At 38.8% G+C, this 72,089-nt stretch overlaps 3 protein-coding genes across 7 annotated transcripts; 1 reads left to right on the top strand and 2 right to left on the bottom strand.

The window, feature by feature from the left end:
• Positions 1 to 25,428: 25,428 nt before the first annotated feature.
• LOC138896075 (uncharacterized) lies at positions 25,429 to 28,253 on the bottom strand. Its single transcript, XM_070180853.1, has 6 exons — positions 27,664 to 28,253; positions 27,010 to 27,165; positions 26,592 to 26,787; positions 26,276 to 26,510; positions 25,732 to 25,970; positions 25,429 to 25,617 (listed from the first exon to the last, which is right to left on the bottom strand). The coding sequence occupies exons 1-6, from the start codon at positions 28,251 to 28,253 to the stop codon at positions 25,429 to 25,431; spliced, it is 1,605 nt and encodes a 534-aa protein (XP_070036954.1).
• A 1,254-nt stretch (positions 28,254 to 29,507) lies between these two features.
• LOC104118789 (transcription factor bHLH140) lies at positions 29,508 to 35,030 on the top strand. 5 transcript variants are annotated; one of them, XM_009630149.4, is made up of 7 exons: positions 29,508 to 29,730; positions 29,836 to 29,954; positions 30,830 to 31,740; positions 32,397 to 33,018; positions 33,102 to 33,272; positions 34,497 to 34,529; positions 34,605 to 35,030. In XM_009630149.4, the coding sequence occupies exons 1-7, from the start codon at positions 29,691 to 29,693 to the stop codon at positions 34,824 to 34,826; spliced, it is 2,118 nt and encodes a 705-aa protein (XP_009628444.1). In that variant the 5' UTR covers positions 29,508 to 29,690; the 3' UTR covers positions 34,827 to 35,030. The 5 variants fall into 5 exon arrangements, with proteins under 5 accessions (XP_009628444.1, XP_009628442.1, XP_009628443.1 ...); XM_009630147.4 differs by having other exon boundaries at positions 29,509 to 29,730; positions 34,497 to 35,030; XM_009630148.4 differs by having other exon boundaries at positions 29,509 to 29,730; positions 29,841 to 29,954; positions 34,497 to 35,030.
• Positions 35,031 to 35,496: 466 nt separating this feature from the next.
• Positions 35,497 to 38,947, bottom strand: LOC104118788 (pyruvate decarboxylase 1). The gene is made up of 6 exons (XM_009630146.4): positions 38,348 to 38,947; positions 37,710 to 37,873; positions 36,407 to 37,057; positions 36,187 to 36,304; positions 35,916 to 36,104; positions 35,497 to 35,838 (listed from the first exon to the last, which is right to left on the bottom strand). The coding sequence occupies exons 1-6, from the start codon at positions 38,864 to 38,866 to the stop codon at positions 35,668 to 35,670; spliced, it is 1,812 nt and encodes a 603-aa protein (XP_009628441.1). The 5' UTR covers positions 38,867 to 38,947; the 3' UTR covers positions 35,497 to 35,667.
• Between the last annotated feature and the right edge of the window lie 33,142 nt (positions 38,948 to 72,089).

The following is a 72,089-nucleotide window of genomic DNA, read 5'->3' on the forward strand; positions in this document are numbered from 1 at the left end:
GGGTCGTCTGGAGGTTGATTTAGGCGAGAAGAGCTTCTTAGAGTACTGATTTAGCTTGCTTGAGATAAGTATCTTACCTAAACTTGGTTAAGGCACTAGTTGCCTGAGTTATTTGTAATAGCTATATGGTATGGGTGGCGCACATGTGAGGGGTTGGGCCCATGTACGAGCTCCGAGGTATTATTCATGCTCGGGGTAGTGCTTAGGCTGTGTTATGCCTTGAATTGATTGATAATGTTCAATCTGAGATGTTTCTTATATTAGTACCCATGTGTGAGATATTTGAACCATGTTTGAGGTTACATGGAGGTTAATCTCCTGATTAAACCCGATAATTGCTTTTTTGTGATGTAATTTCCTTATTTGAGTTATGGTAGTACATTACGCATATGCATACACTTTAGTGCGTCACTTATACCAGTCTGTGAATATGAAATTTTATATCCATTATTCATGTAAACTTGTATATCTACTTCTGTGTGATATGGATTGGATTGATAGCACGTGACTACATTGTGTGGGTTGTGATTTTGGCACGTGATTACGACGTGTGGGTTGTGATTATTGGCACGTGACTATGCGGTGCAGCGTGTGGATAAGGATTCATCCCCTTAGGGTCACCCTCTCATATTTCTCTCTTGATGGTGTGCACGCGGTATGAGAAAAGTTGATCAGATTTAGTTGGGTTATTGTATTTATGAGGAATACTGGCCAGTGTTTGATTCGGTTATCGCATTTCTTTTTTACTTGTAATTTTCCTTGGTCGCGTATCTGTTTTATTTGCATATCTTCTTTATATACATAATTGTTGACTGATAAGAGTATGTTAAGTTATTGTGTGCACCAAGGTGGTTTTATCTGTGGTTCATGACTTGATCATATTATTGTTCTGCATTTGTTAGATTTATGAACTTTACATGTGTGTAGCGAGTATCATTTATAATTCTTGCTTTTTTTTACCTCGCCTAGGTTAGTTATGATACTTGCTGAGTACATGAGGTCGGTTGTACTCATACTACACCTGGCACTTAATTATGCAGATCCAGGTGTTGGACCGAGCCATTAGTAGTTGAGACTTGTTCCTAAGTTTATCCTTCGAGAGACAAGGTAGAGCTGCATCTCGACCACAGTCACTGCGTCTCTTCACTTTTTAGCATTGTTATTTCATTCAAATAGTATTGCTATTTGTATTCCAGACTTGAACTTTTTTTTAGAACTCATGACATTGTATTTACCAGCTCCGGGGGGTTATTGTATTTCGACGTAATTATTTTTGTTATTGGTATTAGACTTGTACTATTTCTAATATTTGTGTCATTATGATCCGTTATTGTTATGTTCGGCTTGCCTAGCAAGTGTGTTAGGCGCCATCACGACTGGTTGGTGGTTTGGGGTTGTGACACTAAGGGATTGTGAATACTCTATTACTTCATCCATTTCAATTTAGATGAAGTAGTTTGACTCGGCACAGAGTTTAAGTTTAAAAAAAAGACTTTTGAAATTGTTGTCTTAAAAGCTTAAGGGGTAAAAGCTTTGTGGGGCCATGATATTTGTGTGATTATAAAAGCTTCTCATTAAGGGTAAAATTGGTAAAATAAAGAGTTTAAAGTTGAATTATTTTTAATTGTAGAAATGTGTCATTCTTTTTGGAACGGACTAATAAGGAAAGTGTGTCATCTAAATTGAAACAGAGGGAGTATTATCTGTGTGTGCATACCGCATTGAGTTGGGATGTGTTGAAGGGTCTTCTATTTGTTCATTGGTGGAATGAAACAAATTTTTGCAGCTTGTAGATGGGTGTGGACTCGGCTGGAGTCATTGATTATATAGAATTATACCACGGCAGGTCATAGGAAGATGTTGATATAAGGTCACATAGGTGGGATATCTCATGTGAGAAGGTTGGAGGTCGCCTAATTTCTTATAAGGTTTCGATGAAGAGTATTACCTTATACCCGATGGGATGCATGTTCTACGATATAGGTTCAGATCACTTGAGGAAGATAGAACGACTATCACGAGGTTAAGTGTGTATTTTGGTTGATGATCTGCGATGCATTATGGTTGGTGCAACATGAGCTTATGCGAAATTCAACTGAGTAACAGTGTGGGAACATGGCAGTTAAAGAGGAGCAGTTATCATGGGTTCTTGGGATATGTGATTGTGGTTTAGAGCCCAGTGGGAGAGTCTACCATCGGCGATTGGGTCACCTAGTCATGTGTTGTATAAATTCTGGACTAAGAAACATTTGTGGGCTAGATATAATTTTAGGAGAATGACTTCGAGGATGATTCGAGCAAGGAATTACTAGGTTCGTGTTGTATTTCACCTTGGTGATATATGGAGGTTGTGGGAGGACTCATGTTCAATATTTATCTGTAGCGGTAGTGTGTAAGGGAAGGATTTAAGCGGTTGTTTTCTTTTTGGAGTATTCATGTGCTAATGGAAAACTGATCATTTGGCATGATTTACTATATATATTCGGTACTAAGACTGAGTGGGTGACTCTCGAGAAGGTTCTGATGGATTAAAGATTCAATATGTGATATCTAAGGATTTTTGAATTTGTGTGTGACTGAAGATTCGAGGTTTGTGTTGGTTTTTGAAAGAGACTCGGAGCGTTTCTGTATCATTGTCGGTTTTGCGAGGTGGTGTTTGAGAAATGGAGGGAACAATGTCAGATTCATAGAAGGATTATTCAGAACAGGTACGTGAGTTAGAGGTACTATTGTGCATATAAGAGGGAATAAAGTGGCTCACGAGTCTGAGGACAACGAGATTTCATGTTGGGATCACTTGGGATGAGTTTTGATTGAGGTCCATAGTGTACTGGGGAAGAGTAGCGTGGCCATGAAGGTGGGTCATGTGTAATCTGAAGGAGTTGGGTCCGTTTAGCAGTGGCTTAGGTCAACATGGTAATGGAGACGATCAACTCTTTTGGTATTATAGGGCTTAACATGTGTTTTTATGGTAATATTGTTGGGTTTGGTAGTTTTGTGTGATTTGGGTGATTTGGAGAGATGTAATTCGGCTAGCTTGGTTATGTGCCTATGGATTTTGAAGAGTTTTGCGATAAATTTGAGCATGGCTTATAGTTGGCGTCTTCTACAGGCATGGAAATTTTGTTGCATGTTGTGATTCTCTCCGTAACTTAGCTCAATGGAAAGTTTCTGGTTGATAAAGTGTGTATCATATTCGTGATTCAGGGTTGATAAAGAGATTCTCATATTTTTGCATATGAGCATGATTAATGCAATGAGTTGTGTGGAATTGGGATTGCATGAACAAGGTTGCAGTTAAGCTTCAAAAGGAATGTTATGAATTCTAGACAACATGTAAAATATCTGATGTTTAAGAAAATGCTAGCACTATTTTTGTATAGCCTAAGAATGGTGTGTTTAGTGGAAGATGCATTGTGTATTCATTGTGGATCCTTGACTAGTACTATCGAAATTGCATGGCTGGTAGCCATTGATGTTTAGGTTTCGCTACTTGGTACGAAAGGTTATGGCAGTATCTTCCATGGGTTGATTGTGTATGTGTAACGTGTCAGTCATCAAGAAAAAGAGTTAGAGATCAGATGGGGATTCTAGTACTATGGTTGTTTGGAGATTATATTTCTAAGAAATAGACTATACCTTTAGTTGCGGACTGTGGAAGTGCATTCAAGATTTGACAGTTGATTGTATGTGTCATCGATGAGGTCACTGTGGATTTTTGGAAGGCTATTGACCTATTTTGGAATGACCCGAATTGGTTTGGAGGCCATTGTTAAGCGTAATGAGAATGTTTATTCTACACTGGATTGGATTCGCTCTTTCAGTGCAATATTTTCTACGGGTGTGTCATCGGGCGGAATGGATGTTATTCATGCCTTGATCCGTTTCATGCATTACTTATGCTATGATGAGTTGTGAGACGACTTGATTATTCACATGCATGTTGTGGTTGTGTTTATGCCTTGTGGAGATATTTGAGCGAGATGGCTATTGAGGTGTTGATTTGCTTATTGCACCTTAATCGTGCTTGGCCTTTTCGTAGCGCATTCTGTTATCCATCTCCCCATTGTTATGTTTATGCACTTTAACTTGCGATTATTACTCATTTGCTTGGTGAGTATGAGCATTATGGCTCGATGGGTATCCCCAGGTGGATTGGTATATGTGGATCGGGTTACACGTCGCGACGGAGTTATGTTGGATATGATTCTTTGTGCTCATTTTGTGTGTTTTATTTCTCCCTTGTGGGATTGATTAATAGCATTATGCTCTTAATGTTGTATCTGTTAAACTTGTTGGGTAGTTCTCCGTTGGTTCTTTTTCCATTATTGATCATATTTGAGTGGTTGCTTGTTGGCGCACGAATCACATCGTATGAGGTTATTGATAGTATTTGAAATGGCATGTTGATCGTGTAGCTTGTACATGGGTGAGATGAGGTTATTGGACCTGGAATCAGCGCTATCAGATTTGTATAATGTATGCTTGGAATAAGAATGTCACTAATCAGCTCAGAATTTGACAATGGTTCTTCTCAAACGAGAGAACTCCTTGACTTATTGATTTGATGGGTGGTTATTAGTTTCTACAAATTTCTTTTTTCATTACGGCATTTGCGAAGGTTTAGAAAAAGGTTTTATGTACCATGAGGTATATTACTTGTATCAGGTTTGCTAATGAGCAGCTATTATGAGCGAAAGATATTGCTATGGGCTATGAGGTATGCGGTACATCGTGTGGTTATATCTTGGGAGCATACATATATTTTGATATAACTTGTTTAGATTTATATAATTTTTATATATATAATAATTAGATCTTAGAGGGAGCTCCGAAAGATAGAATTTGGTTTTAAGGATTGCAAGCTAAGGTTGAAGGAAGAATTTTCAGTCAAGATTGTGTTAATGGGATCATATGGATTTAGGTGACATGAGATCATCCATTGTCATATGTGTGATGAGTCCTACAGTGATTTTGGAAACTTGGGAATGACTCTTGGCACGTTCGAGAATGAACGTACGTTTAAGCGGGGGAGAATATAACGACCCGATTGGTCATTTTGAGCTTTAACATTTTGTTTCGCGGTTTGAGATATTAGGTAGCTTAATATGGTACATTATGACTCGCGTGTATGGTTAGTTTTGATTTTCGAGTGGTTAAGAGTTGATTTGAAAGAGTAATTCTCAATTTAGAAGTTTTAAGTTGGAAGAGTTGACCAAGTTTTGACTTTGAGTACATGACCTCGGATTGGTGATTTGATGATTCCAACAGGTTTATATGGTGATTCTGGACTTGGGCGTATGTTCGAATTTGAATTTGGATATTCCTAGAAGGTTTTGGCTCTATTTGTCGAAATTTGGCAATTTGAAGAATTAGAGCGTTCACAAATTAGACCGGATATTGACTTTAATGGTATCATGTTTGGATTGTTGTTATGGTACTTGGAATAGGATTGTTTTGTGAGTTGGAATTTGTGTGTAAAGTTTGGTTGTAGTCCGGAATGTCTAAGTGAGGTTTGGACGCATTCGGCAAAGTTGGGATGTTTGAAAGTTAGGAGAATATCTTGACCTATGATTCTTGGTTTTAATTTTAATTGTGATATTTTGAGCCTTGGATAAATTTGGATAATGTATTTGGTCTTGTTTATATGATTGGACGAGGTCGCGTGGGGCTCAGGTGTGATTTGTGGTAGTTTGGGACTGTGGTTGAGTTTGCATAGCTAATCTTCTGGTGTTTCTGGTGTGCTTCACGTTCGCGGTCATTGGGTCGCGTTCGCATAGAGTAATTCTTGGCCATTGGATTTTTGTTCTTCACATTTGCAAGAAGGTATCCGCGTTTGCATAATGTTGGGGCTAGAAGCATCGCATTCGCGAGAAGGCATCACGCTCGCGTAGAGTAATTCTTGGCCATTGGATTTCGATTCTTCGCATTCGCAAGAAGGTATCCGCATTTGCATAGTGTTGGGGCCAGAAGCATCACGAGAAGTCATCGCGTCCGTGGAGTTTTGGGATTACTAAGTTAGGAAAAATCTTAGTAATTCCATCTGAGGGGGGTGATCTGGTTGAATTGACAAAAGATATGGACATATATAGTCTTTTATTGTTCTTGTTTGATAGAGACACAATACATATTTATGTAGGTAAAGACTTAATTATGGAGAAAGGGGATTATAATGGTATTTCTAGTAGTCAGATAACAAAGGTAGATAACACTTTAAGTCAAGTGGGTGAGCCTTTCAATATACCTTTCAGCATAGAACCAAGCATTAGTGGATCTGATTTTATTTTCTCCCCTGTGATGATGATTTAGTTGTTGGGGTTGGTAAACAAGATATAGGTTTATGTTCTTTTAATATTGAGGAGAATGAAAGAGTTACAGATAATGTTGTTGTTGTGAATGAAGATGGATATTCTCCAGTAGAATAGTCAGATTCTGAAGAAAAAAAGGCACACTAATTGTTCATGAAGTTGCGGCCATTATAAAAGAAATTATAGCAACTAAAGAAGACTTCGAAGAATAGGTTGCATGCAATGATGGTGCTAAATCTAACCAGTCTATAAACTATGAAAGTGATGTGCATGAGGAGCTAAGGATTGTGAACGGAGATGTCAAGAAGTTCAAAAAATAAAATAGGAAAAAAGTAAGAAGAAACAATGTGGTGGTTATCTAGGTGAAGTTGGGTTGGATATAGGGTTTTAAGATAATTAAAGAGAGAAAAAGGTTGAAAGGTAAATTGGTAGGGGATGAGCCATATTATGATAGTTTTGATTGTAGTTCTCTTGAATATGATGATGGACTTAAACCCTTATCTAATAATGAATGTGAAGGAGGTCAGTTGAGGGGAAGAAGAGTAGACTGGTGGTATATGATCCATTATGCAAGCTTATCATATGTCAGGTTGAGTTTGGAAGTTGAAATTGTGACTAAGTTTAAGATTACACTAACAAAGTATGCTTTGAAGAAGGGGATAAAATTAGATAAATATGTGAATAACCTTGATAGAGTAAACATTAAATATAAAGCTAGCTGTCCATGGATGTTATTTACTAGCAAGAAAGAAAAAAACTCCATAGTCAAGACCTATAATCCAAGACACAAATTCCATAGGACCAAAACAAACTTCCTTTGTAGCTCAAAATATTTAGTAGAATATCTTAAAGACGGGTTATCTCACGGCGTAGAATCAAAGGGTAAGAAATTCAAAATTGGGTAAGGAAAGAGCTAGGTATTTATGTAAGCAAGGCTATGTGTTTTAAAGACAAGGAAGCTAGTATTGCAGGAAGTCATAGGAGATCATGTGGCTGAGTTTAACAGAATTCTTGACTATAGAGATGTGCTGCTCCAAATTAACCATGGCAGCGCATATGTGGTTAAGTTAACAGATTTAGAGGATGTGAAGAAACAATTTCATTCTTTATATATTTTCTTTGATTCTATGAGTAAAGGTTTCCGACATGGTTGCAAGAAATATATAGGACTTGACGATTATGTTCTAAAGGGAATTGTAAAGGTCAACTCCTAGTAGTTGTTGCTAAGGTAAGGGTGGCAAATGGGCCGGTCCCGGCCCGGGACCGCGGGCCAAACGGGCCAGGACCGTTTGGCCCGGTTGTAGCAGGCCTGGACCGGTCTCGTGGGCCGGTCTATGATTTGGGCCCGTTAGGCCCGGGACCGTTTAGCCCGCCAGGGCCCGGGACCGGTCCGGTCCCTTAGCGGGCCAAACGGTCCCAACGGCTATTTTTTTTATTAAAAAAAAAAAATAGCCGTTGGCTATTTATAAAATAGCCATTTAATCTCCTCCCCCCTCCCAACTTTGTTTTAATCCCAAACTTTTTATAATTATACTTTTTTCCAATTTTCAACTATAAATACCCCATCATTCTTTCATTTTTCTTACAAAATCATCAATCTATCACAATCTCTCTCTAATTTTCTTCTATAATTGCTACTATTGCTTACTTTATTGTTACAATTTGTGAAACAATTGTGAAGTTGGTGAATTGAAGTCTTCAACGATAATCAATTTCCAACAAGTTGTTCATCAATTCGGTAAACTCGTTCCAACTCTTAAGTTTTAATATTATAATTTTGTTTGTTTTATTTATTTTCTATTACTTTATTAATTAAGATGGCTTCCTTAAAACAAATTTGGTAAAAATAAGGAAAAATCCAAGAGTGACGAATGTAGTGCTCAATCTGTTCCTCCTCCACTGCCCCGAGCTCCCCGAACCAAACTCCATATACGTCCTACACCTGCTATTGTTGATAGCGATAATAGTTTATTACAATTTACTGAAAGTCAATTTTGCCATAATATTAGATCTGGTGAACAATTAGACCATGAATTAATGAATGCTCTTTATTCTAATCCAACTATTGATGAAAATGATGACGAGGAAATAGATTTTGATGAAACTCAACCGGATGATGATACACCAACTAGTCCTGCTCCTGATGTTAACCCAACTAATGGTAACCGTGCTAATCCAAATGATGCCCCATTTGATACTCCTGTTACTACCCCTACTTTTTCTAGACAACCTAGTAAAAGGACGGAAACATCTCCCGTTTGGCTATTTTTTACTCAACTAATTCCAGAAAATAAGGCTAAATATAAAACTTGTGGTACGGAGTTAGTTTTTAAATATTTTGGATCGCGGAAGGGGGGGGGGGGGGGAACTTTGGCTAGACACATAATGAAACACTCTCAAGATAGAGTGAGATATCTTCGTCTGAAAGCTTTGGCCGAGGGGAAAAGTCTACCTACTCCTAGTTAGGTTGACCCTAGTACCGGTTCAAATCAATTTCAACCGGGAATTAACACTGTTACCGGTGGTATTTTATATTATGATCCAAAAAAAGATCGGGAAGAATTGGCAAAAATGGCAACTGTTATGTGTTTACCCTATAGTTTTCCTTCTGACCCTAACTTTGTGCATTATATTAGAAAGTTTTTTAATCCTACTTATAAAGGTTTTCCTCGCACAACCATAAAGAGAGATATTTATAAATATAAACATGAATATGAACAATATTTGTGCTATTTATTTACTTATATAAATTGTCGTGTTTCTATTACAACTGATATTGGTATAAGTGGTAACGACTGTGATTACCTTACTGTTACCAGTCATTGGATTGATGAGGATTGGATAATGCAAAGCGTATTATTTCTTATAGAATAATTAATTCACGTCATACAAGGCAGTTTATTGCTAGCACAGTTACAGATATTTGTAGATATTTTTGCATTAGTGATAAAATAATGTCAATTTCAATGGATAATGCTACTAGTAACACAAATGCTATAGCCTTGCTTACCACTACGCTAAATCCTACATTTAGTGATATTTTTCATGTTAGATGTATTTGTCATATTTACCATTTAATTGTGGGTGATGGTATGAGAATTTTAAATATTGAAATTGAAAAGGTTAAAATGGCTCTTAACTGGCTTTTTATTCAACCCGTAGAAGTAGACTTAGAGAATATTTTAAAAGATGCGATGAATTTGGCCTAAGAGAAAGAAAGATTCCTAAACCTTGTCCAACTAAATGAAATTATATGTATGAAAGTTTGGTTGTTGCATATGAATATAGAAACCCTATAAACTCAACATTTAATGCACATGTAAGTGATGATGATGAGCACCTTACAAATGGGGATTGAGCTAATGTTAAAATACTTGTAGAATTTTTAGAAAAAATTTATATTGCTACAAATAAATTTTCTGGGCAATATTATCCTACTATTTCTAACTGTTTAGTTTATATTGCAGAACTTGCAAATTTGTTTGCTCATTTTCAGAGGGTGGAAAAATTTATAAACTTGCTATTGATTCTATGAGAAAAAAGTTTAAAAAATATTTTTTCCTATTCTCCCTATTTATGGTGTTTCTGCTTTGTTAAATCCTTGTATGAAATTAGGAGGTCCTCATTTTTGGTATGAAACTGTTTATAATGGTTTAGCACTTAAAGATGAGGAATTGTCTCAACTTCCGGAAATAATAGCCTCAATTAGAATAAATGCTCAAACTATTTTTAATACTTATCAAGTTGCATTAAATCATGCTAGACCAAATGTTCCAACTCATTCTTCTTCTGATTCTCAATCATCTAAAAGAACTGCAGGAGTAAGAGCACTTAGTGCTTGGGCGGGGTTTAGGGGTTCTCAAGGTTCTAGTAGTAGTGATTTTTCACAACTAAATGAGCTTGAAGTTTATTTGTCGCAGGGAATTGAGGAAGTGAATTCCGACGGTTCCTTTAATCTTTTGGAATGGTGGAAGGACAAAGAAAAACACTTTCCGGTTCTTTCAAGGATGGCCCGAGATATTTTAACTATTCAAGATTCAACAGTGGCATCAGAGAGCGCTTTCAGTCAAGCAAGACTTCAACTCGGTGATTATAGAGCGTCTATGAGGGAGAGTTTGGAAAAATCAGTACTTTTCAAAGATTGGATCCGGTCGGAAAGAAGAAATTTTGGACTTGCTGAATCACAACCAGATGAAGACGAAGCTTACGAAGAAATGCTAGCTGAACTTGCGGAGGATGTTGCTTCGCCCGGAAGTGGCGATGACCAAGCAACTTTTCCGCCACCACCAACGAAAATTCCTCCGGACCTTGATAGATTTATGAAGTTTGTAAGAGATACCATGTAACTTGTATGAACAAAAGTTAGTATGTATTATGTAACTTATATTTTGGCACATCTTGATTAGTTTCTTTTTCTTCTCAATGGTGGTATTAGCACCTTGTTGTGCTCATTCCATAGGGGAATGAAGACTAAGAAAGATATTGCCATATTTTTTAATGCTATAATAAAATTACAAGGCATATCTCTTTACAATATTTTTGTCTTTAGACTTAGATATTATTTTTAACATCCTTTTGTCTTTAGACTAATATATATATACTATACTATACTATATATATATATCTTATATATAGTATATAAGCTGTATATATAGCTTATCGAATATAACTTTTATATATATACATATATATATATATATACAATTATTTAGAATATATTTTAGAATAGAATATGTTCAATATATATATATATGATTAGAATATCTTTAGAATACATTTTGAGTGAAATGAAGAAAACAAGAGGAGAGACACGATGAAATTTAGGATATAACATAAAAGGAGAGAGAGTAACAGATTGCATGATTTGTGCCTCATTAATTGTGTGCATAATTTATACAATATGCTAAGATTGTAAAAACAAATCTACCATTTTTGAAATAAACAACAAATGATATTATTTTCTTAAATAATTTTAAAAAAATACTCAGTCGTGTAACTTTCTTCATTGTTTTCTGTTGGATGTTAAGGATTAATTAATTTGTTCTAAATTATTTGATCTTTTTCTCTTATCAAATGTCAATTTTACCAATTTTCCTAGCCAATTAACTCGATATTCTTTATTCAGATTAAATGTTAGAAACAGAAAAAGTACTCTAATTTCTCTTATCAAAATGAGGAATTAATTAATTAAAAATATTATCGAGGATTCATAAAGATGATCTCAATTTGTTTGAAATTTAGGCATAATAAAAGTGACTATTTTTGTTATAGAGTTCACTTAATTTGAACTTAGAGAAGCAAAAGACATCAAATATTTTGAAACTAAGAGAGTCGTAAACACAAAGGTATTTAACAAAAAAACTAATAGTATGTTTGACCAAGCTTTTTCTTTTTTTTAAAAAAAAAATCCAAAGCATCCATCATGGCGATAGGAATTTTTAGGCATGAACTCTTACATGTATATAATTGAAAAGCAGTAAAACATGGAGGAGGATGTATCCTTTAGCCCCCAGTACATAATGAAGAATGATATGCATCATCCTTGAGGTCTACTGCTCAAATCTAATCTGCCTAGTTTGGGAGATTCTCTCCATTATATTTTGACTATAAAATATTTTACAAAAAGATAATAATCCTACTGATACTAGGAATATACAAAAAACTGTTTTATCCATTGGAAATATCATTAACAACAAACTGATTCCTTTTTGGCTTGAATCTAAAGTTTGGTATGCCTTCTCTATCCAACAATGCAGCAGCTCTAACATGGTGTGGACAGTTTGCCAAGCTGTTGCAAACCACATGATCCTTCAAACTCTCTCCCAAATTTGCCAACAGGTCAACCACCATATTAACTTCTCTGTATATGTGAACAAAAGTAAAGCATTCATCATATGATATCTTTTGAATCTGCTCCAAAATTAGTCCTATCTCCCAAGGTGGTTTCAGTTTGTTATTAATCAAAGTAACAACAAACAATGAATCAGATTCTAAAATTATATTACCTTTAGTTCTATCCCTGCACAAAAGCATTCCTTTTAGTATTGCCTTTGCTTCAGCCATATTGTTACTGCAATGGCCATAAAAACCAACAAAAGCACAAATAAAATCCCCATTCGCATCTCTAATTACATCTCTGTCACTAGAGCTTCCTAATTTACCTTTGCTACATCCGTCTGTATTTAACTTAAAGCAACCTGTCCTTGGCTTGGTCCATCTCACCACTTGGTTAGATATTACATGTTGTACCCTCTCGGTTGCTAGACAAATTTTCATCCATAACTGAGGCAACCGCAGCTTCGGAAATTTATAATTTAAAAGCGAAGTCATAAATCTACACACCTGATGAATGATGATTCTAGCAGACATATTTATCCCTTCAAACTTGGCCTTGCACCTACTCTTCCATATTTCCCAAGAGATAACAGAAGGTAAGCATTGAATTAAAGTAGCATGAACTCAATTATTAGCTATAGTTAACCACCACCCTATAGCCATTTGCCTTATGTCCCCCTAGCTCATTTAACTCCCCAACAGTTAGCAAAGTACGCCCACACTTGTCTTGAAATTTGACTCTCACAAAACAAGTGGTGACTAGGTTCTTCTTCATGCTTGGAACAACAACAACATTTAGAGGGGACAATAATTCCAAATCTGTGGATCATTTCATCAGTGGATAATCTTCCTTGAAGTAGTCTTTTCATGAAAAAAGAAACTTTGAAGGGCAATTTCTTTTGCCATATCATACTATTTTTAAAATTCCTGGTTCTGTGCTTTCTCAATTGTTCCCAGGCTGATCTACATGAAAAAGATCCAATATGGTTCAAGGTCCACACTAGATAGTCTTTCTTGTCCTCCCTAATTTGGATAGATAGAATAGAACTTACTAGATTTGTCGGTAGGACAGAGTGCAACTTTGCCTGGTTCCATCTCTCATTTTCAATAAACTCCTGGAGCTTAATATTTTTTGATGCATTACTGCGATTAATACACTTGGCCAAAGATCCCTTTTCTGTCCAGTTATCCCACCGGAGTGAAATATTCCCTTCGTCAATCCTCCAGAACACATATTTCGCAGCCTCATCCTTGATGCTCATTAATCTTCTCCAAGTATGAGACTGGTCATAAGAACTTTTCCTAGCAATAGGATGCTTGATTTTGCAGTTGTTAGCCTCCAGAATATCTTTCAACAGAGATTTTTGGGTCTTGAAGTTCCACCATATTTTAGCCACAAAAGCATTACATATATCCTGTAAAGACCTGAACCCCACCCCACCTTCCATTGTAGGAAAATAGAGATTTTCCCATGATATCCAGTGGTGCTTCTTTTTGTCATTATCCTTTCCCCAAAAACTAGGCATAATCTTTTCAGCTTGAAGTAAAGCAGTTTTAGAGGGATGCAACACAGAAAATAGGTGAAGAGGTAAAGCAGTGAGAATCGACTTTATCAATACAACTTTACCACCAAAAGAGAGAAGTTTACCCTGCCAACCTTTCAACCTGTTAGAAAATTTGGCCACTATGCCATTGAAATAAACCACCTTCTTCCTCCCAGCATAAATAGGACAACCAAGGTACTGCATTGGAAATTGATAGTGAGGACAATACAAAATATTTATAATATCACATATTCTACTACCATTGAAATTAGAAGGAACATAAAAGGCAGACTTCTGTCTATTCACTATTTGCCCAGAAGTCTTCTCATACACCTCCAACTTTGACATCATTAACTTTAGAGATAGATGATCTCCAGATGAGAACAAGATTGTATCATCCGCATAGCATAGGTGTGTGAGGGTAGGTCTGTCACGACCCCAGTTTACCCTCCGTATGATGTTGTGATGGCATCTAGTCTCTAAGACTAGGTAAGCCTAACAATTTGCGAAATAACTGAATATAAAACTGAACTCAAATCTCAACATATGAAATATAAACAACAACTGCGCTTTTTTTTAATAATTACAACTCCCAAAACTCGGTAGAAATAAGTCACAAGCTTCTAAAAAAAATACTAAGTATCTCTATACATCAGAGTCTAAAGAGAATAAGAAAAATAACATAACAAGGATAGAGGGGGACTCCGAGGTATGCGGGCGCTGGTAGATATATCTTAGAGTCTCCATGTACAGTCCAAATCACTAGTATCTGGTCTGGTAGAAAGAACCTGGATCTGCACAAAAAGATGTGCAGAAGTATAGTATGAGTACACCACAACGGTACCCGGTAAGTGCCAAGCCTAACTTCGGTAGAGTAGTGACGAGGTCAGGTCAGGGCCCTACTGGTTTAAAAGAAAAGCAAGGCAAAAGATAATAATAATATTTTGAAATGACTGAGAATTTAGACAACGAGAAATTTCAGAAAATAACCGCACATCAAATAGAGATAAATAACAGGGGTGCTCCCGAGGTATCGCCTCGTAAACCCAAATGCAAATGCTTAACAGGGGGATCTCCCGATGTACCATCTCGTAGCCCCAAAGGTAAATATGCAAACAGGGGGATCTCCCGAGGTACTGCCTCGTAGTCCCAAAAGTAAATATACACGACAGGGGGATCTCCCGAGGTACTGTCTCGTAGTCCCAAAAGTAAATATGCAAACAGGGGGATCTCCCGAGGTATCGCCTCGTAGTCCCAAAAGTAAATATGAAACTCATAAATTATGGAACCACGAATTTACGGCAAGGAATCTTACAGTTAAAGACCGAATACAATAATCGAGGAAATATGTAATTCAACTAAGCATGTTGCGCGAATTTTAAGTAAAGGTTAAGACACGTAGACATGCGATACTAGGCTAAACATAACAGCTACACGTGCTAAGGCAACTCAGTTAAGGAATTTAAAATAAGTCTACTCAGCAAGAACCAGAATTTCCATAATTAGCCCGTGTACGCACTAGTCACCTCGCGTACACGACGCTCACATATCACAAATTATTACAATAGTACCAAATCCTAAGGGAATTTCTCCCACACAAGGTTAGACAAGTCACTTACCTCAAAGCTCGCTCAATCAATCGATAAGGATGTCTTTCCCTCGATTTTACGACTCTGAATGGCCCAAATCTAGCCAATAGAAATTACATACCATGAATACAACTACAAAAAACTAATTTAATTAATAAATTTACGACTTTAGAAAAGAATCGAAAAATCGCTCCAAAAATTCGACTAGGGCCACGTCTCGAAATTGGGTAAAAGTCATAAAATACAAACACTCATTCGACCACGAGTCCAACCATACCAATTTTACCAAAATCCGACATCAACTCGACTCTCAAATAATCAAATCAAACTCTCAAAATCCCTAGCCTCAAACTCCCAAATTTCACCTTAAATACACACAAACTAGGTGGGAAAATCAATGGAAAAATAAGGTTATTGATCAAAAATGAGTACAAGAGACTTACCTCAAGGAATCCCTCAAAAATGCTCTCAAAAATTGCGAAGACCCGAGCTTAAAATATTTAAAATAAAGCAAAATCGCGAACCCTTGTATTTAAGTGTTCTGTCCAGCATTTCCGCTTCTACGAAAATTTAGCCGCATCTGCGGCGTCGCAGAAGAGACAACTTATCCGCTTCTGCGGGACTCCCAGCCGCTTCTGCGGTCCCAGCTTCCTTTCCATATTATGCTTCTACGGTTCAAAGCCTGCTTCTGCGGGTGTGCATCTACGCAAACTCGCCTGCTTCTACGGACAGGCCTCCCAAGCACTCGTCTGTTTCTGCGATCCCTCTTCCGCAGAAGCGACTCCGTTTCTGCAACAGTCACACCACACCTGCGACCACATGCCATCTCCTCCAGTTCCACTTCTGCGCTCAAATATTCGCTTCTGCGAGCTCGCACCTGCGGTCAATCTTGTGTAGGTGCGATTACACCAAAACTGGTGCCTTCACCCATTCTCTCAAGTCCAAATTTGATCCGTTAACCATCCGGAATTCACCCGAGGCCCCCGGGACCTCCAAAAAACTTACCAACAAGTCCTAAAACATCATATGGACTTAGTCGAGCCTTTATATCACATCAAAGAATGCTAAAAATACGAATTGCACATCGATTCAAGACTAATGAACTTTAAAACTTCAAACTTCTAGATCTGATGCTGAAACCTATCAAATCAGGTCCGATTGACCTCAAATTTTGCACAAAAGTCATAAATGACATTACAGACCTACTCCAACTTCCGGAATCGAAATGTGACTCCGATATCAAAAAGTCCACTCCTGATCAAACTTCCCAAAAATCATAAAAAATTTTAAACTTTCGCCAATAGACACTAAAATGATCTACGAACCTCCAATTCAACATCCGAACACGCTCCTAAGACCAAAATCACCCTAGAGAGCTATAGAAACCATCAAAAGCCCATTCCGGAGTCGTCTTACACAATTCAAACTACGGTCGATTCCTATGACTTAAACTTCTATTTTAGGGACTATATGTCCCATTTCACTCCGAAATCAAAAACAAATCCTCCTGACAAGTTACGTAACCACAAAATAAAATAGAGGGAGAAATAAATAGGGGTTCAGGGCTAGTATTATCAAAGAAACCGGCCGGGTCATTACATCCTCCCCCTCTTAAAACAAACGTTCATCCTCAAACGAGTATAGAGACATACCTGAATTGGTGAAAAGATGAGGATAACGGTTGTTCATATCATGCCCGGTCTCCCAAGTCGCCTCCTCGACTGGATAACCCTTCCACTGAACCTTTACTGAAGCAATGCTCTTCGACCTCAACTTCCGAACCTGTCTGTCCAAAATGGCCACCGGCTCCTCAACATAAGATAGGTCCTTGTCCAACTGGACTGAGCTGAAGTCTAACACATGAGATGGATCGTCGTGATACTTCCGGAGCATGGAAACATGGAATACTGGATGAACTGCAGAGATACTAGGTGGTAGTGCAAGTATGTAAGCCACCTCTCCAACTCTCTCAAGAATCTCAAAAGGCCCGATATACCTAGGGCTTAACTTGCCCTTATTTCCGAATCTCATAACACCCTTCATGGGTGAAACCCAGAGCAAGACCCGCTCCCCAACCATGAATGCAATGTCGTGAACCATCCGATCCGCATAACTCTTCTGCTTAGACTGGGCTATACGAAGTCGATCTTGAATCAATTTAACCTTTTCCAAGGCATCCTAAACCAAGTTTGTGCACAAGAGCCTAGCCTCGCCCGACTCGAACCAACCCACTGGAGACTGGCAACGTCTACCATACAAAGTCTCATACGGGGCCATCTGAATGCTCGCCTAATAACTGTTGTTGTAGGCAAACTCCACAAGTGGCAAGAACTGATCCAAGAACCCCCAAAATACATCACATACGCACGAAGCATATCCTCCAATATCTGAATAGTGGGACTGCTCATCCGTCTGAGGGTCAAATATTGTACTCAACGCCACCCGAGTACCCAACTCACGCTGTACGGCTCTCCAGAACTGCGATGTAAACTGCGTACCCCGGTCAGAGATGATAGATATCGGTACGCCATGAAGTTTGACAATCTCGCGAATGTAAATCGGAGCCAGCTGCTCCGAAGAGTAAGTAGTAACTACAGGAATGAAATGAGCTGACTTGGTCAATCTATCCACAATCACCCATACTCTATCGAACTTTCTCTGAGTCCGTGGGAGACCAACAATGAAACCCATAGTGATCCGCTCCCATTTCCACTATGGAATCTCCAACTTCTGAGGCAATCCACCCGGTCGCTGATGCTCATACTTCACCTGTTGACAATTTAGGCACCGAGCTACATATTCCACTATGTCTTTATTTATTTGCCTCCACCAATAGTGCTGCCTCAAGTCCTGATACATCTTCGCGACACCTAGATGAATGGAGTACCGCGAACTGTGAGCCACCTGGAGAATCAACTCACACAAGCCATCTACATTAGGCACACATAGCCTGCCCTGCATCTGTAATACACCGTCATCTCCAATAGTGACTTCCTTGGCATCACCGTGCTGAACCGTGTCCTTAAGGACAAGGAGATGAGGGTCATCATACTGACGCTCTTTGATACAATCATAAAGAGAAGACTAAGAAATCACACAAGCCAAAACTATTCTCGGCTCGGAAACATCCATTCTGACAAACTAGTTGGCCAATGCCTGAACATCCAAGGCTAAAGGCCTCTATGCTACTGGTAGATATGCTAAACTTCCCAAACTCTCCGCCTTGCGACTCAAGGCATCGGCCACCACATTGGCCTTCCCGGGATGATAGAAAATGGTGATGTCATAATCCTTAAGCAATTCCAACCATCTCCGCTGCCGCAAGTTAAGATCCTTCTGTTTAAACAGATGTTGTAGACTCCGGTGATCAGTAAAAACCTCACAAGGGACACCATACAAATAGTGCCACCAGATATTCAAGGCATGAACAATAGCTCCTAACTCGAGGTCGTGGACAGGATAGTTCTTCTCATGCACCTTCAGTTTTCTAGACGCGTAGGCAATCACCCTACCGTCCTGCATCAACACCGCACCGAGACTAATACGCGATGCATCACAATATACCGTATAGGACCCCGATCCATTAGGAAACACTAACACCGGGTTGTAGTCAAAGCAATCTTGAGCTTTTGAAAGCTCTCCTCACAATCCTCGGTCCACCTGAACGGAGCACCCTTCTGGGTCAATCTGGTCATAAGTGCTGCAATAGATGAGAAACCCTATACAAATCGACGGTAGTACCCCGTCAAACCAAGAAAATTCCGAATCTCCGTAGCTGAGGACGGTCTAGGCCAACTCTGCACTGCTTCAATCTTCTTCGGATCTACCTTGATCCCTTCACTCGATACTACATGACCCAAAAATGCCACTGAATCTAGCCAGAATTCACACTTCAGAAATTTTGCATACAAATTCTTATCTCTCAAGGTCTGAAGCATAGTCCTCAGGTGGTGCTAATGATCCTCCCGAGTCCGGGAGTACACCAGAATATCGTCAATAAACACAATGATGAAAGAGTCAAGATAGGGCTGAAATACACTGTTCATCAAGTGCATGAATGCTGATGGGGCATTGGTCAGCCCAAAAGACATCACAAGGAACTCGTAATGACCATACCGAGTCCGAAAAGCAGTCTTTGGGACATCTGGCTCCCGAATCTTCAACTGATGATAGCCTGAACGCAAGTCGATCTTAGAGAACACTCTGGCACCCCGAAGCTGATCAAATAGGTCATCAATACGTGGCAATGGATACCTGTTCTTCACTGTAACCTCGTTTAACTAGCAATAATCAATACACATTCGCATAGAACCATCCTTCTTCTTTACAAACAAGACAGGAGCACCCCAAGGCGACACACTGGGCCGAATGAACCCTTTATCAAGTAACTCCTGTAACTACTCCTTTAACTCTTTCAACTCTGCTGGGGCCATACGATAAAGTGAAATAGAAATGGGCTGAGTGCCCGGTAATAAATTAATGCCAAAGTCAATATCTCTGTCGGGCGACATGCCTGGAAGATTTGTCGGGAATATATCTGAATAGTCCCTCACTATCGGAACTGACTCGACAGTATGAGTATCAACACTAATATCCCTTACATAGGCCATATACACATCATAACCCTTCTCAACCATTCGCTGAGCTTTAAGAAATGAGACAACCCTGCTAGGAAAATGATCTAAGGTACCTCTCCACTCCAGCTGCGGTAGACCTAGCATAGCCAATGTCATAGTCTTGGCGTGATAATCAAGGATAGCGTGATAGGGTGACAACCAGTCCATACCCAAAATAACATCGAAATCCACCATACTGAGCAATAATAAATCGGCTCTGGTCTCCAAACCACTAAGAACAATCAAACACGACCGATACATATGGTCAACAACAATAGAATCACCCACGGGTGTAGACACATAGACAGGTGAACTCAGAGAATCACGGGATACACCCAAATATGAAGCAAAATAAGATGACACATAGGAATAAGTGGAGCCTAGATCAAATAAAACTGATGCATCTTTATGACAGACCAGAACAATACCTGTGATGACAGAATCAGATGCAACTGCCTTCGTCCTAGTAGGAAGGGCGTAATATCTGGCCTGGCCTCCCCCTTTAGGACGACCTCTACCTGTCCGACCTCCACCTCTAGCTGGTTGTGCAGGTGGGGTGGTAGTTGGTGTTGTAATCATAGCCTGAGGACCCGGTGGAGCACGCGGTGCTTGAGAAATCTGTGGAGGTGCACCACTCCTGAATTCGAGGCAATACCTCACCACATGACGAGTGTCGCCACACTCAAAACAAGCTCTCGGAGGACGTGGTTGCTGCGACTATCCTGATTGACTGACTGACCACTGAAAGCACCCCGTACAGGGAGGTACACTAGACATTGGCAGTGTATAATAGGGATCTTGGGGCATAGGAGTGGTCGGAGCACCGCTGGCAGCTGGAAGTGCTGAATGAACAAGGCGACCCATATAACCCCTGCCCTGACGAGCTATAGCTGGGGCACGAGTACCACTATAAGTGCCAGACTCTCGAGACCTCTTAGCCTCTCTCTCCTCTTTGTCCCGAGTCAGCATACCCTCCAACCTCCTAGCAATCCTTACTACCTGCTGGTACGCAATATCCATCTCTAACTCTCGGGCCATGTTCAATCTGATACTGGGATTGAGCCCCTCAATAAACCGACAAACCCGCTCTCGAACAGTAGCAACCAAGGCCGGTGCATGCCTAGCCAAATCGCTGAATCGGACCACATACTCTGACACAGTCATAGAACCCTGGCGCAACTGCTCAAACTCTGTACGCCATGCATCTCTGAGACTCTGGGGAATATACTCCCTCAAGAACATATCTGAGAACTGAGCCCAAGTGAGTGAAGCTTCCTCAGCCGGACTATCCAACTCGTATGCGCGACACCACTGATAGGCCGCTCCTCTAAACTGGAGCGTAGTGAAAGAAACCCCACTAGTATCCACAACACCCATAGTACGGAGGATACAGTGGCACTCCTCAAGAAAACCCTGGGCATCCTATGACGCTAAGCCACTGAAAGTAGGAGGGTGGTACTTTTTGTACCTCTCGATCTTGAGTTGCTCCGCCTCAGAAACTACTGCCCTAACCCCGGGCTGAACTGGAGCTACCGGCTGCATCGATATGATCGTCGGAACATGGTCGATCTGAACCCGCTGCTCTGGGGTACTGGCAACGGGCTTCTGTGCTTCTCCACCGGCCTGAGATGTGGCAGGAGTAAGAGGTATCAATCCTGCCTGAGCCAAGGTACTGACATATGCTCAAAAACTGGGCTAGAGTCTCCTGGAGGGCTGGTGCAGTAACATGCGTCTCAGGTGCCTGCCCCCCAACTGGAGCTATTGGTGGCTCCTCTGTAGCTGCTCGTGCGGGTGCTCTAGCTGCACCATGTGGACGTCATCATCCTCTTCCCTGGCCCCGACCTCTCATGGCTCTAGTAGGAGGGCGCGGGTGTCTGGTCATCTGATCCAGTTATACGTGTCCTCACCATATGTGAGAGAATAGAAATACAGAAATTTAGAATCCGAAACCAAAATCTCGCACGATAAGGAATCAAAGAAGTGAAGCTTTCCTTAAAAGTTCCATAGCCTCCCGAAAATAAGTACAGACATCTCCGTACTGATCCGCAAGACTCTACTAAACCTTCTTGTGACTCATAATACCTATGAACCTAGAGCTCTGATACCAACTTATCACGATCCCAGTTTTCCCTCCGTAGCATGTTGTGATGGCTTAACAATTTGTGGAATAACTGAATATAAAACTGAACTCAAATCTCAACATATGAAATATAAACAAGAACTGTGATTTTTTTAATAATTACAACTCCCAAAACTCGGTAGAAATAAGTCACAAGCTTCTAAGGAAAAATACTAAGTATCTCTATACATTAGAGTCTAAAGAGAATAAGAAAAATAACATAACAATGATAGAGGGGGACTCCGAGGTCTGTGGACGCTGGCAGATCTACCTTGAAGTCTGCACGTACAGTCTAGCTCATTGGTATCTGGTCTGGTAGGAAGAACCTGGATCTGCACAAAATGATATACAAAAGTATAGTATGAGTACACCATAACGGTACCCGGTAAGTGCCAAGCCTAACCTCGGTAGAGTAGTGACGAGGACAGGTCAGGGCCCTATGGGTTTAAAAGAAAAGCAAGCCAGAAGATAATAATAATTTTTTGAAATGACTGAGAATTTAAACAACGAGAAATTTCAGAAAATAACCGCACAACAAATAGAGGTAAATAACAGAGGCGCTCCTGAGGTATCGCCTCGTAAACCCAAATACAAATGCTCAATATGGGGATCTCCCGAGGTACCGCCTCATAGTCCCAAAAGTAAATATACAAACAGAGGGATCTCCCGAGGTACCACCTCGTAGTCCCAAAAGTAAATATGTACGACAGGGGGAATCTCCTGATGTACCGCCTCGTAGTCCCAAAAATAAATATGCACGACATAGGGATCTCTCGAGGTACCTCCTCGTAGTCCCAAAAGTAAATATGCAAACAGGGGGATCTCCCGAGATATCGCCTCGTAGTCCCAAAAGTAAATATAAAACTCATAAATTATGGAATCACGAATTTATGGCAAGAAATCTTACAGTTAAAGACCGAATACAATAATCGAGGAAACAGGTAATTCAACTAAGCATGTTGCAAGAATTTCAAGTAAAGGTTAAGATACGTATACATGTAATAATAGGCTAAACATAACAACTACACGTGCTAAGGTAACTCAGTTAAGGAATTTAAAAAAAGTCTACTCAGCAAGAATCGAAATTTCCACAATTAGCTCGTGCATGCACTCGTCACCTTGAGTACACGGTGCTCGCATATCAAAAATTATTACAACAGTACCTAATCCTAAGGGGATTTCCCCCACACAAGGTTAGACAGGCCACTTACCTCAAAGCTCGCTCAATCAACCGATAAGGATGCGTTTCCCTCGCTTTTCCGACTCCGAATGGCCCAAATCTAGCCAAAAGAAATTACATACCATGAATGCAATTACAAGAAACTAATTTAATTAATAAATCTACGACTTTAGCAAAGAATCAAAAAATCGCCCCAAAAAGTCGACCCGGGCCCATGTCTCAGAATTAGGTAAAAGTCACAAAATACCAACACTCATTCGACCACGAGTACAACCATACCAATTTTACCAAAATTCGACATCAACCCGACTCTCAAATCCTCAAATCAAACTCTCCAAATCCCTAGCCTCAAACTCTCAAGTTCCACCTTAAATACACATAAACTAGGTGGGAAAATCAATGGGGAAACAAGGCTATTGATAAAAAATGAGTACAAGAGACTTACCTCAAGAAATCCCTTGAAAGTGCTCTAAATGATCGCCAAGACCCGAGCTCAAAATTTTTAAAATGGAGCAAAATCGCGAACCCATGTATTTAAGTGTTCTGTATAGCATTTCCGCTTCTGCGGAAACTTAGCTGCATCTGCAGCGTAGTAGAAGTGACAACTTATCTGCTTCTGCGGGAGTCCCAGCCACTTCTGCGATCCCATCTTCCTTGCCAAATTCTGCTTCTGCGGTTCAAAGCCCGCTTCTGTGGGTGCGCATATGCGCAAACTCATCCGCTTCTGCGGACAGACCTCCCAAGCACTCGTCCGCTTCTGCGATCCCTCTTTCGCAGAAGCGACTCCGCTTCTACGACCTTCACACCGCACTTGCAACCACATGACATCTCCTCCAGTTCCGCTTCTGCGCCCAAATGCTCGCTTCTGCGAGCTCATACATGCGATCAATTTTTCGCAGGTGCGATTACACCAGAACTTTTTCCTTTAACCATTCTCACAAGTCCAAATTTGATTTGTTAACCATCCGGAATCTACCCAAGGCCCCCTGAACCTCAACCAAACTTACCAACAAGTCCTAAAATATTATACGGACTTAGTCGAGCCTTTAGATCACATCAAAAAATGCTAAAAATATGAATTGCATATCGATTCAAGCCTAATGAACTTTAAAACTTTAAACTTCTACATCCGTCGTCGAAACCTATCAAATCAAGTCCGATTGACCTTAAATTTTGCACAGAAGTCATAATTGACATTACGGACCTACTTCAACTTTCGGAATCGTAATTCGATTCTGGTATAAAAAATTCCACTCCCGGTCAAACTTTCAAAAAATCATCAAATTTTTGAACTTTTGCCAATAGACGCTAAAATGACCTACGGACTTCTAATTCAATATTCGAACACGCTCTTAAGACCAAAATAACCCTATGGAGTTATAGGAATTGTCAAAACTCAATTCCGAAGTTGTCTTCATATAATTCAAACTGCGGTCGATTCCTACGACTTAAACTTCTATTTTAGGGATTATGCGTCCCATTTCACTCCGAAACGAAAAATAAATCCTCCCGACAAGTTACGTAATCACAAAATAAAATAGAGGGATCAATAAATAGGGGTTCGGGGCTAGTACTCTCAAAACAACCGGCTGTGTCATTACAAGGTCCTTTCTAATCACATGAAAAAGGAATAAAACCTTCAGTTAGTAAAGAATCCATCAGTCTAGATAAGAGTTCAGCTCCAATAATAATTAAAGAAGGTGATAGAGGATCTCCTTGCCTGACCCCCCTACTTGATTTAAAAAGCCCTTCCTTGATCCGTTTATATTTATAGAGTACCATACATTTGAGATCAGTCTTCTAACTCTATCAATCAGTACTTTATTAAACCCCATCTGCCTCAATACTTGGCATAAGTATTCCCATGAAAGTCTATCATAAGAGTTATCCATGTCTAGATTCATTACTACATTGTCAGCTAATGATGGTTGTTTAATATTATGCGCCATTTCCTGAGTTAAAATGATATTCTCAGTGATGGACCTTCCGTTAATGAATCCAGTTTGAGATGGTGATATCAGCTTCTGTATAAAACGACATAGTCTTTAATTCATCAACTTTGAAATAATCTTGCAAGAGAAATTTTCAAGACTTATGGGTCTTAACTCGGTAAATTGCTAAAGGTGTTCCACCTTAGGAGTTAGAGTAAGGCAGGTATGAGTGATTGCCTTCGGAATTTCAGTACCTGCAAAAAAATCAAGTACCATTAGTAGTAAATCCTCCTTTATCATTTCCCATCATGATTGGTAGAATTTCCCAGATATTCCGTCAGGTCCAGGAGAACTATGGATGCTCATGGAAAAGACAATATCTTTTGTTTCTTCCAGTGTTGGTGGGGCAGTCAGCTTTTCATTGTCATCTTCTCCAATCATCCTTGGAACCAACTGTAGCAATGACAGGTCCACATGATGTTCCTCCCTAGTAAACTATTTTTAGAAGAATATGATAGCTTCATCAGCAATGTCATCATCTCATTCAATCCAGTTACCATCCTCTTTCTTCATTTTCTTTAAAGTTAAACTTCTTCTCTTCCCATTAACCACGGAGTGGAAGAATCTCGAATTGATTTCACCTTCAACAAACCATTTAATTTCATATTTCTGTCTCCAATATTCCTCCTCCTTTTTAATAGCTCTAATTAGCTCTGCATTTACTTGGTTCAGCTCAGCCCTGTTAGTAGCTGAGTTATCTAAAATGGACAATTCTTCAAGTTCTGCAACTCTTCCTTCCAATACCTTAAGATTATAAAAAATATTACCAACAGTGTTCTTTGACCAAGCTGATAATTTTTTGCAAGTGTTTTTCAACTTCAAATGGAACTTCCACAAAGGAGATCCATGAACCTCTTCTCTCTATGCCTGCTCCACCATATCCATAAATTCAGTTTCCTCAGTCTAAAAATTCAGAAACTTAAAATATTTAATAGGTTCAGACTGTTTTGATCGGACATGAGTCAATAGAGGTGAGTGATTAGATCATGTTCTCACTAGGTGAGTGACTGTTGTAACATCAAAAAATTTAACCAATCATTATTAACTACAACCCTATCTAATCTTTGCCAAATTCTTCTTTTAGGACACCAACCTTTACACCAGGTAAAATTTATTCCAGAATAACCTGCATCCACCAATTCACAATCCATGATACATTGAATAAAAGAGAGACTCTTGGACATTCTATGAGGTGTGCTTCCCTTCTTCTCAGCAGCCCCAGTGATACAATTAAAATCTCCTACAATAAACCAGGACAATTTAAAATTATCACATAGGTTTCTCAGCTTATTCCATAATTCTTCTCTAAGGTCCTCCTCACATTTAGCCTAAACAGATGAAATTAATAAAGAAATTCCATTATGTTTAATGATGCATGTTATCTGTTGCTCATCTTCGTCTATAACTACACAATCCAGATCTTCTTTCCAAAATAACCAAATTTGGTTGTTGCTATTTGCATAAGCATTGTGGTATCCCAATGATCTTATGTATTTCTCCAATTTATTAGCATTATCGAAAGGTACAACTAAAGCAATAAAAGAAAACTTGTTTAATCTAATCATTTGTCTAAGTATCTCAAGAGCACCATTGGTTTTGATGCTCCTAATATTCTAAAATATGGACTTAAATATAATCACTTATCAGAGAGGATTTTGTTCTTTGTAGCCTTTTCAGGCCTTTGTGAAAAAAATCTTCCCCTTCTTCCTCTTGATGGTGCTCTACCCCCTTGTATTAGATCTTTCCCTTGACGATAGATGACCTGAGTTGATAATATTAGACATAACTGTTGGGATTGGTTCTTATCCAACAATGACTTCCACTAACTTGTCAGCAATGGTATCACTATTCTCCTTCTCACTATCCACACTTGCATACTCCTCACTTTCTTCTGAACTACCTTCATCTTCGTAGTCATTATCTTCAGTTTTCATTCTCCTCATCAATGGAGTTTGATGCACCATCAGATGACTGTTCTTGCTCCTGGTTAATATCTTTTTCAAGATTAGTACCATATATTAGCTTCTTAAATTCCTTTTGTACCTCTCTTGGGGTCAATGATGTGGTTTGTTGCTTTGTTTCCCTTTTGTTCTTCTTCCAGTTGATGCATAATCTTCAGGCTTGATTGTAAAACTTTCACATGCTGCCTCTTATTACTTTGATCTCATTTCCTAGTTGTATCCATGTCGTTCATAATTACCCCATTGCCATTTGTTTGTGACTCTTTTTATTGTTCCACATGTTGTTGTTGATTGCCTTCACTCACTTTGTTATTGTTTTTATAATTTTTACCCATGTTTCTTTTGTTCTTCTGCTTCTTTTTTGTATCATCCTGTTTTGTATCATGTTTACTCTGATTCACTAATTCACCATGCATTGTTTTTGTGTCTCCTGTGTCAATTGCCTTCCCTTTCCCTGATATTTCTTTAATTACTTTTTTTTGTGTCATCATAGTAGGTTCTTTGATAACAATGCCATCACTTTTTTTTTTTACTCCTTTCCTTTATTTGACCATTCATCTGATCCATTCCTTCTTGTTGGCTCAGTTTTGGCCCGGTCTTAATTCTTGTAGCTCCTTTTCGAGTCACAGTCTTGAATTCCTCCTCTTTATTTTGGACCCCTTCACTGGTTGAGGGAATATCATGTTGTTGATTAATTTTGTCCATTTTGAGTCTTTCCTCCCTGTTTTGTTTTATCCTCTCATCCCTGATTTTATTTCGATATTGACTTTCCACATGACCTTGTATTTTGCAATATAGACAATAAGAAGGCACACCCTCATACTCTATATCAAGCCATACTCCATCCCCACCGCTGTCTATCCTGTTGAAACCTAGCCATATCTGATCCAATTTTGGCTTAAGCAAATTAATCTCCACTTTTATTTTAGCAATATTGCCTCTGAATTTTGAATATGTGGCTTGATCAGGAGCAATGGAAACCTCTAGATATTGAACCATTCTAGATACAATTCCCCATTTGAACAAGTGACAAGGCAACTGATGAATAAGAATCCATACCGGCACAATTGGTGTCTCTACTTCAGGTTTAAAGTCAGGTGTCCACAACATAATCTTCATAGGGGTCCCATCAATATCCACAAACTTCTTGCTTTGAATGTGAGTATAATCAACTTCATTAGAAAAATTAATATAGACATGCTGAAAATCAAAATAAACACTCTTTACCTATCCTTTCAGATGATATTGTCTAATAAAAGCCTTCCTAATATCCTCTATTGAAGGCTTTCCCTTATAAAATTTTCCAATTAGGGTGAGTCTACATTCTTTTGCTAAATTCACGAAGTAATCTTCAGCACTGAAAAATATGGTCGACTTACCTAGATGGGTACCATATTTTATCTCTACTGACTTGACACCTTCAGTCATAGATGGTAGCTCTGCTTGGACAACTGCAGCAAAAGATGGTTTAAATACTTCTTAGTCCACCTATTAGCCCCAATCTGAGTAGTTTTGTCATCAATAACTGTCCCTTTTGTAGCTGGTACTGGAGGTGGATTAATGATTTCTTATGTGTTTCCTTTTTCTTGTATGTTTGCTCCAGATTGCTCCTTATTCCTCCTCTCTGGTTTATCAAAGTTGGCTAAAACTTTTGGTTGTGGTGGTATGGTGTGTGAGATAGCAGTGTTGGTTTGGTTTTTGTTTGAGGTGCCAAGAGCACTAGGAGTAGGAGCCCTTCCAGCACTATAGTTATTGGTAGTATGGTTTGGGTTATCAGAATTTGCAATGTTTGTTTGGTGGCTATGTTTCAATGTGCCCTTTTTGGTGGTGATCGTAGGTGGCGAGGAGGTTTGAGTCGTTGTATGTAGACTACATGTCGAAATGTCGGTAGCTACAAAGGCGGTTGTAGGGTCAGATATTGGGGCCGATGGTGGGTCATTGTGATGTTATCCCACCAGATCTACTTTTGTCATAGTTCTCATTGTGATATTTGACCAAGCTTCTAAAATCAACTTATCTAAAAAGAGCTTTTTTGTAAAAGTATTTTTCGAAGAAGTTTTTTTGGTAAAAAGTAATTTGTGTTTGATTAATCAACTTGAAAAGTGTTTTTGAGTTACAATTAATGTTTGGCCAAATATTTAGAAACTGTTTTTAAGTAAAAAAAAATTCAAGAGTGCTTTTATCTCAAAAATTGTTTCTTCCTCTATGCAAAAAGTATTTTTTTAAAAAATTTTTTTGGTCAAACACCTTAATTTTGAAAAAAAAATATTTTATTTTTTTAAATAAAAATATTTTTGGACTTGGAGAAGCTTGGCCATAAGGTGCGAATGAGAAAGAGGAAAGAAAACACAAGCTTTCAATTTTCAATTAGAAAAAATATTAAAACCAAAAGGAATATTTAAACAGTTCCTCTCCCTGCGTAGAAGTTCCTTAAGAAGTGTCTCGAGGAACCTGAAAAGCTCCGAAACTCTCCTCAAAAGCATGTAAAACGATCCAATTCCTCATTTAGTGCGAGAAACAACTTACTTTTTGCATCTCCTAATTACTATGGAAGCAATGGAGATTGATCCTGAAACTAATTCAAAAGGTAATTCTTGTTTTAACAGTCATCTTTTTCTCAATTTGTTCATTCTTTATATATATATATGTATATATAAAAAAATCAATTGTTTGATTAATTGATTGAAATTAGGGAAGGATGAAGCGAAACCCATAATGGTAATATTGATGGGTGCTCCAGGAAGTGGTAAGTCTACATTTTGTGACCTTGTAATGCGAGTCTCTACCCGCCCTTGGGTTCGTATTTGCCAGGTTAGTTCTTATCTGTTAGTACTAACAGTAGTTTTCTTTCTTTGTATGTATGTTGCAAAAATGTGTCTATATGATGGAATGGCTGAATGGGGTCCTTTGACTATGATGTTTTACTGTCCCAAAAAGGTAGCAGTAACAATTTTACTGTTGGGCTGTCGAACAATTTTTCCTTTGGCTATGATGTTTTCAAATATTTTGAATGTATCTAGATATAAAAAATTGTGAGCTGAACTCCGAAATGTGTAAATTTTGTTTCAATAATCTAAGAAATTATGCCTGAATTTCACCAGGGAAATTAAATGAGTTGATCCTCCGCCATTCTTTTTGGGCCGAAGAGGATATATTTGCTGGTTGTGGTACAATGTGCATGCATGTTTTGAATTTTGGGAATCTACAGTTTGTTCTGTAAGAAGACTGGAGTAGAAAGTTTCAAGGTGAATTAAAAGGTTGCTTTTTATATGGGTACTGGGGTAGTGCATATGGTTCATATATTCAATAGATTTGTAGGTGCTAACTTTATGGGAAATTGGCATTTGATTCAATTTCACCTGCCTTAAGAGTAAGCGAGGGTACTGCCAGTTCCCCTTTACACTCCTCTTCCAAAGCCCCTCATCGCTTGTACTAGAAAAAGAAAATGAAGTGTTGTTTTATAGTTTTTCACTCTGGCCGGAGTAGCTTAGTGTTGCATTTCATGTATGTATACGACAAGTTTAGGTTTCTTGCTGATTATTAGGATTTGAAGCATGTTTATGTTTATTCTCTACCGAACTTACCAGCACCCTGCAGTTTATTAGATGGAATACTATGTCAAAACATGTTATTAGAAAGATAAGGTCTCACTTTGGAAGATTGACAAGTTCTATTTGCTATTGTAGGATACCATTGGGAATGGTAAGGCTGGGACAAAGAACCAATGCTTGACAGGTGCAGCTAGTGCGCTAAAGGAAGGAAAAAGTGTATTTATAGATAGATGCAACTTGGATAGAGAACAGCGGGCCGATTTTTTGAAGCTTGTTGGTCCAGAAGTTGAGAAGCATGCTGTTGTGCTTGATCTTCCAGCTAAGGTTTGTATTTCTCGGTCGGTTAAGAGGACGGGGCATGAAGGAAATTTGCAAGGTGGGAAGGCTGCTGCAGTTGTGAATAGGATGCTACAAAAGAAAGAGTTGCCTAAGCTGAATGAAGGCTATACTCGAATTACGGTTTGCCAAGATGAAAAAGATGTTCAAGCTGCAATCAATACTTACACTGCACTTGGTCCGTCAGATAAACTTCCACCAGGCTTTTTCGGCCAGAAGAACTCAGATGCCAAAGTCCAACTTGGTATAATGAAGTTCCTAAAAAAGAAAGATCCTCCTGGATGTTCTGATACTGTGACGAATGTCTCTCCAGAGAATATTCAATCTCATGCCACCAAGGAAAAGGACTCCAACCAAGTACTAGAGAGCCGTGAAGAACCTAAAATGGCATCTGCTGGCAGTAACATTTCTTTAGAAAATACCCCCACACTTGCATTTCCATCTATTTCTACAGCAGATTTCCATTTCAATCTTGATAAAGCATCGGATATAATAGTTGAAAAGGTTGAAGAATATGTAAATAAGCTTGGAAATGCTAGGCTTGTCTTGGTGGATTTGTCTCAGAATTCAAAAATACTGTCCCTTGTCAAGGCTAAAGCTGCAGAGAAGAACATCGACACCAAAAAGTTTTTTACATTTGCGGGGAATATAACTAAACTATACTCGGAAGGAGGTTTGCACTGCACCGTGATTGCTAATGCCACTAACTGGTAAATCTCTGCGCCATTATACTGTGCTAGCGAAAACGAGAAAATTGATTTAACTCTGCGAGAGCCTTACCAGAAAATTTCTTTCTGTTTGCATGTTCTGTGGTGGAAGCTTTGTTTAATGAAAAATAAAGTTGGTGAGGGAAAGCAAGTGGTTTCATTTGAACACCACCTTTTATGGTGGCTCCAAAGTTTACCTATAAGTCAGATGTAAATGAAAGTATTCCAAGAACTGTTTTTTCAAGAAAAAAAAATTAAGGTAGATTAATGGCATGTAAAACAAATGGAATAATGTGTAGTCTTGTGCCTAAACTAGCCTTCTTTTGCGAGAGCTGCAATGTGGAGGGAGAGATACTTCTAGCGGAAATCTACTTTCATGATTCATGAATCAATGTGGTACACATCCGTGGTTTTGATGATGACGTGTGCATGTAGAGCCATTAAATAGCAGGGTGCTAAACAATCTTGCAGATATTTCCATTTTCTAGTTATGTCCAGCAGGTTCTTGATACTAATTTAGTTGTAAGCTCACCCACCCGTAATATAATACTCCGTCGACACGCATTCTTTCTGTTTCTATTGAAGCGTAATATTATCTTGCCAAGATATTATGTGTTGTTGCTTGATTTGCTTGTCATCTAAAAGCCAACTTTTCTCAGGCGACTAAAACCAGGAGGTGGAGGTGTAAATGCTGCTATATTTAGTGCAGCTGGTCCTGCCCTTGAAACTGCAACCAAAGTTAGAGCTGGATCCCTTAATCCTGGAAAAGCTATTGTCGTCCCTCTTCCTTCATCTTCTCCCTTGTTTAGTAGGGAAGGGGTTACTCATGTCATTCATGTCCTTGGACCAAATATGAATTCCCAGAGACCAAACCATCTCAACAATGACTACGTCAAGGGCTGTCAAATACTCCGGGAAGCTTACTCATCACTTTTTGATGGTTTTGCTTCTATAGTTAGGACTCAAGGAAAACCGGTTAAGGATAATTTTGAAAAAGAACTGAAAAGAGAAGCTCAAGCAGAGCAAGGTTCTACAAATGGTGAGAAAGCCAAGCGGGAAGCTGTCTGTGAAGTTGACATGAACAAGAAGTACAAAAGCTTTGTGAAAGAACTTGGACCCAATGTTGGAAGTTCTGGAGATGGAAATACTGGTGAACAGACAAGAAAGGCATGGGGCTCATGGGCTCAAGCTCTTTACGACACTGCAATGCATCCTGAGAGGCATAAGAATATAATAGAGAAGTCAGATGATGTTGTTGTACTGAATGATCTTTATCCAAAGGTTATCTTCCTCTCTCCCTGCCCCTCCCCCCGCTTGGCATTTCTCCCTTGTGAATTTGACAAATATATGTATTCCTTTTGCAGGCTCAGAAACACCTCTTAGTTTTGGCACGTATTGAAGGTCTTGACCGTCTTGCAGATGTTCAGAAGGAGCACCTCACATTATTAAAGACAATGCACAGTGTTGGCTTGAAGTGGGCTGAAATGTTTCTATCGGAAAACAATTCATTGATATTCCGCCTTGGATATCATTCGGTACGTTGAACCATCTCCAATTCTTGTGTTTGCAAGAATCATGAGAGATAAGAAAGGCAGTACATAGGAGTACCATTTTTAATGTTTACGCTCTAAAAATTTTTTTTTTTTTTGGGGGGGTTGGGGTAGTGTTTGGATATTTGTATATTGCTTGATTACAGTTTCGTATTTCCTTTATTCTATCCAGAAAAGAAAAACCAATTTGCAACTAAAAACTAATGATTTACAACTTATAACAACAGCAGAAAGAAAAAGAAAGGGAAAAAAACCCAGTATAATCCCACAAGTGGGGTCTGGGGAGGATGGTGTGTACGCATACCTTACTCCTATCTTGCGAAGGTACACAGGTTGTTTCTGATAGACTCTCGGCTCAAGCAAAGCACAACCGAAAAAGAAGTAGTAACAATAACAAGATAATGATTTACAACTTATCTTGTTTGAAATGCTATAATGTTGTGGAAGCTTAGGTCAGCAAAAGAATATACGACCCATGTTTTGTGTGCTTTTCTGGCCACTAATTTTACCTTCAAGCCTGGGAAATATTGTAGGTGAAAATTTGTTCTCTCAAGGGAGTGCTGCAACTTCACATAACATTTTCTCTATTAAAAAGATGTTTACAAGAGTTTGTAAGTTTTATCACTGTGGATTAGAAGTTCACCAGTCACCAGTCCACTAAGAATCTGGTAGTTTAAATGGAAGGAGGTGGTTTTGATTCATCTAATCAGTGGTGATATATAACAGGGGCCAAGTCAACATGTCTGAAATGGCAGAATTGTATAAACAGCCCTAGTTTCTGTTTATATTGGTTTATTTGGTGTGGTACATACATCAAGAGTGTGTATTGGGAACAGTGTATTGGTTTTTGGATTTTTCAGTGGGGATTCTTCCACCTTGTTCTTTACCCAAGCCATGTCATCAAGCCCCTCCTAGGCGGATTCTGGACTTAAATTTGATGGGATCAACTTTTAAGTTCTTACCATTGAGCTCATTGTATTTTTGAAAGTATGGGTTCAATTTGTATGTTCAAATTTTGGTACATTTTCACGTATTCTCTGCATCGAAAATATTAGGGTTCAGCTGTACCCAGTAATTGTAATTAGGGTTCAGCTCAACCCCAATCATTTGTTTCTCTTCTTGGATCCCTTCCTCAGATCGAGTCAAAATGCTCAACTCTTTTTTCTTCTACATCTCCTATTATATAATTTGGTGAACTTTTGTGTGTAGGTTCCTTCAATGCGTCAACTGCATCTTCATGTGGTAAGCCAAGACTTTGATTCAAAACATCTGAAGAATAAGAAGCACTGGAATTCATTCAACTCACCCTTCTTCCAGGATTCAGTTGATGTAATAGATGAAGTTAGCCAAAATGGGAAGGCCACTTTGAAGGATGAGAATTTCCTTTCCATGGAGCTAAGGTGCCATCGATGTCAAAGTGCACATCCAAACATTCCTCGCCTTAAGGCACACATTAGTTCTTGTCAAGCTTCCTTTCCTGCATTTCTGCTGCAAAATGGTCGTCTAGTTTTTTTAGCAGGTAAAGATGCAAATCACTGAGTTTAGACACTAGGATTGAGCTGTGTTGTATTGAGACAGCATATGTATATACAATTTGGGGGAAAAGTTTAGTCTGTTAGGAGGATTATATGAACAATTTCAGTTGGTCTTTGCTCCTGGTGACTTGAAAATTTCCTTTAACAGCAATATTCACTTTGGATTTAGAGATGGTCTTATATACGATTGATTTTGTTGTTTTCTTTATTATTTTTTATAAATCAGCATTGGTGACATAAAAATGGAAAACTTTCCCCTCATGTCATTAACCGAAATAGGATCCGAGATCTCAAATAAAAAATTCGGGTCAGTATGATGATGGAACCAAGAATTATGGTACCAAATACCAAGTCCTTACAATTTACAAGTATACGAAAAAATTATCATCCATGTGAAATTGGGGACTTCCACCACTCCATGTGAATGGACTGAAAAAAGCAACAACGTTTCCTTGACTAGCGGAAACAACCACCGGCAAATGCTAAATTCTCTTTTTTCTCTTCAATAATAAGAGAACGCTAAGTTAATCAAACCTGTCTAAGTGGAGAAAAGTAGAGAGAGAAACGGACCCATTATTTACTGAGTTTTGTACCCAATAGCCCTTATAGATTTCTCAATTATCAAAAATAAAGTTTTTGTTATCCATCACTTCCGAAAAACTAAGTCAAAAGAGTTCCAAAGGAAAAGCCATTATATACACAAGCTAACAAAAGAAAAGGACAAAATTACAAATGTACCATAACAGGCAATACATACCCCTGGGGAAACTAGGAACTCAGAAATTAAACATGGCAACATTTTTGTAGCAAACCAGGTAAATACTTTATTTGAACAACTAGAGATTTTACTGTGGGTTTGGTGGACGACTATTAGCTGCTGAAACCCTTGAACCCCATTCAAGCAGCTCTTTGCTAGTGTCATCTTTATGGACAATCACTTCAATGAAGCATAGGCAGTCTTTCTTGGCTCCATTTGCTGTTTCAATTGCTTCCACCAGCTCCTCTTCACAATAAACCTACCATGCAATAGTTTCCGTTAGATGAATCCGAGTAAAATCAAAGGTGATGATTGAAATTTTGAAGTTTAACTCACCTTGGTTGTCCAACATTTTCCTTCTCCATTATGGATTGCATCGACTAATCCGGTGTAATTCCAATTCTTGATCACATTGTAAGGTCCATCATGGATCTCAACTTCAATTGTATAACCACCATTGTTTATCAAGAAGATAATGGTCCTTTGTCCGCACCTCAGCATCGTTGAAATATCCTGAGCAGTCACCTGCATGTATTTTGCCATAAAGTTGGATTAGACACACCGGGGAACACCAACAATTCATTCAATTCAAACAGAGTCTGTTTACCTGAAAGCTACCATCACCGATGCATGCAATCACCCGCTTTTCAGGTGCAGCTTGTGCGTAACCAAGAGTTGCACCGACAGACCAACCGATGGATCCATACTGCATTTGGAACTCATAACTGAAAGACAGCGAAGAACAACAGAAGTCATTATTATTATGATCGTGGAAAGCAATATCAAATGACAGTCATTTTACAGATTTCTATTGATTTGATGCTCACCCACATCCTTGTGGCAATTTCAGCTTCTGGCAATTAAACCATGAGTCCCCCGTCTCAGCAATCACAGCACTGTCGCCAGACAACATATTCTGAATGTGTTGAAATAGAACATTAACCCTTAATGCCTCCTTAGGCTCACATTTAAGAGGATGTCCCTCAGGAACATAAATCCTATGGTAATTCTCATAAGCAGTCGGATTATGCTTTAATCTCTTTGCTAATGCAGCAAGGAAATCCCTCATCAGAACACAACCAAACGCTGGTCCATTCCCAATAGTCACACGATCAGGCTGGACAATGATCGCTTTCTCTTTCTTGAGAAGCAGAGAATAACCAACAGAGCTATAGTCATTAAAAATAGGTCCAGCAAACAAGTATGCATCAGCAGATTCCACAATTTCAGCACAGAATGCCGTGCTCACTGCACCCCAGTAAGTCCCAATGAAATGTGAATGGTGTTCGGGAAACAACCCTTTAGCGGATGGCATCACTGCGACAGCATAACCACAGGCATCAGACAACTCAACAAAAGCATCAGATGCCTTTGCAACTCGCATTTTTGGCCCTCCAACAAGTACTGGCTTTACTGCTTTATTCAAGAACTCAGTCGCTGCCTCCACTGCTGCTTCCAAACCCATCATATTACTCAGTCTACACGCATCAAAAGACACCAAAGTAAGCAACTCAGACACATAAAAAGAGGCAGATCCTGCATATAAGGAGAGTGTATATACATGCATCAACTATTTCATTTCGTTGTTCATTTTGTGATCGATCAATCTATCACTCAATCACAAGCCGCTCTGCTCTATGCCTCTATCAATGTCTGATTTTTGGTTGTCTAATCACACTCGATATTATGTATCTGCTTATCATTTCCATGCTCGGTAGTTTTGTACTAGGTTATTTCGGACGTTTGGCTTGGAAAAGTAAGACCTGGACCTTACATATCAATCTAAATTTTTTAAATAAAATAAAAATAAGTATATATGATAAGAGAACATCCACCACCTTTAAATCTTGGATCCATGATCAATTAAGAGCATCGACAACACACTACATATTTCAATACAATTCAACAGAAAGAACAGATTCTTTTTTTTTTTTTTTTTGAACAAGGTAACAAGATATAAATTTTATTAACAATTAAATTAGTCCTTAGCACAAAGACAGTGCCAAGAGAACCAAAGTTACAGGACCCTCCAGAAAGAACAGATTCTTATCCATATAAACCACTTCAGCATGAAAGAACAGAGTACACAATCAGTCTTTTGAGTATAACCCAAAGCTCAAGACTATTTACCTGGGAGAGAAGGCAAATGGAACTGGTTCACGACTGAAAGTAGGGTGTGGAATCCCCGGCAGATTACAGCCTATGCTTATGTACACCGGCTTACTCTCTTTCAAAGCTGTAGATATTGCAGTGTCGATCAGTTCATGTGCATCCTCCAAATTATTCACCACAGCCTGCAAATACCCAAAACCCAACAAACATATTACACAAAACTTCGTACAAATACAAAATACAATCTCTATGCTGCGACGGAAAATATTCTTTGAAAGATGTTTTCTAGAAAAAAATAAGTTTTCGTCCACCAAGAGGGGAAAATGACTTCCCTTACTTTTGGACTGAAGTCATTTACCTTCATTATCTTTTAATTCTGATTTCTATATCACTGCTTTAACCACATCACTTACACCATATTATCAATCTTTCATACTCAAATATTTCATCAAAATATTATCCGATTTGCTAATATTATTATCATCATTAATACTAAATGTTTTCAACCAAAAAACATCATTCTCCAACCAAACACTAGAAAATATTTTTGAGAAAACAAACCATTTTCCGGAAAAATGACTTTCATCGTACAAATGCCCCTTAATGTTAGTGTTACATAAACATAAAACGGGACAAATAAGAAAAGTAATACAGACCTGGTAGCAAGTAACAGTTTGAAAGCAACGGAGCTCCTGACTAAAATCCTGCAACCCAATAGTATGATGTAAAATCCTGTTGGTTCCATAATCATTCGAATTAGGTCCCCCAACAATACATATCAACGGTAGATTCTCACTATAAGCACCCGCTATAGCATTCAAAACACTTAATCCCCCTACAGTGAACGTAACAACACACGCACCCACACCACGTGCTCTAGCATAACCGTCAGCGGCATAACCAGCATTAAGTTCATTACAACAACCTACGAGGTTAAGTTCAGGTTCAGATACGAGGTGGTCTAAAAGTGTTAAGTTGAAGTCGCCGGGAACGGAGAAAACGTCGGTGACGCCGATTTGGAGTAAACGGCGTGCGAGGTGACGGCCTAGAGTTGAGTATGGGGAATTGAACGGAACGGTGGGAGTTTGGATTGTAACGGCGTTTTGGGCTGGTAAGTTGGATATTTCGTTGTTTAAAGGTTTACACGTGTCGATTGCACTGACCTTGAAATCCATTGAAGGTGATGATGAAGAATATATGAAGGATTGCTTACTCTGTTTTTGTTTTTTCGTTCTGTGAGTAAGAGTACGAGAGGGTTGAGAAGATTTATATAGTGTTTGGATTAACAAGAAACAAGGGGCGGATTTGCGTTTTTAAATTTTAAGTTTGTTGGTTTTCTTTTTTTAGCCTTTCTCTTTTCTCTTTTTCTTGCGAGGAGGGAAATGAGGAGTGGGAGTTAGGAACCGTAAAAACGAACTTATATAATTTTTATATACTAGTCTTAGTGAATGAGAATTAATATTCTAAAAATAACATAAATCATATTTAAAAGATATATTTGTATTATAAAGAAAAGTTAGTACATAATTATAAGTTCCAAAATAATAAATATTATTCATGTTTAAGGGTTTAGATCTGTTTGAATGGTTCCTCCTCAAGTTTGTTTTATTACTTGCTTCTTTGTACGAAAATATTATAGGAGTACGAATTAAAAAGTAAAACGGTCGTTCAATTTTATATTAAATTTGTGTATAATAGTTTACCAATAACTAAATATTCTTTACTCGCATCTATTTATTTTTTGAAAATACTAAAACTTGTATTATGTCCATGCCTTAGGAATCACATAGAAATTTTATTAAAAATAAATCTTGCCTTACCCATGTATAAGGTGGGTATTAAGTATTTATAGATTGACTAATTAAATGAAAGTTGCGTCTAAATCTCTTGAGATATGCATTTTCTATAAGTTTAATGTTTTCAACTTTGCTATGAAAACCGTGGTCCTATAAAGTATTCAATCATATTACATATATGCTTAGGCATATATTTCATGGACACTTTAATAATACTAACGTTCATATAATACTACTAACTTCTAACAAATACTTTTAAAATATATATGCACCAAAAATATAATATGCTTGAATATTCTCGGTTCATTTATTTATATGGTGGATTTGTACGCTTGTGCAAGACTTTTTTGGAGCTTTTTGAACTAAATTATATCTAATTTCAAAAAAACTTGAAGCTCTACATTACGCAAGAAAATAAAATACACAGAAATATTATTTTCTCCAAGCTTGAACCTTTTTTTTTAATAAGGAAACTTGAGCTTGAATATCTACAAACAAATGGTTGTTACCAAATTTAAACTAATACAACAACAACCTAGAGTAATCCCACAAGTGGGGTATGTGGAGAATAGGATGTACACAACCTTACCCCTCATAAGTGTGAATTTTGATCACTTATTAGTGCATTTTTACTTTTGTTTTAGTCCGAAAGTGTTGATTTATGTTCCCAAAACTAATGAAAGTGTGCAAATTGCAGGAATATTGGAGATTTGTATTCGAATGACGAAATCCAGCTCAAAAAGAAGTGTTCCGGCTTAAAAGGCAAGAAGGGGCGCAACAGACCAAAATTGTGATCCGCAGAAGTATTTTTGCGGCCGCATAAGAAAGCGCAGACTGCAGAATTCTCCTTGCGGCAGCAGATCTATTGTTGAAGCTCAGAGATGGAATGAAAAGAAGTGAGGACCGCACACAAATTGTGCATCCGCAGAACATGATCGCACTGATAAGAATTCAAAAAGTTCAGAGAGTGTACAAAATAACCAAGACTGAAGCTTTGCCTGAAGTGCGGACCGCACATGAATTATGCGGCCGCAGAAGCTGAAGTGCGGACCGTACATGAATTGTGCGGCTGCAGAATCCCTCAACATGCAAGCTCAAGCAAAGTGCGGACCGCACATGGAATTGTGCGGCCGCAGACATGAGTAGCTAGATATTTACTAGGGTTGTGATCCAACTCTAGTATGTAAACCTTATGGGTATTTAATTTAATGCTTGTTTATGATTTGGTGTTTGTTATTTAGCCTTGTTCATGCTTTAATTTTAGAATTAATGGTTGCAAAAATTGATTCATGCCTTTTTGACTTGATCTTTACTTGGCAAAGAGGGACCTTGTAGGAATGCTTGGCTAACAAGAAATTGGGCTAGTTAAGGATTTGACTCGCCTAGTTAAAGGGTTTGAACTAGAGATAGGAAAAATCCGACTTGAGCTCATATCAACTACTTAGCATAATTTTCATTTGGGCTTGAGAAAGCCAAATTGGGCAAAATCACTCTATGACCGAGAGGTATTGAGTGGGTACCTTAGAGTTGAGAGCTATAATATAGCCCAATCACTAAAACAAGTATTAACGTAATTAACCCATTAGGCTAACACCTAGGCGAAGGTTACATCCCTAGGCTGTTTACCTATTTGAAAATAACCAAAAACAATTAGTCAATTTCTAGTTTTATTTCTCTAGTTGATCATTGATAGTGTAGTTTATAGAAGTATTTTGCAAAACCGACTTGATTGGAAGTGTATTTAAGCTGTTTCATCTTCACGCATCAAGTATACACTCTCACACCCATTTGTTAGCTCCTTGAGAAAATCGACCCCGACTCATAGTTGGGTATTATTCTTCCAACGACCTCTTCCACTCATTGTTGAGTATGGATTGGGAGTGGATCAATTTTTGGTGCCATTGACGGAGAATTAAAACGATGTTAGCTATATATTTGAGTGAATTTTTGGAATATCTTCTTTCTCTTCCGTGTTACTAATTTGTTTAGGAAATCATAGGTACAAACATGGCGAACAATGAGCTCAGAAATTTGCCTTTAGGGGACTCGGACGGCGAGGAGGAACAAGTAGATGAGGTACCTCAAGAGACATAAGCCAATCGGAGAGGTCGGGTACTACATGACAACGTACCCGCTCCACCCCTACCTCCACTACGAGCGGCTCCACTCCGGATATTGCCCAATGAAGGTTATGCTAGTATAAAAGTCCCTCCCTGTATTAGGGTGGACAACTTTCAAAATACCAATGTGATGCTTACATTACTTGAGCAATGAGGTTTCTTTACCGGTGAACCAACTCAAAATGCCTACAAACATTTAAAGGGTTTTGTGGATACATGTTGGGGGGCAAGCAAATGAATGTTTCCGAGGATGCATTGAGGGTAAGGATTTTTCCCTTCTCTCTATGGGAAAAAGCCTTGGATTGGTTGGAACGATTATCAAACCATTCGATTCACACTTGGGATGAGTGCGTCCAAGTTCATTGCTAAATTTTTCTCTCCCAGGTACATGGCTACACTTCAAGATGAGATCTAAATAAGAGCCGAATGAACCACTACACAAAATTTGGGAGCGCTATAGAACAATGGTTAAGGAATGTTACAACAATGATATGACGAAAAACATGTTGCAACAAACTTTTTATCGTGAGATTAACACAACCAACCAATATGTAGTGAATCAACTAGCCGGTGGGAACTTTATGACTACGCCTTATGAGGAGGCGTGTGATATTCTAGATGAAATGGAGGATACGTTATCGACTTTGAAATCCCGGGCCAATCTTCCACAAGGTGATCCGAACATGATCTACCTCCACAAAGAATTGCAAGACCATAGGCAAGACATTACCGAATTGACCACTACCATGACTCAACTAGCAAAGGCTCAACTAAATCAAGTGCAATCCCCTAAGCAAGTTCATGCTATGGAGAGAGTGAATATTTTGGTGAACAAGAGGAGAGCCAAGGGTCCACAAGTGCAAACTCGAGTGGAGAACTATGTGCAAAATGATGGTGGTTTTGATCAAGATGATTCTTATAATGAGCAAGAGGAAGAAGTGCAATATGAGAATAATTTCAAGGGCAAAGAAACAACTTCCAAGTCCCAAACCAACAACAATGGCGACCACAAAATAATCATGGAAATTGGAGTTCTAAAAATCAAGGGAATTGGCATAACAACAACAATCAAGGAAATTGGAGTGGAAACAACCAAGGAAATTGGGGAGGCAACAACCAAGGAGGTTGGGGTAATAATCAAGGCAACCGGGGGGTCGGTTTTTCAAAGGCCCCCAATGTATCAACAACCGAGCAACCCACCTCTTTATCCTTCCCATGGTTCAAGTTCTTGAAATAATGAGATGAGACGTATTGAAAATATGTTCAAGCAAATGATGGAAAAGAATGTTGATTCGGATACTTAACTTGCCTCACACAACATATCAATTCGAAATCTAGAAGTTCAAATAGGAAAAATCTCTCAAGCTCTAAATTATCGTCCTAAGGGTGCACTACCAAGTGACACGGTGGTGAACCTAAAGTGTGGTAACAATACGGGGAATGTTATGGCGATTATCATAAGAAATGGAAGAGGTGGGAATGCACCCACCTCAAGTGAAAGGAGACGTGCTGATGATGACCAAGCGATGTAAGAAGAAGAGATCCCAAACAATGTGGTTCAAGCAAACGAGTAAGTTTGGATTGATATTGACGATAGTGTAGAAGAGGCTCAAGAGGAGGTGAACCCGTCTAGGGAACACATCATTGACATACTGGAATCGGTAGTGCAAAAGGTAAAGGCATGCACTATTTCCTAAGCCTCCACCTCCATACCCTCAAAGACTTGCCAAGCAAAATTGTGAGAATCAATTCAAGAAATTCATTCAAATGATAAAGAGTCTCTCAATCAATGTGCCATTGGTAGAAGCTTTGGAACAAATGACCGGTTATACAAAGTTTATGAAAGATCTTGTGTCAAAGAAGCGGTCTATGAATTTTGAGACTATAAAAGTCACTCATAAAGTTTGTGCGATTGTTCATTCAATGGCTCCTAAGTTGGAGGATCCCGGTGCTTTTACGATTCCTTGTACAATTGGAAGTATCGAGTTTGCTAAAGCTCTTTGTGATCTTGGGCAAGTATAAATTTGATGCCCTATTCAATTTTCAAGACCTTGGGGATTGGGCAACCAAGACCTACTTCTATGAGATTGTAAATGGCCGATCGTAGCATGAAAAAGCCGTTGGGTATGATTGAATATGTTTTGGTCCGGGTTGATAAATTCATTCCTCCGATGGACTTTATCATTCTAGATTGTGAAGTTGATTATGAAGTGACAATAATTCTTGGGAGACATTTCCTTGCTACGGGTAAGGCTCTTTGTGATGTAGAAGCCGGAGAACTCATTTTCCGGGTTGGTGATGAAAAAATGGTATTCCATGTGACAACCAAATAGCAATGAGGTGTGTTTGTTTGTGGACTTGGTGACCGATGTTATTGTTGATGATACAAGTGCTAATATCAATGTTGGTGATATGTTGGAGGCCATCTTGCTCAACTTTGACGATGACGAGATGGATGGTTTCATAGAATATGTGAACTCTTTGCAAGAAACGGGGTCGTACAACTATGCACCCCGGAAATTATATTTGGATCTTGAAAATAGGAAGACTCCTCCTACAAAGCCTTCTATTGAAGAGCCACCTACCTTGAAGTTTAATCCATTGCCTCCACACCTTCAGTATGAATTTCTCTGCCCTTATTCTACTTTACTGGTTTTCTTTCCTCTTGTTCGACTAACGTGCAGGTTGATTCCACATTGGCGATGTTACAAAAGAGGAAGAAGTCTATTGGGTGGACCTTGGCGGATATTCAAGGTATAAGCCCCACCTTTTGCATGTATAAGATAAAGTTGGAGGATGGTGCTAAACTGTCCATTGAACATCAACGAAGACTCAATGAGTCTATGCAAGAAATTTTCAAGAAGGATATCATCAAGTGGTTGGATGCCGAGGTTGTCTACCCCATATCCGATAATTCATGGACCTCTCCGGTTCAATGTGTCCCAAAGAAGGGGGCATGACGGTGGTTACCAATGATAAGAAAGAATTGATTCCTACAAGAACAATGACCAGTTGGAGGGTTTGTATGGATTATTGCAAGCTCAAAACAGTGACAAGGAAGGATCACTTTCCACTTTCGTTCTTTGATCAAATGCTCTATAGATTGGCTGGACGTGCTTTCTATTACTTTCTTGATGGGTACTCGAGCTACAACCAAATTTTCATTGCTTCGGAATATCAAGAAAAAACAACCTTTACATGTCCCTACGGTACTTTTTCTTTTAAGAGGATGCCATTTGGTTTGTGAAACACACCGATAACATTTCAACGGTGTATGATGGCTATTTTTATGGATATGGTAGAGTACTACCTTGAAGTTTTCATGGATGAATTCTCGGTAGTTGGGGATTCTTTTGATGATTGTCTTGCAAACATGGACAAAGTGTTGGCTAGATGTGAGAAAACCAACTTGGTACTCAATTGGGAGAAATGCCATTTTATGGTTGAGGAAGGTATTGTCCTTGGCCATAAAATCTCAAGGAACGAAATTGAAGTTGACAAGATAAAGATTGAGGTGATTTATGAGTTTCCACCCCAACTTTGGTGAAGGGTGTGCGGAGTTTTCTAGGTCATACGGGTTTTACCTGCGCTTTATCAAAGATTTCTCTAAAGTGGTGAGCCCATTGTGCAAGCTCCTTGAGAAGTATTCCAAGTTCAATTTCAATGATGATTGCATGAGAGCGTTTGAATTGTTGAAGCTCAAGTTGACAACTACTCCTATCATGACCGCTCCAAATTGGAGTGTGCCTTTTGAACTCATGTGTGATGTCAGTGATGTAGCGGTTGGGGCTGTTTTGGGGCAACGTATAAACAAGATTTTCCATCCGGTCTACTATGCTAGTAAGACCATGAATAGCTCCTAATTCAATTATACTGTTACAGAGAAAGAGCTCCTTGCTATTGTATTTGCAATTGAGAAGTTCTTCCAGTACTTAACGGGTGCCAAAATTATTATCCACACGGACCATTCGACACTTCGTTATCTTATGAGCAAAAAGGATTCCAAAGATCGGTTGATGAGATGGGAGCTCTTGTTGCAAGAATTTGATATTGATATCCAAGATAGGAAAGGTAGTGAGAACCAAGTGGCAGACCACTTATCGCGATTGGAGGAGGAGGGGAGGCTGCATGATAGCCTTGAAATCAATGACTCCTTCCCCGATGAGCAACTTTTGACAATTTTAATGAAAGAGGTATCGTGGTTCACGGACTTGGCAAATTTTCTTGTGTGTGGAATCATACCGGATGAGTTCTCTTCAAGGAAAAAGAAGAAGCTCAAAAGAGATTATCTAGATTATTATTGGGATGAACCATACCTTTTCCGGATTTGTACAGATAGGGTGATTAGAAGGTGTGGACCGGAAGAAGAGCAAGGTGATATTCTTGGGGCTTGTCATTCGTCACCATATGGTGGTCATCATGGTGGAGCAAGAACGGCAGCCAAAGTGCTTAGCTGTGGTTTCTATTGGCCTACTGACTACAAGGATGCTAGTGAGTTCGTGAGAAGATATGATGAATGTCAACGGCCGGTGGAATCTCAAAGAAAAATGAAAGGCCTCTCACAACCATCTTGGAGATTGATATTTTCGATGTCTAGGGCACTAACTTCATGGGCTCTTTTGTAAGCTCTTGGTAAAACACATACATCTTGGTCGTGGTGGATTATGTGTCCAAATGGGTTGAGGCCGTTGCTTTACCCAACAACTAGGCGAGAAATGTAGTGGCTTTCTGGAAGAAGAATATTTTTACAAGATTTGGTACTCCACGTGCAATAATAAGCGATGGGGGTTCACACTTTTGCAACAAAGCTTTTGACACTTTACTTATCAAGTATGGTGTCACTCACAAGGTCATGACTCCTTATCACCCACAAGCTAGTGGGCAAGTGGAAGTCTCCAACTAGGATATAAAGAGTATCTTGTCTAAAACGGTGAATGCTAATCGGGCGTATTGGTCCAAGAAGCTTGATGATGCGTTATGGGTTGGTGTTCAGAAAAGCTAACGGAATGTCTCCATACCGGTTGGTGTTCGAAAAAGCTTGTCATATTCCGGTGGAACTAATGCACAAAGTAATGTGGGCATTAAAGAAGTTGAATGTTGATTGGGATGTAGCTACTAACTTGCAGGTTACACATTTGAATGAGTTAGATGAGTTCCGGTACCATGTTTATGCAAGTTCTTCATTGTACAAAGAAAAGATGAAATATCTTTATGCCAAATACATTTGGAACAAAGAGTTCAAGATGGGCGATCTTGTATTGTTGTTTAACTCAAAGTTGAGAATGTTTTCCGGGAATCTAAAATCCAAGTGGAATGGTCCATTTGAAAAGTGTTGGTGTGACACCCTTTTGGTGCATTAGACTTGAAGAACAAAAATAATGAATTATTCTGAGTCAATAGTCATTAGGTGAAGCACTACTTGGGCAAGGTTGGAGATAGCCACGTGGTGGCGCACATTCACTTCACTTGAGGATATTCTGCATCATGTCGCGACATTATATCATGTGCTTCTTGGGAGGCAACCCATGTTCTTTTCCTTTTTCTTTTGTAGTTAGATATTATTTGTGTTCTAACTTGATTTGAAGTGTGCTACAGGGTTGAGTGTGACATGCAAGAAGAGTGAACTAACAAATGGCTAAGTGTTCAAGGATTTGCGGACCACACTTTATTTGTGCGGACCGCACAATTCTATGTGCCATAGCAAAAGTACATTTCATGTTAAATTTTTGTGTTAGTTTAATTTTTGAAATTTTAGTTTCTTTTTAGGCCATATATTATTAGTTCATGCATGTGTCCATGTGGGGTAGATCAGAACTGGGTAGTTGATAATACATGCTCTATGGGGTTGGGTTAGTAAAATTTCATGTTTATACCATGTTACCATACCGATTTGTACAAGTAACTACAAAATCTAAGTAGAAAAAGGCAGCTGGTACGTAATGTTTGAAATCTGTGACCGCACTTGAAATTGTGCAGCCCGCAGTTTGGTATTTTGAACGAATTGTTGAAGGCTAGTGCTTCTACGACCGCACTTAAAATGTGCGGATCGCAGAATTTTGTGAGTGGCCGCACTTAAGCCATCAGAGGTCTACCCTTTTTAAGACCCCTATGTGCGGACCACACCTAAAAATGTGCAGACCGCAGATTTATTCTACAGTCACAAAACATCCTCCTTACTGTCTTTAGAGAGAGGCTTCTGAGCCTCTGAAGTTTGATTGTCTGAAGTGTGGCCGCACATAAAAAAAGTGCGGACCGTAGAATCCAATTCCAGCAGCCTGATGTTTCGTCGTAACCTCATTATGTCCACAATGTTCTTCCTTACCCACATAAATCTTGCATGTGTTAAATGATGACTTACAACTAACAATCTTCTTTGCTTTGATACAGATAATGGTTCGATCGTGTGGCCGCGGCAAAACTACAAAAGGAAGAGTTGAATCTTCTAGGGATCAAGATAGAGGTACCTTGCCCCTTAGCCAACCCAAAACTATCCGAAAGAAGTCCACAGCTGGCAGAGGGAGAGGTGCAGACCTCTCCGAGTCTAGTTCTTATGTCCCGTCTAGGAAAGCTTCTGAGGGCAACTCAACCTCTATTCAGGAGGAGCAGGCAGCCACAATCTAAGCCACAAGGGCGATTTTAGCTCATATATGAGGCCTCTTCTTCTCACAGCACTTCCGAGGGGTCGGAAAGTGCTAGCCAAACCTCTGAGCCAGCAGCTGCCCCAGACACAGATGCACAAACTATACAAGACATCCCCTATTATGGTAGAGGGAGAGATGGTACATACACGGGTATGGAGAGATTAAAGAAAAAAAAGATATGGGAGGATAGGTTCGTTAGCTTGTCTGCCTTCACTGACTTCCGTATGTGGTGGACGGTAAGATCCTTGACACTTAAACGGCTGTTTCTCTTAAAGGATTTGGATAGATACACCCCGACAGTGTTGATGCAGTTCAGAGCAATAAAGGTTTATATGTGGTTTACTGAGAGAGTTGAAGATTCCAAGAAGTACCTCGTCCGAGAGTTCTACGCCAATGTTTCTCACGTCAAGAAGGGGACGAAGCTGACTAAAGTACGTAACCTCAAGGTGAGGTTTGATCAACACACACTAAATGTGTACTTGGGGTTTGAGGACTTGAAGCCGAAGGAGTATCTGGAGAAATGTGCTATGAAAGAAGAAGTGACCTTGGCTAGCAGAGATCTTAGCACCACCAGGGCCACCATCACCATGGATTAGTGCTGGGGTTCCTATCCATCGGAGCACATTGAGTTTCGAGGCAAAGGGATGGCCGACTTTTGTATGCAGCAGACATGATTCGTGCCAGAACGAGACAAATTTGCCTCTTCCATGTGCTTTTCTTGTGGCTTCTATCATGGTCGGGTACCCAATTATGGTTGGTGTCATGATGTTGACTAATATTTCATTGGTAGCTCAGTAGAACAACATGGCTTACCCTTATCCTAACACCATTACAGAGTACCTTACTGATGCAAAGGTAGAACCGAGGAGTTATGACATAAAGGTGAAGCCAAAGAAGTCAATTGACTGGTACTCCTTGATGGATGCGACTAATGCAAAGATGAGAGTTCAGCCTTCTACCACCACATGCCAGTCTGATGAGCCGGTAGTGATAGTCTTTGAGACAGCTGACATTCCATCGACCTTTACTGAGCCCTCTTCTAGTGTTGTTGCTATGCCTACGCTACCATTGTCAGGTCATACTACATCCCCCATGGAACCCTGAGGCCGGTGCCCATACCTAGAGCGCTATTATCTGTTCTACGAGTCTCGTAGACATTGGTCTCAACAATTGGATCCAGAAAGCTACTTTAAAGTTGTTTGCCATATCTAGTACTATTGCAGTGCAGTCATCTACACAGGCACCACAGGTCTCCTATGATCTTGATGAGAAGTTAAAGAAGATTCTGGACAACCAAAAGATGATCATGGACACTCTAGTACAACACATGTCGGTTATTGAGGAGTTGGCCAAAGAAGTGAAGAAGATGAGGAAGTCCCATGCAAGCAAATAATCGGTTGACAAGGTCAGGAAGGAAGTGACCAAACTTGCGATGGCTGGGGATCTAACTTTTGATATGTTACTTGACCCAAACCAGTCCGTCCCAGATCCATATGCATCATATGCACCGGTTGTACCAGTTGGCCAGTCTGATGAGCCATGCCTTGCTGCCGACACTGCTGAGGCAGTGCGTGCGATGTTTGCCACTCCCAGATATATATGATGATAATGAGATTCAGTTAGCTGACCCAACGGGAGATGATGTTGCTGGGGACACTGAGATGTCCAAGGACCCTTAGGGAGTTTTCTTTTCCCTCTCTCCTTTCACTCTTATTTTGTTAAGCATTGGGGACAATGCTTACTTTTATTTCGGGGGGGGGGGAGTTTATTTGATTTGACATTCACACATTTTGGATACATCTGGACTGTAAAAATTGGATGATTCTGTTCCTTTTCTTATTTGTAGTTTATCTATCTTTAGTAGTTATTGTTCATTAGCTTCTTTATTTTTCCACTTTAGTTCTTGTTTTGTTAGTAGCTTCTTTTTATGTTTTCATAAATAATAAGCCTTTGGTTTTCTTAATGACACAGTTCTTTCCAAAGGTAGTTTTTGTGTGAACCGGGTGACTCGTCCCAACGATGGATGGCGTGACAACCTTTTTAAGGAAATGAGTCTGTTTTTGTGTTTAGGTAATAATAATAGTAGTAGTAATGAATAAAAGTCCTAATCAAGTCTTTCTCGAAAAAGAATTATTCATGTTTGATTTGGTACCAACACACTTAACTACGTGCTTATGGTTTGAAACAAGGTTTTTGAAAGAAAATAGCTCTAGTTAGTGACTTTGAGACTCTTGAGTTGTTGGTAATCATCGAGTGGTTTATTGGACCATAATGATCTTTAACTTGATTGTGGTCGTTGTAGGCTCTCGACTCTATCTCCTTTTATGGTCTAGTTGCGTGAGGGGTGAGGTGATTTGTTGCTAGTCCAAGTACCCGTGCGAAAGGTCTAGAACTTGCCTCAAATGTGCTTCAAGGTGAAATCCTAAATTTTGCTTGGTTTGAGAAATGATTGTAGGCTTTCCTTGGTCCGTTTGAGCTTCTTTAGCCAACCAATGTTGTTATCCCTAGTCAACCTCCTTGAGCCTTTAGCCTTTCTCGTTTGATAACCATGATATAAGCCTTTACCCGTTTTGTTATGATTTCTCTCTTAGGACCCGGACTTTCCTTAATACTCTTGTGAAATAAGTGGCTTAAAGCATAAGTTTGGGGGAGGGAGTTGAGAAATTTGAAATAGGTATCAAGGAACCCAAAAGAGAAAAGAAAGTATCTCTAAGAAAAGAGAAGGAAAGAAAAGAAAAGAACAAAAAGAAAAATACAACAAAGAGAATACAAAAGAAGGGTTGATAGAATCAAAATGAGGTAATTATACCTAAAATGAATATCAAAGGGGAAAAAGAATTAAATGAACAAGAAAGAGTAATGTCAAGTCTCTCTAGCTCCCAAGAAAAAGAGAGGTGTACTATAAGAATTGGTAATTGTGAGCCAAGAAATACAAATGTGGAGTGATTAAGGAGAGGTGTAACCACTTACCCATATGGTATCCTCCCCCAATCCAAAAGACTTCATTACAACCCGAAAGAAGTCCTACTTGATTTCGAACCCAGTGAGCTTACATTAGTGGTGATCTACAAGAGGGGAATGCCTATGGTACTCGAATCCGTACTTGTGACGTTCTCTTGTGAGAGAAGAGGGAACCTTTCACGAATCTTAAGATTGAGTGCTAACTTTTGAAGTGAGCTTGGCAAATGGAAGGTAGATGTAACGACCGACCGGTCGTTTTGAGCTCTAGTGCATCGTTCGGTGGTTTGAGGCCTTGGGTAGCTTCACTTCATGTAATATGACTTGTTCGCGTAGTCGGAATTAAATTTTGGGAAGTTCAGAGTTTATTCGGATGGAAAATTCTCAATTTCGAAGCTTTAAGTTGGAGGAGTTGACCAAGGTTTGACTTTTGAGAAAACGACCTCGGAATCGGGATTTGAAGGTTCTAATAAGTTCGTATGATAATTTTAGACTTGGATGTATGTTCGGGTTGAGTATCGGGTGGTCCGGGAGCATTTCGGCGCTTATTGTGGAAAGTTGACAATTCGAAGGTTTTAGAATTTTCTAAGTTTGGTTTGAAATGGAATTTGGTATTATCGATGTCCGTTTGGGGTTCTTTGCCTTGGAATAGGTTCGTATCATGATTTATGACTTGTACGTAAAGTTTAGCGTAATTCTGGAATGTTTAAGTGTAATTGGGACGCGTTCGTCGAAGTTTGAATGTTTGAAAGTTAAAAGGAAGATTTGATCATCGATTCATGGTTTTCATGTTGTTTGGTATGATTTGAGGCCTCGAGTAGGTTCATGTTATATTTTGGGACTGGTTTTTGTAATTGGACGGGGTACCGGGGGCCTCAGGTGTGTTTGGGTTGTATCGTGCTCTTATTTGACGTTTCAACGTCGTTTCTTTAGACATAAAGGGTACTATATTGACCAAACGACCTTTGATTTGTTATTAGATTAAACCATTAGATTTTTATCGTAATTACGGAACCATAGCAACAAGAATAGTCGAATTTTGAGGTCGTATGAGAGAATTATGCCCATTTTCGTATCGGGAAAGATTGCTGGTTTCTGGTGCGGACTTTGTTCTTCGCGACCGCGAGGATGGTCCCGCGAACGCGAAGAAGGAAATTTGGGTTGACTGTTCAATGCGAAATATTGCTCTTCGCGAACGCGAAGGTGTCCCATGAAGGGGAAGAACAAAAATTGCCTGGACAGTGTTTTAAATGGGCAGACCGAGCATTTTAGTATTTTAAGCATATCTTGAGTTCTAGAGCTCCATTTGAGGTGATTTTCATGGCGTCGTTCTCGTCTAAACAAGGCGGTACATATCTGACCTTTATTTGGATGTGTTTATATGATTATTATCGTTGTTTATCATTTTTATCCGTGTTTCGATTGTAGAAATTGGGGTTTTCATCCCCTAAGTTATGAGATGGTAAATCCTTGATTTGAGGGTCAATTCATGGGCGAAGTTGAATGATTTTCCGAATATAAACTATATAAGTTATGGGTAATAATTATTTTCGATAATTTTCGAAATCCAGGCACATGGGCCCGAGGGTTGACTTTATTGACTTTTCGAGCGGAGTTGGGAATCATTATAAATTGTTAAATTGTAAGCACTGGAGTACATTTTGATTGATTTGCACGTTGTTTGACTAGTTTCGGAATGTTTGTCTTTGAGTTGAGGTGTTAGAGAGGCGTTGGAGCCGGTTATGGAACTTCAGAGCGAGGTAAGTCTCATGTGTAACCTTGTGAGGGGAAAACTATCCCCTAGGTGATGTAATTGTTATATGCTACTAGTTGTGGGTGCTACGTACGCACGAGGTGACAAGAGTCCGTACGTAGCTAAAGCATGTTTATGTCCGGGTAGATTTAGGACTTTATCATGTAATATTTGAATTATTTGAACTCATTCTGCTGACTTAATTAACTGAATCTATAATTGAAAGTGATTCAAAAATACATAATATATATATATATATATATATATTAGGTCGAGCCTTATCACCCTGAGTTGTTGACGAGATATTTAAAAAATGATAAAGGTTATATTCACTTTATGCTCATGTACCGTATTGTAAGCATGTGTCTCGTAGTTCGATAATTCCCTTCCTTTCTTGTGGAGCGAGCCGAACGCCTCGGCAGTATCATAGATGCATCTATGGTTCATGCCGCTCGAACCTCGGCAGTGTACATATTATTCTGGATTGGGCCGAACGACCTCGGCATAATCGTGCATTATTTCGCTGGTAGTCCGAATATTCATGAGGTTATTCTTCCTCTAATGCCTGGCATTCTATATGGTATTTCTTATTCGTTTGATACTGGCACTTGATATATCTGAGTTGTTGAGGTAGAAATTCAAACCTTTAAAAGAAAGTTTTGGAAGATTATGTAACTTACAGATTTACCCCATTATTGTTGCGTGTTTCATATCTGCTTATGATTTATTATATTGCCTTATTGGACCTCTAGTAAGTGTCGATGTCGACCCCTCGTCACTACTTCTCCGAGGTTGAGCTAGATACTTATTGGGTACGCGTTGATTTACATACTCATACTACACTTATGCATTAAATGTGCAGGATCTGACAGGTTCAATTGGTGGTTATCTTGGCGCGTAGGCAAAGCTGCTGAGGAGACTTTATGAGCTCCATTTCCAGCTACGTATCGTAGCCTACTGAGTCTCTATCGTACTATTTACTCTATCCTGTCTTATTTACATTCTGGACAGATGTTGTATCATTATCGTACTCCTTAGTTAATGCTCATGCACTTGTGACATCAGGTTTTGGGATGTTCTAGATGTTGTGCTGATTTTACTTAGCATTTACACACTTTTATTATCATTTTTATTTAAAGTGTAAGTTTTCATGATTTTAATGCATTGATTTCCTTATCTAATAAAATTCACGATAGTGAAAGTAATAAAAATGCGTAATCAAGTTGGTAGTTCACTGTTGGTTTGCCTAACGACGATGCTGGACGCCATCACGGCCTATAGTGAGTTTTAGGTCGTGACAGCAGAGGAGAAAGAGTTTGGAGTCCACCATGACCTACATGATAGACACAAGAGTCCTTGATGAGTAAAGTCAATTCTTGAAGCTGAAATGTCACACTAGAACTATATGTGCATGATACTTGACTTGTCATCTTGTTGATAATGCATGAGTAGTATGGGTAATTGTTGGTCCCAACTGAGTATGAATGGCTCACCATTGACTCGCTGTAATGACCTTTCACACTGAGGAGGGGGGAACTAATCTATTTGCTTGAGGACAAGCAAAGACTTAAGTTTGGGAGAGTTGATAAATGTGGATTTTGACCACTTATAAGTGTCTTTTTACTTTTATTTCAGTCTGAAAGTGTTGATTTATGTTACCAAAACTAATGAAAATGTGCAAATTGCAGAAATGTTGAAGATTTGGACTCAAATGAAGAAATCGAGCTCAAAAAGGAGTGTTCCGGCTCAAAAGGAAAGAAGGGGCGCAGTAGACCAAAAGTGCGGTCAACATAAGTATTTCTGCGACCGTAGAAGAAAGCGCGAACCGCAGAATTCTCCTTACGGCCACATATCTGTTGTTGCAGCTCAGATATGGAATGAAGAGAAGTGCAGACCGCATACAAATTGTGCGTCCGCAGAACATGGTCGCAGTGACAAGAATTCAAAAAGTTTAAAGAGTGTGCAAAATAAACAAGACTGAAGCCTTGCCTGAAGTGCAGATCGCACATGAATTGTGCTGCTGCAGAATCCCTCAACCTGGAAGCTCAAGCAAAGTGCGGACCGCACATGAAATTGTGTGGCCGTAGAACCTCCCGAAGGAAATTTTTATTAGCGAATTTTGGGCCACTATAAATAGTCGGGAATCATAATTTTAGGTCAAGTTTTGAAATATTTTTGATGTAGCCCTGTAGTTTACCATTTTGGAAATTTTGTGATTATTTTGGGACAAAAACATCATAGTTTATCATTTTAATTTGATATTATGGCTTTAATTATTGTTTCTTCTTTGTTTTCTTTGTTTTCTTAATTTTCTACTATGAGTAGCTAGACATTTACTTGGGTTGTGACCCAACCCTAGTATGTAAACCTTATGAATATTTAATTTAATGCTTGTTTATGATTGGGTGTTTGTTATTTAGCCTTGTTCATGCTTTAATTTTAGAATTAATGGTTGAAAATATTGATTCATGCCTTTTTGACTTGGTCTTTACCTGAGAAAGAGGGACCTAGTCTAGGAAAGCTTGGCTAACAAGAAAGAGTTTGAACTAGAGATAAGAAAAATCCGACTTGAGCTCATATCAACTACTCAGCATAATTCCTATTTGGGCTTGAGAAGGCCAGTTAGGAAAAATCACTCAATGACCGAGAGGTATTGTCACGACCCAAAATTTTTACCTTCGGGACCGTGATGCGCCTAACATTTCACTTGCTAGGCAAGCCAACGTTAGAATAATATTATCCATTTTAAAATAATTTTTAAATTTATTAATAACAAAGAAACAAATGCGGAAGTAAGGTCTGAAATGTAGTGAATAATCCATAAAAATAATGATGTCTAAATACCATCCCAGAATTGGTGTCACAAGTGCACGAGCTCTTAGAATAATACAAATAAAGGTCTGAATAAAATAAAAATATTTGGAAACAAATACACAACTAAAGTAAAGTAGACGGGGACTTCAGAACTGCGGACGCCGTGCAACTATACATCAAGTCTCCTCTGGTAGCTGAAATCCGAGCAAGTCTATGGTACGCTGCTGGGACCAACTCCGAAATCTGCATAAGAAGTGCAGAGTGTAGTATCAATAAAACCGACCCCATGTACTGGTAAGTGCTGAGCCTAACCTCGACAAAGTAGTGACGAGGCTAAGGCAGGTCACTCACATTAGTATGTACGCAATAATAGTAACAACAACAATAATAGAATAATTCAGGTAACTCATTTTTATAGTTGAATCCGACTAAGCAGTCATAACCAATTATTCTTTCAACCAATTTTCATTGCAGCATGCAACCCGTTCTCACAATATATTCATTTTCAACCCTCCAATATATTTATTTTAATCAAGTATATATATAGACTTTTAAATAAGTCTGTTGCAGCGTGCAATCCGATCCCCCAATATAGACTTTTAAATAAGCATATTGCGGCGTGCAATCTGATCCCCCAATATAGACTTTTAAATAAGTCTGTTGCGGCGTGCAATCCGATCCCCCACTATAGACTTTTAAATAAGTCTGTTGCGACGTGCAATCCGATCCCCCACTATAGACTTTTAAATAAGTCTGTTGCGGCATGCAATCCGATCCCTCAATATAGACCTTTAAATAAGTCTGTTGCGGCGTGCAATCTGATCCCCCAATATAGAATTTTAATTAAGTCTGTTGCGGCGTGCAATCCGATCCCCCAATATAAACTTTTAATTAAGTCTGTTGCGGCGTGCAATCCGATCCCGCAATATATATATATACACACACACACTTTCATTTCCGTTGCGGCATGCAACCCGTTCCCCCCAATATAACTTTAAACAACTCATAAATGTAATAAAAATTACTCCAATAACTACCACGTCCAATGAGAAACTATTAAGCATCAAGGTACACAATAACTATAATTTATTTATGAACAAATATTGGCAATTAGCAATTAATTGTGAAAATCATGGAGAAAATAAGTAATTTAATATTTAATATGCTAAATGTCAAGTAACAATTAAGACACATAATTCAAGTAGCATGTAGCAATTATTGTAGGAATTTCAGAATTTATATTTGACAAAGAATAGGAGAGAAATAATTATCATAATAATTAGTTCGTGTATTAAAATAAATTTAGGATTTTTAAATAATTATGCAAACAATTTATTTGACGATATATAGACACTCGTCACCTCGCCTATACGTCGTTCACATGTATTTCACATAACAAATAATTTAAGGGTTCTATTCCCTCAAGTCAAGGTTAACCATGACACTTACCTCGCTTTGTAAATTCCAATAAATTATTCGACCACAACTTTTCCTTTTGAATTTGTCTCCAAAATCATCAAATCTATTCACAAACAATTTGATATACTCAGTACGAATCATAGGAATTAATTCCATATGAATTTACTAATTTTTCAGATAAAAATTCAAAATTTATTTTAATATTCGACAGTGGGACCCACGTCTCAAATCCGGGAAAAACTCGCAAAATCCGAACACCCGTTCCGCTACGAGTTCAACCATACAAAAATTATCCAATTCCGATGTCAAATGGACCTTAAAATCTTACTTTTTCGTTTTTGGAATATTTTATAAAAATCTGATTTTTCTCCCAAAATCTCACGGATTCATGATATAAATGAGTATGGAATCATAAAATATAATCAATATAGGATAAAGAACACTTACCCCAATGTTTTTCCGTAAATATCGCCTAAGAATCGCCTTACCCGAGCTCAAAAATGGAAAATGATTGAAAATGGGACGAATCCCATTTTCCAGAACTTAAGTTCTGTTTGCCCAAATTTTACCTTATGAGATCGCGTATAATGCTTCGCGATCGCGAAGCACATTTTTGGCTGCCCAGTTTTTCTTAATCGCGATCGTGTGAATAGCCTCGCGATCGCGAAGCTCTACTTTGCTTCCCCAGAAATTTACTCTACGCAAACGCGCAAAACACCACGCGAACACGATGCTTTGACTCACAGACTTACGCGATCGCGAACGACCTCACGCGATCGCGATGAGTAAAGCGCGTGGCTCAGCTTTAGCCTCTTTAACTCTATGCGAACGCGACCTTGGCCACGCGTTCGCGAAGCACCACTTCACACCCATACGCAATCACGTCCTCAAATTCGCGAACACGAAGAACAACTTTGGCTGGCCTCTCAGTTTGCCTTACGCGATCGCGAACGACCTCACGCGATCGCGATGAGTAAATATTCTGCAACAAAACACTAGAAATCTACCATCTTCCTTAAGTCCAAAATGGCCCGTTGAGCATCCGAAACTCACCCGAGCCCTCGGGGCTCCAAACCAAACATGCACACAAGTCCTAAAACATCATACGAACTTGTTCGAGTGATCAAATCGCCAAAATAAGACCTAGAACTACGAATTGAACCCCAAATCGAATGAAACTTTCAAGAAAACTTTAAAACTTATTTTTTCACAACCGGACGTCCGAATCACGTCAAATCAACTCTGTTTCTCACCAAATTCGGCAGACAAGTCATAAATATTGTAGTGGACTTATACCGGGCTCCGAAACCAAAATACGGATCCGGTGTCAATAAATCCAACATCAGTTAATTCTTTAAAATCATTAATCTTTCAAACTTTTAATTTTTCATCAAAATTTCATATCTCGGGCTAGGGACCTAGGAATTCGATTCCGGGCATACGGCCAAGTCCCAAATCACGATAGAGACCTATCGGAACTGTCAAAACACTGATCCGAGTCTCTTTGCTCAAAATGTTGACCAAAGTCAATTCAGTTAAGTTTTAAAGCTCTATTTCACATTTTAATCCATTTTTCACACAAAAACTTTTCAGAAAATTTTATGGACTGCGCACGCAAGTCGAGGAATGATAAATAGTGCTTTTCGAGGTGTTAGAACATAGAATTACTTATTAAATTTAAATATGATATTTTGGGTCATCACAAGTATTGCGTGTGTACCTTAGAGTTGAGAGCTATAATACACCCCAATCACTAAAATAAGTGTTAACATAATTAACCTATTAGGCTAACACTTAGGCGAAGGTTATGTCCCTGGGCTTTTTACCTATTTGAAAACAACCAAAAATAATTAGTCAATTTCTAGTTTTATTTCTCTAGTTAATCATTGATAGTGTAGTTTATAGAAGTAATTTGCAAAACCAACTTAATTGGAAGTGTATTTAAGTTGTTTCGTCTTCACGCATCAAGTATACACTCCAACACCCATTGTTAGCTCCCTGAGAAAATCGACCCCGACTCATATAGTTGGGTACTATTCTTCCAACGAGCTTGTCATGACCCGAAATTCCCACCTTCGGACCGTGATGGCGCCTATCATTTCACTTACTAGGCAAGCCAATGTTAGAATAATATTAACCAATTTTTAAAAAAAATTTAAATTATTAATAATCAAAGAAACAAATACGGAAAAAAAGGTTAAAATATAGTGAATAATTCATAAAAATAACGGTGTATAAATACCATCCCAGAATTGGTGTCACAAGTGCACGAGCTTCTAGAATAATACAAATAAAGGTCCGAATAAAATGAAGCTGTCTAGAAATACATACACAGCTAAAGTAAAATAGACGGGGACTTCAGAACTGCAGACTCCATGTAGTTATACCTCAAGTCTCCTCCGAATAGCTGAGATCCGAGCAAGTCTATGGTACGCCGCTGGGACCAACTCTGAAATCTGCACAAGAAGTGCAAAGTGTAGTATCAGTACAACCGACCCCATGTACTGGTAAGTGCTGAGCCTAACCTCGACGAAGTAGTGACGAGGCTAAGACGGGTCACTTACATTACCTGTACGCAATATTAGTAACAACAACAATAGTAGAAATCAATCAGGTAACTCGTTTATAATAATTGAATCCAACTTAGTAGTTATAACCAATTATCATTTCTATCAATTCTGTTACAGCGTGCAACCCGCTCACACAATATATTCATATTCAGTTCTGTTGGAGCGTGCAACCCGCTCTCACAATATATTCACATTCAGTTCTGTTGCAGCGTGCAACCCGATCTCACAATATATTCATTTTAATCAAATCTGTTGCGGCGTGCCACCCGATCCCCCAATATATATATATATGTCGACTTTTAAATAAGTCTGTTGTGGTGTGCAACCCGATCCTCCAATATGGACTTTTAATAAGTCTGTTGCGGCGTGCAATCCGATCCTCCAATATGGACTTTTAATAAGTCTGTTGCGGCGTGCAACCCGATCCTCCAATATGGACTTTTAATAAGTCTGTTGCGGCATGCAACCCGATCCTCCAATATGGACTTTCAATAAGTCTATTGCAACGTGCAACCCGATCCTCCAATATGGACTTTTAATAAGTCTGTTGCAGCGTGCAACCCGATCCTCCAATATATTTATTATAATTAATTCTGTTGCGGCGTGCAACCCGCTCCTCCAACATATTCATCTATCAATTATTATACAAGAATTTCCCCAATAAATGCAACAATTAATATAAAATTATAAGACAACAAGCATACACAAATTATGATTAAATACGAACAAACAAAGGCAAATAGCAAATTATTATAGAAATCAGAGAGAAAATATACAGTTTAATATTTAATATGCTAAATGTCAAATAACAATTAAGGCACATAATTTAAATAGCATGTAACAATTAATGAAGGAATTCAAGAATTAATATTTGACAAAGAATAGGAGAGAAACAAATATTATAACAATTAATTCATAATTTAAAATAATTTATGATTTTTCAAGTAAATATGCAAATAATTAATTTAACGACGTATAGACACTCGTCACCTCGCCTATACGTCGTTCACATGCATTTTACATAACAAATAATTTAAGGGTTCTATTCCCTCAAGTCAAGGTTAACCACGACACTTACCTCGCTTTGCAAATTCCAATCAATTACTCAACCATAGATTTTCCTTTTAAATTTATCTCTGAAAGCTTCAAATCTATTCACAAACAATTCAATATACTCAATACGAATCATAAGAATTAATTCCATATGAATTTACAAAATTTCTGGATAAAAATCCGAAATTCATTTAAATATTTGACAGTGGGAGTCACATCTCAAATCTCATAAAAACTTACGAAATCCGAACACCCATTCCGAGACGAGTCCAACCATATAAAATTTATCCAATTCCGATGTCAAATGGACCTTCAAATCTAAATATTTCGTTTTTAGAAAGTTTTACAAATATTCCAATTTCTTCCGTCTAAATCCGAAATAAATAATGCATATAGACTTAGATTTATAAAATACAATCACTATATGATAAAGAACACTTACCCAGTTCAAAATCGTGAAAAACTACTTAGAAATTGCCCCTAAGCCGAGTTATAATTGAGGGTTTATGAAAAATGGGAAAAATCCCGTTTTGGTTCTGTTTTAAGTCACAGGCGTCAGGCCTTCTTCGCGTTCGCGAAGGGCCTGTCGCGTTCGCGATGAGTAGCAGTCCGTGGAATTCGCATTTGCGAGTCCTCCTTCGCGTTCGCGAAGGCTTTTCCCCTCTGGCCTTCGCATTCGCGAGGCATTGCTCGCGTTCGCGATGGAGGAATAATCAACCCTCCCCCAGGTGCGCCTAACACTACGCGTTCGTGAGGAGCTGGTCGCGTTCGCGAAGGGTAATGCCCCCATCGCTTCTCATTCGTGACCAAGTCTTCGCGTTCGCGAAGAAGGAAAATTCAGCCAGCCCATTTTGCTCTTCGCGTTCGTGAGAGTACATTCACGAACGCGATGAAGGAAATACCAGAAGCCTGAAGTTGCAGAAAAACCAGATTTTCTAAGTTCAAAATCATCCTGTATCCTATCTGAAACTCACCCGAGCCCTCGGGGCTCCAAACCAAACATGCACACAAGTCTTAAAACGCCATACGAACTTGATCGCGCGATCAAATCGCCAAAATAACACCTAGAACTACGAATCGGACACCAATTCAAAGGAAATTTTCAATAAAACTTTAAATCTTATATTTTTACAACCGGATGTCCGAATCACGTGAAATCAACTATGTTTCTCACCAAATTCGGCAGAAAAGCCATAAATATTATAGTGGACCTATACCGGGTTTCGAAACTAAAATACAGACTCGAGGTCAATAAATCCAACATCAGTAATTTCTTAGCAATCATTAAGCTTTCAATTTTTCATCAAAATTCCATATCTCGGGCTAGGGACCTCAAAATTCGATTCCGGACATATGCCCAGGTCCCAAATCACTATACGGACCTACCGAAATTGTCAAAATACTGATCCGGGTCCGTTTGCTCAAAAGTTTGACCAAAGTCAACTCAATTGAGTTTTAAAGCTCTATTTCACATTATAATCCATTTTCACTTAAAAACTTTTCAAAAAATTATATGGATTGCGCACGCAAGTAGAGGAATTATACATGGTTCTTTTCGAGGTTTTATAACACATAATTACTTATTAAATTTAAAGATGGTATTTTGGGTCATCACATTCTCCACCTCTAAAACAAACGTTCGTCCTCGAACGGAGTTAGAAAAAGTACCTGAGCTGGAGAAAAGGTGTGGATATTTATTCCTCATGTCCGACTCGGACTCCCAAGTAGATGCCTCTACCGGCTGACCTCTCCATTGCACCTGAACTGAAAGATAGCTCTTAGACCTCAACTGTCGGACCTACCGGGCTAGAATAGCCACCAGCTCCTCCTCGTAAGTCAAATCTTTGTCCATTTGGACTGAGCTGTGATCTAACACATGGGACGGATCACCATGATATTTTCGGAGCATAGACATATGGAACACCGGATGAACCGCTGATAAACTAGGTGGTAATGCAAGCTTGTAGGCTACTTCACCCACCCTTTCAAGAATTTCAAAGGGTCCGATATACCTAGGGCTCAACTTGCCCTTCTTTCCGAACCTCATTACACCTTTCATAGGTGAAACCCGGAGCAATATTCTTTCTCCAACCATGAATGCAATATCACGAACTTTACGGTCGGCATAACTCTTTTGCCTAGACTGAGCTGTGCGAAGTCGATCCTAAATAATCTTGACCTTATCCTAGGCATCCTGTACCAAATCGGTACCCAACAACCGAGCCTCTCCAGGTTCAAACCAACCAACTGGCGATCGGCATCGCCTTCCGTATAATGCCTCATATGGAGCCATCTGAATGCTCGACTGGTAGCTATTATTATAAGAAAACTCCGCAAGTGGCAAGAAATGATCCCAAGAACCTCCAAAGTCTATAACACAAGCGCGGAGCATATCTTCTAATATCTGAATAGTGCGCTCTGACTATCCGTCTGTCTGTGGATGAAATGCAGTACTCAACTCCACCCCCTTGCCTAACTTACGTTGTACATCCCTCGATAATTGTGAGGTAAACTACGTACCTCGATCTGAATAAATAGACACGGACAACCCGTGAAGGCGGATAATCTCACGAATGTAAATTTCAGCTAACCTCTCTGAAGAATATGTAACTGCCCCTGGAATGAAATGTGTTGACTTGGTCAACCTGTCCACAATGACCCAAACTACATCAAATTTTCTCTGAGTCCGTGGGAGCCCAACAGCAAAATCCATAGTGATACGCTCCCACTTCCACTCAGGAATTTCTAATTCTGAAGAAAACCACCAGGTCTCTGATGCTCGTACTTAACTTGCTGAAAATTCAGACACCGAGATACATATGCAACTATATCCTTTTTCATTCTCCTTCACCAATAATATTGCCGCAAATCTTGATACATTTTGGTAGTACCTGGATGAATAGAATATCTGAAACCGTGTGCTTCTTCAAGAATTAATTCACGAAGCCCATCCACATTAGGCACACAAATACGACCCTGCATTCGCAGAACTCCATCTTCCCCTACAGTAACCTGTTTGGCATCACCGTGCTGCACCGTGTCCTTAAGGACAAGTAAATGAGGATCATGATACTGCCTCTCCCTGATGCGCTCATATAAAGAAGACCGAGCGACTGTGCAAGCTAGAACCCGACTGGGTTCTGAAACATCTAACCTCACAAACTGATTAGCCAAAGTCTGAACATCTGCAGCTAATGGCCTCTCCCCAACCGGAATATACGCAAGACTTCCCATACTCACAACCTTTCTACTCAAAGCATCGGCCACCACATTGGCCTTTCCGGGGTGATACAAAATGGTGATACCATAGTCTTTCAACAACTCTAACCATCTTTTCTGCCTCCAATTAAGATCCTTTTGTTTGAACAGATACTGAAGGCTACGATGATCAGTAAATACCTTACACGAGACACCGTAGAGGTAATGCCTCCAAATCTTTAACGCATGAACAATGGCTTCCAATTCTAAGTTATGAACATGATAATTTTTCTCGTGAACTTTGAATTGCCGCGATGCATATGCAATTACCTTGCCATCTTGCATTAATACTGCACCAAGCCCAATGTGAGAGGCATCACAATATACCGTATACGATCCTGAACCTGTGGGTAATACCAATACTAGTGTTGTAGTCAAAGCGGTCTTGAGCTTCTGAAAGCTCAACTCACACTCGTTTGACCATCTAAATGGGGCACTCTTCTGGGTCAATCTGGTCTTAATAGTTGTTCATAATAAATTATAGAATCGTCAAGTAACTTCATGTTGACAAAAATCTCATTTCAAACCTTCACAATACTAATAACGAGATGTAAGGCATGAAGACCTCATAATTATTTACCCAAATTAACGAGTCACATTTAACACCACCCGGGCGGGCACCTACCTCGTAGGTTACAACTCAATATTACAACACACATTTGGCAAGTATGCACAGAGAATTTCATACAAATATTTTTAAATAAGCCTAGCAGGCATGACTCCCTATTAGTACTATAGTACAAATTTAATTTTCACAAGGGAGAATTTAAACACAAGAATTTTTATCACAAGGATCCCGTCCTTATATAACTTCTACCGCAGCTCATAGCCCGGTTTAAATATATCAAATTATTTTAAAATACGAGGACCTCAGCCTCAGTTCTGAATCACAAGTAATATGCACATCTTGCCAATCGAAACTTACCATTTTCTCCTTTTAAATAACTTTCGTTAAACAAAATCACAACACATAATTAACCCCATACCGGTAGGGAATATAATTCATAATTTGTAATTAATTATCTGGAAATACATCAAAACATACCGAAATAAGTACCAGAAAGGCACCTTTAGTCTCACAAATCTTATTAGAGTCCATCATGGAATGATAGGTGTAGTTATCTCCATAAAACCTCCCAACAGAAGTAAACACATAAGTAGATTATAGAATTACGAAGCTCACTCGTAAGTGGAGCACAATATGAGGACTCGGCTTGATATTCAGAACCGAATCAAGTTAAGGAAATTATTCCTTTATAATAAATTGAGGTCGTACCTATAACGACACCATATGATATAATGACCTCCACCATACCATAAAACAATTATAACAACGGTTGAGTCTCCACCTCTAGGACGCCTTCTACCCGCCTGTCCTCCATACTTAACTGGTCGTGTGGGTGGTGTAGTAACTGCAATGGGGCACGTAGACTGAGTGCTTTGATGAAATATGTCTCTCTCGAGTCTAGGACAATTTTCTCATGATGTGTCTAGTAACACCGTATTCATAACAACCCCTTTGCGGGTTTGGCTGCTCATATTGAGTCTGTGCCAGATAACTGGAATAACCATTGTAGGAAACTCATGTTAGTGGTGCATTAAAAGAGTTTACTGGAGTACCTCGATTAATTCGATGTGCGAACTAGGCTGGCCGACTACCCGAGCCCTCGCCATAATGATTTTTACTCATAGAGTAGAATCCACTGAATCCCCCAGAATCCTCGAGACGTCTTGATCTCCTTAGTTTCCTTTTTCCTCACCCCGAACACATTCTAATATCTTGGCAATTTCCACCACTAGTGGAAATGAAGTATCAGCCTGTAGCTCCCGAGTCATACAAAACTGTACGATCATAATTAAGTCCTTTAATGAGTCTGTGGACTCGCTCTCTGGCTGTAGGAAGCAAAGTAGGAATATGACGGGATAACTTATTGAACCTGATGGCATATTATGACACCGTCATGATGACCTGACGCAATCGTTCAAACCCTATGCGCCATGCATTACGAAGAGTCCAGGAAACAAACTCTTTCAAAAGTATTTCTAAGAACCGAGCCAAGTTGGGTTAGGTGTTGCACTGGCTGGTCTGCCCTCTTCATAGGCTTGCCACAGACACCTGTGGAGAATTATCTCTCCCAAGGCCAATTTCTTCTTTTGTTATGCTGACTCAACACTGTTGAGCTGACCTATTTCTTAACATACTCTTCGATTCTTCTTTGGGGTAAATTTTATCCCTATTTATATACAATGATCACAAAAGTAGAGCTCCATACAGACAATTCTTAGTCCAGAATCTCGTCAACCACTGTGCTTCCTTCGAAGCACCCCAAAATCTGCAACCGTGACGTCCACGCTGAGTAGACATTCTATAGATTTAAAGTTGTTCCTCTAACTCCCCCAAGAGCAAGGTGGGGATTTCTTGGAGGGAAGGATGCCGATGGTCTATTGGAAATAGCTTCTCTATCCCAGGGTAGGGGTAAGGTCTGCGTACACACTACCCTCTCCAGACCCCACTAGTGAGATTATACTGGGTTGTTGTTATTGTTGTTGTTGTTGTTGTTGTCTCTAACTCCTTTGGTACTGAAGTATAGGATTATTAAGTAGACAAACATACCGCAAGTCCCAACCTTATCCTCTACAAAATCTCAGGCCTTAAACATGTGTAAATTTTTGGGGAACCTTTCAATACCACATATATACATTTCAAGCCAAAACTAATATAACACATGACTCGCAATCCATTCATTGATAGTGGACTCCCCCACTCGGCGCGAAGTCATAGTTCACCACGTCCGAAGTCATCAACCAAATGCCAAGGTACGTTGCACCCCCCCACACTATTCACTGGGTGATCTCTTTATACGTCCGCATATTTAGTCGGAATCACACGTTGAGGCAATATTTGAACATCTCTGGCTCCCTCGTAGTTTATCTATGGCATTAGGAACCGTCGACGCACAACTGATACCGAGTGCGCAATGTCATACACGAGTAGATACAAAGGAATGTGAGATATAGGTTTCAAGCAAATTCAATGTCGCACGATAAGGAATGAAAGAGGTGATATTGTTCCCAAACTTCATAGCCTCTAAGAGATAAGTACAGACGTCTCTGTACCGATCCTTCAGACTCTACTAATCTTGCTCGTGACTCGTGAGACCTATGTAACCTAGTGCTCTGATACCAACTTTCACGACCCAAAATTCTTACCTTCGGACCGTGATGGCGCCTAACATTTCACTTTCTAGGCAAGCCAACTTTAGAATAATATTAACCAATTTTTAAATTATTAATAATCAAAGAAACAAATGCGGAAGCAAATGTTGAAATATAGTGAATAAACCATAAAAACAACGATGTCTAAATACCATCCCAGAATTGGTGTCACAAGTGCACGAACTTCTAGAATAATACAAATAAAGGTCCGAATAAAATGAAGCTGTCTGGAAATAAACACACAACTAAAGTAAAATAGTCGGGGACTTCAGAACTGCGAACGCCATGCAGTTATACCTCAAGTGTCCTCCGAGTAGCTGAGATCCGAGCAAGTCTATAGCACGCCGCTGGGACCAACTCTGAAATCTGCACAAGAAGTGCAGAGTGTAGTATCAGTACAACCGACCCCATGTACTAGTAAGTGCTGAGCCTAACCTCGACGAAGTAGTGACGAGGCTAAGGCGGGTAACTTACATTACCTGTACGCAATATTAGTAACAACAACAATAGTAGAAATCAATCAGATAACTCGTTTATAATAATTGAATCCAACTCAGCAGTCATAACCAATTATCATTTTTATCAATTCTGTTGCAGCGTACAACCCGCTCACACAATATATTCACATTCAATTCTGTTACAGCGTGCAGCCCGCTCTCACAATATATTCACATTCAGTTATGTTGCAGCGTGCTACCCGCTCTCATAATATATTCACATTCAGTTCTTTTTAGCATGCAACCCGCTCTCACAATATATTTATTTTAATCAAATCTGTTGCGGCGTGCAACCCGATCCCCCAATATGGAATTTTAATAAGTTTGTTGCGGCGTGCAACCTGATCCTCCAATATGGGCTTTTAATAAGTCTATTGCGGCATGCAATCCGATCCTCCAATATGGACTTTTAATAAGTCTGTTGCGGCGTGCAACCCGATACTCCAATATGGACTTTTAATAAATCTGTTGCGGCGTGCAACCTGATCCTCCAATATATTCATTATAATTAATTCTGTTGCAGCGTCCAACCCGCTCCTCCAACATACTCATTTACCAATTTTTATAGAAGAATTTTTCCAATAAATACAATAATTAATATAAAATTATAAGACAATAAGCATACAGAAATTATGATTTAATTACGAACAAACAAAGGTGAATAGAAAATTATTATAGAAATCAGAGAGAAAATATACAGTTTAATATTTAATATGTTAAATGTCAAATAACAATTAATGCACATAATTCAAATAGTATGTAACAATTAATGCAGGAATTCAAGAATTAATATTTGACAAAGAATAGGAGATAAACAAATATTATAATAATTAATTCATAATTTAAAACAATTTATAATTTTTTAAGTAAATACGCAAATAATTAATTTGACGACGTATAGACACTCGTCACCTTGCCTATACGTCATTCACATGTATTTCACATAATAAATAATTTAAGGGTTCTATTCCCTCAAGTCAAGGTTAACCACGACACTTACCTCGCTTTGCAAATTCCAATCAATTACTCAACCACATCTTTTCCTATTAAATTTGTCTCTGAAAGCTTCAAATCTATTCACAAATAATTCAATATACTCAATACGAATCATAGGAATTAATTCCATATGAATTTATAAATTTTTCGGATAAAAATCTAAAATTCATTTATATATTCGACAGTGGGACCCACATATCAAATCTCGGAAATACTTACGAAATCCGAATACCCATTTCGAGACGAGTCCAATCATACAAAAATTATCCAATTATGATGTCAAATGAACCTTCAAATCTAAATTTTTCGTTTTTGAAATGTTTTACAAAAAAACTAATTTCTTCCGTCTAAATCCGAAATAAATGATGAATATAGACTTAGATTTATGAAATACAATCACTATATGATAAAGAATTCTTACCTAGTTCGAAATCGTGAAAAACTCCTTAGAAATTCCCCCTAAGCCGAGTTATAATTGAGGGTTTGTGAAAAATGGAAAAACTCTCGTTTTGGTTCTGTTTTAAGTCACAGGCATCAGGCCTTCTTCGCGTTCGCGAAGGGCCTGTCGCTTTCGCGATGAGTAGCGGTCTATGGCTTTCGCGTTCGCGAAGGAGTTTCCCCCTGGCCTTCGCGTTCACGAGGCAATGCTCGCATTCGCGATGAAGGAATGATCAACCCTCTCCCAGGTGTGTCTAACACTACGCGTTTGCGAGGAGCTGGTCGCGTTCGCGAAGGGTAATGCCCCCATCGCTTCGTGTTCGCGAAGAAGGAAAATTCAGACAGCCCATTTTTCTCTTCGTGTTCGCGAGAGTACATTCGCGAACGCAATGAAGGAAATACCAGAAGCCTGAAGTTGCAGAAAAACCAGATTTGCTAAGTTCAAATTCATCTCGTATCCTATCCGAAACTCATCCGAGCCCTCGGGGCTCCAAACCAAACATGCACACAAGTCTTAAAATATCATACGAACTTACTCGCGTGATCAAATTGCCAAAATAACACCTAAAAATATGAATCGGACACCAATTCAAAGGAAATTTTCAAGAAAATTTTAAATCTTATATTTTTACAATCGTACGTCCGAATCACGTCAAATCGACTCTGTTTCTTACCAAATTTGGCAGACAAGTCATAAATATTATAGTGGACCTATACCAGGATCCGAAACCAAAATACGGACCCGAGGTCAATAAATCCAACATCAATAATTTCTTAACAATCATTAAGCTTTCAAGCTTTTAATTTTTCATCAAAATTCCATATCTCGGGTTAGGGATCTCGGAATTCCATTCCGGGCATACGCCCAAGTCCCAAATTACGATACGGACCTACCGGAATTATCAAAATACTGATCCGGGTCCGTTTGCTCAAAATGTTGACCAAAGTCAACTCAGTTGAGTTTTAAAGCTCTATTTCACATTATAATCCATTTTTCACGTAAAAACTTTTCGGAAAATTGTACGAACTGCGCACGCAAGTCGAAGAATTATACATGGTTCTTTTCGAGGTCTTAGAATACAGAATTACTTATTAAATATAAAGATGACATTTTGGGTCATCATAGACCTCTTCCACTCATTATTGAGTGTGGATTGGGAGTGGATCAAACCCTACTCTGAAAGGGTAGAGGTACTATTTTCGATAGACCCACCAAATTTATACTAATATGTGTTAAATAATGCCATATAAAATAATGATTCGTGGTTAACTGGTCAAACAAACTTACGGTGCAATTTTCAAAATTCTAAATATTTACAAAAGTAATATGAGAGGAAATATAATTATGTTGTATAGTTCAACTAAAGAAATGTTACTTGGTTCAAATAAGCAAAACTTTAATAACCAAAATGTTAGTCGATTTCGAAGTCTGAAATATTAGAAAAATATAAATTATTTTTTTGTCCAATATGAAATATGTAATTAAGGATTCAAAAAAGATGAACGACTTTAAGGGTTTTCGTACTTTTAATATAATATAGACTAGTCAGCGTGTGTATATGTATAAGTTAATATATAGTTTTATAAAATTACATAAATTATATTAAATGACAATTGAGTTATAAAGTAAAAATTTAAAAAGTGTAAGCTTTAAATATAATGAATATTGATTCAATTTAGTTAACAATATAAAGAAGACATCATGCCCCACAAAAGTTCTTGGATATTTATTGTGATTTTTGAGGACTTCTACGGGGATATTTTATCAAAATTATTGTTATTATGATAAAAAGAAAAAAGTCTCAAAAAATTATCATGCTCTTCAGAAATTTATCATATAACACAAATTGTAATGTTGAAGTTTCTTAGTGATTCGGGAATAAAGATGCTGGCCTGTAACTCCTAAAATAATGATAAATGACCGTGTAAAGTTTGAAAAAGACTAATATTATTGAATACATAATTTAAAATGAATAACTTAATATGTAAATAATATAGGAACAATCATTTAATGGAATAAATGCAAAAAGAAAAGAAAAATAATTAATGATAATTTAATATGTCCTCTGCTATTGTTTTATCCTATTGTTTCAAGTCTTGCTTTTTTGATTTCTCTTACCGCTGATACTATTCTTATGGAAATAAATTTATGTATTTTAAGAGTTTTGTCAACTTGAAAAATTACTTTTACTTTTATGATGAATTTGGAAAAAAACTCGGAACACTTTGATGGGGTTGCACTAGGGATCAACTCTCAGTCGGTTTTTATTTGCCCTCGCTATGAATATGTTGACGCGCCATATTCAAGGGGAGGTGCAATGGTGCATGTTATTTGCAGATGATATTATACTAATTGATGAGACGTGAGACAATGTTAACACGAGGTTGTGGTTATGGAGGCAGATCCCGAAGTCTAAAGATTTCAAGTTGAGCATGATCAAGACAACATACTTCGAGTGCAAGCTCAATATTAGATCCATGAAGCAGACGGGGACGTGAGGCTTGATACACAAGCCATCCCCAAGAGAGGGAGTTTCAAGTACCTTGGGTCAGTAATTCAAGAAAATGTAAAACTTGACAAGGATGTCGCCCATTATATTGGAGCGAGATTGATGAAATAAAGGCTCGCTTTTGGTATTTTATGTGATAAGAATGTGCCACCAAAACTTAAAGGTAAGTTCTCTAGAGGAGTGGTTAGACCGACTATATTGTATGGGTAGGGTGTTGGTCAGTCAAGAGTTCTCATATTCAAAAGATGAAGGTAGCAGAAATATAGATGTTGAGATGGATGTGCGGACATAACATGATAGATAAAATTAGGGATGAAAATATTCGGGATAAGATGGGTGTGGCTCCCATGGAGAAAAAG

Source organism: Nicotiana tomentosiformis, chromosome 7 (assembly GCF_000390325.3).
Source record: "Nicotiana tomentosiformis chromosome 7, ASM39032v3, whole genome shotgun sequence".
Classification (NCBI taxonomy): Eukaryota; Viridiplantae; Streptophyta; class Magnoliopsida; order Solanales; family Solanaceae; genus Nicotiana; species Nicotiana tomentosiformis.

What these genes read in the sequence shown, in the direction of transcription:
- LOC138896075 (XM_070180853.1), bottom strand. Translation starts at nt 28,253, where the DNA reads ATGTTGTGGACACCTGACTTTAAACCTGAAGTAGAGACACCAATTGTG. An exon ending in GGAAAGAAGATCTGGATTGT is followed by an intron (nt 26,511 to 26,591) that starts GTAGTTATAGAC and finishes TCATCTGTTTAG; the next exon opens with GCTAAATGTGAGGAGGACCT. An exon ending in AAATTTTACCTGGTGTAAAG is followed by an intron (nt 25,971 to 26,275) that starts GTTGGTGTCCTA and finishes AAAAATTATCAG; the next exon opens with CTTGGTCAAAGAACACTGTT.
- LOC104118789 (XM_009630147.4), top strand. Translation starts at nt 29,691, where the DNA reads ATGGAAGCAATGGAGATTGATCCTGAAACTAATTCAAAAG. An exon ending in TCCTGAAACTAATTCAAAAG is followed by an intron (nt 29,731 to 29,835) that starts GTAATTCTTGTT and finishes GATTGAAATTAG; the next exon opens with GGAAGGATGAAGCGAAACCC. An exon ending in CTTGGGTTCGTATTTGCCAG is followed by an intron (nt 29,955 to 30,829) that starts GTTAGTTCTTAT and finishes TTGCTATTGTAG; the next exon opens with GATACCATTGGGAATGGTAA.
- LOC104118788 (XM_009630146.4), bottom strand. Translation starts at nt 38,866, where the DNA reads ATGGATTTCAAGGTCAGTGCAATCGACACGTGTAAACCTTTAAACAAC. An exon ending in AAATTGCCACAAGGATGTGG is followed by an intron (nt 36,305 to 36,406) that starts GTGAGCATCAAA and finishes GCTGTCTTTCAG; the next exon opens with TTATGAGTTCCAAATGCAGT. An exon ending in GAAAATGTTGGACAACCAAG is followed by an intron (nt 35,839 to 35,915) that starts GTGAGTTAAACT and finishes ATTGCATGGTAG; the next exon opens with GTTTATTGTGAAGAGGAGCT.